We start from the raw sequence: 58,834 nt of genomic DNA, 5'->3' as shown, positions 1-58,834 counted from the left end.
TCAGTTACGTATTGTTACATATGTATATTTGTAATAGTTAGTCAATAATCAGAAATTGTGTTATAATTATGCGTAAATCAAATGGCCCTTTAGATCTTTTGGTTTTTTATTAATCGATGGCTAATTTATGTTTTGGCTTTTTTTAATTATATATATACATTTTTTTTAAAAAAAATCTAATAAAATCTTATAAGAGATATTTGTTGTTTGCATTTAATATTCCTCTTGAGAAAGATATAAAAGCTGCCAACCATAATTAATCATATAATTATAAACGTCCAGTGATTATTTCTACAAAAGCTGGGCTGATCTAAAAATTTGGGAGCATGTATAAAAATCGATAATTTTCTTTATCCTTCTTTGTCCATTTTTTTTAAACATTGTTAGAGCTTTTTAAAACTTTAGACATACAATGTAAAATGGTTTTATGGGATATACAAGTAAAATATTGCTATCACATAAATATAAATATATAAATATTCTATATACGCATAATTTCGCCAAGCCAAACATTTTCTAAGAAATGTTATTTTTTTTAAATTAATATCACCTCTTATATGGATTAAATTGATATAAGGTTAAATATAAAAAAGATTAAAATAATTTTATTCTTGTATATCCCAATTACTGTCTATATATTTCTTAATGAATACATGGTGAATTTAACCATAATGTGTTTTAAGAAGATCTTAACCGTAAGAATATTTTGTATAAATATATGAAAGAATAAGGGAAATAAAAATGTGCATTAATTTTGTGAAGTTATGACTAAGAAGTTATATCATTTGTCTTATATTGTTTTGAAAGAGAATGTCCCACTACTACTTAGAAATAATATGAGACATCAACCATTCAATTTAGTTAAATCTATCATTCCCTCATTAAATGCCTCTAGATAGTGATCTTGACCTGTGATTTTTTTTTTTTCTTTCGATTTCTTTGTTATCATCCATATATGAAAAGGAAAAAAAACAATTTTCTCCACCCAAAAGAACCAAGAAATAAAAACATTGAATGAATACATTTACTCTCATTTATGTCATTAAAAGGACAAATCCTAAATGGTTTCATAATAAATCGGGAGAGATATTGAATGTGATTAAAGAACTAGTTGTTTCCTTCCGCATCAGTATGGGGAATTAATTTATTGAATCTATTTGAATTTCTGAGGTAGAGGGAGTGATTCTTTGATAATTATTGCTAAAATTTATTAGTAAAATCGCACCGTTTGCTCTGTAGTACCTAGGAATCTTGTTGGGGTTAATTTTTAACACACACAATTTGAATATATAAAAGAGTTTCTAGATGTTAGTAAGCTTGCTTCATTTGAGTATAATTGAGCATATATTTTATGACTAGTATACATAGCACATTCCGCATACCCATGTGGAATATATTTGAAATTTTGAGTACATAAGAATAATAAATGAATCATTTTATATATATCTTGTTTTCTTCCACTCGTATATTTCGGATGTAAGATTAGGAGCCGCAAACCTTTCCGTAGTAGATCTGCATCATGCGTTCATATTTCTCCATTAGGTTGTTCATTATACTTATTACATACTGCTCTGTCATGCTACTAAGTATGGACATTTAAACCATAATTAGTTGATTGAAACTCCAGTGTGTGTGCTTTTGTGTTTTACAACGCGACAAATTATTTTCACCCATACTCTATTATGTTTCAATCATCCACGTAGAGAAAGTCTGACCTCGGACTCCTCAGACAGGAGCCACGTTTCTACTAATCGCTATGTATGTACGAGGTAGTCTAATATCCTAACTCATAGGTGCCATTCAATATAATTCTGCTTAAACTTCTAATTTTTATATATTTTGAACCGAGACTTTCTTGCTACTTTTAAATCTTATTCCTCATATTCTTTACATGTTCATATTCCTTAATTACCTAGTTGGTGAGGGTCATTAATTGTTAAGTTTAATTCATTTTTATTAAATCCACTAGTTAATATTTCTCCCTTTAGTCTCTCTCACATTTCGTCACACACCTGACTCAGCTAAAACCACCAGCTACTTAATTTTGATCAATCATTATTAGACCCATTAGCTCATATTTATTATTTTGTTGTTTATATTCTTTATATTAATTGGCTGAGTTGAAAGTCACTAGCTATTCTAATTCACGCCTTTTGTTAGATGAACCGTTTTGTTAGACTTTGACACCACAATTTCTATTCCTCATCTTTTGACTGTCTGATGCTTTCACTTTAAACCTGCATATAAAAAGATGAGAAATTGTTAGTAAAGCTCTAGAATAAATACAACATAAACAAAGAAAAGGAAAAACATGAACAAGAAAGACAAAGAAAATGATTTGAAAACTGTATTGGGATAACAACATAAAGGAGAGCATGATCAAGAAGAAAAATGAGAAGAACAAGAGGAGTATTTAAAAGAAAAAGAGACGCGCGCGATTATCATAGGGTGTTTTATATTACAAAAATTAAAAAGAGATTGATTAAAATAATTTTAAATAGCAAATGTAAGAAGACCTTCGTGTCAGTTTGTAAATGTCTAAGGGCTTCTAGGTCAATTTTTTTCTAAATTTATATTAAATTTATTGTGTATATCTCTATTTTTTTTATCTTGAAACTTTCCATTGAACTTTTATTAAACTTAAAATGTCTGATCAATAAGGAAGAAAATAATAATAAGAAGAAAAATCTACTTTAAAGAGCATGATAACAACCATTATTGATTTATTAGGAATAAACTTTATTAGTTAATTAATTTCTAAGATGTATATATGATTAAATTTATAATTTAAGATTATTGTTTTGGGTTTATTCCTAATTAATCTTGATTAACTAACAAGTTTACTTTTTAATTTCATCATAAACCTTAAAGTGCATATATCATTTAATTAGAGACTCTCATGATGTTCCTACAAAAATATTTTCTCCATTTAATTTTAATTTTTATTAGAGAAAATTACTTGTAAATATGAATAATTACTAATATATCCTCATAAAAAAATTATATTTACTTCCCTGTTTACAAGAAGAAAAATAACTTTTTTTATATAATGTTTTTGTGATTATATTTGGAAAAATATTAAACCTACTAAATCCATATGGAAAGAATATCTATAAGCTCCAAGTCTAAAAAAATAAAATAAGGAAAAAGAGATGCACAAATAGTTTGAACTGAGTTTGAGATTTGAGAGAGTGAGATAATTGAAGACATACTACAAACTAAAGTGGTGACAAGGGTAGCCAAGTAGTGATCAAAGTTCCAAATGTCTTTCACATCTAATCCACATGTATCACTAATCTAACATAAGTGGGCATCTTCTCCGTCACCAATTTGTATAGTGCTTGGTGGACTCTTTCGTTGAAATCTATTCATTCATTTGCCTTTGAGATTGACATAATATCTTTCTTAAAATAAAACAACATTATTTAAAATAATAATAATAATGTACACATGCTATTAAAGTACATCTCTAACTTGCTTTCATAGTGTTTGAAAGAAGTTTTGAGGCACGGGATATTTTTTAAACAATTCCTTACACAAAGTCAACATAGATGGTAAGATAAGACCAAATTGCTGCTTATTATTTTCACTCCTTACAATTTAGATATTTTTACAATTCTATTTTTAGCATGATGATGAGAAAGGAGATAAAGAAAGCAACCATTTTTCTCAGCGTTCATATTTTTATTGGGCATGACTACCAATGCTTTGAAGCATATCACATAATTCATAAAAGGCTACCCTATTCATATATCCTAATGTTCTATATTTAAGCCAAATTCAAATCAAACACTATCTATCTAAAATTGACTTGCCTAATGAGATGTCACTCATAAATACAACTCATCTTTGTTTTTTGCTTTCTATGTTTCAACTCTAAGATATAGAACTCCAAAATTGAACTAACTATAAAAAGCAAATTGTTGAGATGTAAAGCTATGGTATAAATAACCAAGAGCATTGCATACTCTTTCTTCTAAAATCTCATCCATTTCAGTAATCATAAACAAAACATACCTATAAAAATATAATAATTAAAATCAAGGATTATGAAAAAGTTAATGAAATCAAAGCCTGTAAATAATACACAAAAATTCTGAAAGTATATAATATTATATTTATACACACAATAAAAATGCTCAAGTATTTGAGTGAGAGAAAAAAAAAGCCTTTCTCATAAACCAATCTAATGATTGTGCCCAAAACTCTAATGGGAGAACACTAAATAAAATAAACGCTAAAAGATGATAAGATTATGTTTAGGTCCATTCTAATAATGCACTATTAATACTCAATTTACATAGTAATAAAATGAATATAACATATTAAATCGACAATGTCATTATTTACATGATATGTTTTACATTTAAATTTTTGTTTATATTAAATATAACATAAATAATTGAAAATTTTTAATTGCTCTTATTTGTTTGTGTAATAAATATCAATAAAACCTTTCCAAATCAAGGTATAACGAATGTTTCTATTGTAAGGAATTATTTAATTATAGGGTTAGAGTTTCTATTGTATGTCTATATAAGGAGTTATTTAATCATAGAATTAGAATCTCTATTATATGTCTAAATACAATATGGCCTTAAAACCTACAAAATTATATAAACCATGATGCGGAATAAGGGGATTTACCTAGTAATAATAATGTTCAAGTTCAACAAACCATGAAAATTTATATATACTCACAAAGTTTTGAGGTTTTTATGAAGTGTGCTTAAAAGAGTTATGATTTACATGATAGTTAATCTAGTTATTATCGAGAAATGGAAGTAACAAACAATTATCATTCTAAACATAATTTATTGTGCAAAACTTCTTAGTTAACATTCTGTCTTTTCCTATGTAATTTCCGACTTAGATTCCAATTGGATTTAGGATCGTATATAAAAGGGTGAGTTAAATTATCCCCATGTATATATATCAAATAGAGAAGAGAGAAAAAACTGTGTTTATATTTATTACTCGGACATAAACATGTCAAATATTTTTATAAGGTAAAAATGGCAAACTTGGTACAAACAATTTCTCATGTCCGTTTATGTTATAATCTTTTTATATATAATTTACCACAATAATTTTTTTTTAACAAAATATCTAATAAATAAAATAAAATTTAATATATTAATTATTATAAAAATTAGTTATAACTCAAAACATTTAACTTTTATTTGTGTGTCAATCACCTTCGGATGAATGAATATAACATTTGTTCTACAAACGCTTGCAAATAATAAATTATGATATTATATATATATATATAATGGTTTTTGTCCAAATATCCTCCGAAAAGACCTTATTCATGAGTTCACTTACTTTATGATCATTTTCATGAGAAGCCAAATCAAGAATTGTAACATCCTATCTTTGTGATCATTTTCATGAAATTAATAAATTTGATTATTAAGAAAAATAAAAATATGTTTGCTTGCAAAAACTCTGGAAGAACACTAGTTTAAGATTGAAAACGAATTCTAGTGCTAATGGTAATGTTTAAGATTTTGTTTGTCTTTATTTTTAAAGTACAAAAATAATTATAATATTTGGAGATAAAATAGATAATTAATTAGAGTAATTTTAAAGGAAGTTTAAAGATCTATTGGTTTAAGAAAGGGACAAATAAAAAATCAAGCGGCAATGGAAAGTGTGGCAAAGTCCCTCATTCAAGGAGGTTCAAAGTTATAGAATATATTTATAAAGTCTAGGATGAGCTAGGGGCTTTTTCAAAATAGGGATAATGATTTCATGATTCTAGTGCTCTTCTCTTATTCTTTTTCATTTACTGTTGATTTTTTTTTTTACATTTAATTTTTTTTTATTTAAGTACTTGTCCATTGAATACATATATCATTGACTTGGGATAAATGATTTTTTTTTTTGACAAGGACAAATGATATTTTTCTAACCATTTAAAAATATATGTTATATATATATATATATGTGTGTGTGTGTGATTTTAGTCTTTTATTTTCATAAAATATCTCTTTGCTAAATTATTTGGAAAATTTATTTTTTAGGTTATTTATTTATTGGCACTAGGTGATAAACACCTTTATTTAAAATTTATAGTCAGAGACATCCAGTGATATGGAGATGCGCAGCTGTAATAACACTGTCACGCGCTCGCCTGCATGGGTTTTTAATCACGGATCTCTACGAAATAAGAACTTTCGTAAAGATCGATCTGCATAGACAAGAGGTCGTTGGCCTTAAGACTATTTATTAGATGTATAAATATAATAATTATATAAAAATATATTTAAATTTAAATTTATTATACACATAGTTGTAATAACTCAAAATATAAAAAAAAATATATTATGAAAGAGAAGATATATAACTGAGTAGTTAATAATTAAATACATAAAAATTGTCCCAATATAGCATATTAAAAATATTTCGCTTATTTTTAAATTATAGTATATGTATATACAATTGATTATTTAGAATTGTTTTAAAATTTTCGCTATAATTGTTATATGTTTTACTTCTTATAACTTGAAACAAAGTAGTTTAGCACAAGCAAACTCTATAATAAGGCAAATAAAAGGCCTACAAAGATCAAGGAGCACATTATTTTATTTATTCTATTTTAATTAAAAAAAAAATACAACATTGTGAGTACTTGAGAATCTTTTTAAGTGTCACATTGATGTACATGCATATCATTCATTGGTCTTCTTTCTTTCTTTCTTCTTCACTCTCATCATAATCCTTATCATTCTTTTTTTTCTCTTCTTATGCTTGTCATTAAATGGATGTCTTTGTTTCATTGAAGTGACTCTTCACTCTCATCATTTTCCTATTTTCTTTTAATAAACAAAAGTGTCCTTAAATTTCATAGACAACTCTCATTCATGATTCCAAAGTCCACTAGATAGTTAGGTTTCCAATTTTTTTTTATTTAATTACTTATATAAAAAACAAAGTGTTATTTTATCCCAATATAGTTATAGCTAACGGTGTCTTAATCTATTGAATTGAATTCTTTACCTAAAATGTTCATTTTGGAAAAACACCTGAGATCAAATCTTAAAATTCATGTAAAATAAGGATATAAATGTGTTGAGGTATCAACTTCACATTTGTGTTTGTTTTTAATTTTTTTAAAATACAGAGCACTTGTTTTTATTTATCAGAAAAATAAATTATATAAAATAATAATTTAATACATGTACTATAAACTCTAGTGTTTTTTAGTTATTAAAATAATTGGATACATAAATATTCCTTAAAAAACAAGTTATGGGACAAACAAATATGTCCTAAATCAGTACTTTAAGGAAGGTGTCAATCTATATATTATGTGTGCTTCTCTTTTGCATTACAAACTTGGATCTCTCACGCTGGCCATCTTGCATGCCTTTTTTTCCCCTTAACTCTTTAATAGGTTCCTTGAACCTCATGCAATATAAATTATATATATATATATATATATATATATATATATATATATTGAGGGTGTTTCAGATTTATACTCAAAAGTGTTTTTGATAAAGTTTTTTCCGCTAGTTAACAATTAGGTGTTGAGCAATGCTATTCATCAGAGAATAATTTATACAAAAAATCACACGAATTCTAATCTCAAAACTGGGGTTATTAACTTTAGAGTTAAGAATGTTAACCCCCACTCTGGGGTTAGTATTTGTATTGGATTTTATGAAAGTTATTCGTGATAAATAGCATTTATTTTAGTTCTTTAATCTAATGACTTTTTTTTCTTAATTAGAGTTAAAGATCCTAAAGTTTAATAAAAAATAATTAAAAAATAGTATATATAAAAATAAGTAAAAGAACCCAAGTATGGATTGGAACAATTTAATTCAATAATATTTTGACGTTCATTTGGATTTGATTATGAGTTGAGTGGAAGGAAATGATTTATGTAGCTTATATCAAATTGTTGGGCTACTGTGCCTTATTGCTAGTGGTGTATAATTAAGTGATTTTTTTTTTAAAATTTATTATTGAGCCAAATAATTTTTAAAATAACATGAATAATGCATTATGTTGCTTCATTTTATTTTATTTTTTTCATTATTTTGGTTAATGTTTATTTTATTTTGTTTTATTTTTTTGGTTTTAAGATTTAAAAGAATCAGAGAAACAGTTTGATTGAGACATGAGATTGATATTTGAGGGAGAGTACTAGGTATACTGTTTAACACAAACTAATAGCTTTACACCATTGTCATTTAGTTATAGACAAAAGAATCACAGCACCAAACAAAGCAACTTTGTTATTTAGTTATATGGACATTTATTTAAAAAGAAAAGAATAATTATTATTTTAAACTTCATAAGAGAATAAAAAGAGTTCTAAAAAATAATTAAAAGTTCAAGATGTAGGCATTATATAATTTTATTTAATCTCTCAAGCTCTTGTTGAGTTCAACTCATGATATGTTGAGTTCAACCTTGTGATATGTATTATGATTTAAACTCAAACAAGCAATAATTATAAAGAACTCGATTTCTTATGAATATATATTTTGAGCTATGTATGTTTGGTGTGAAAATATATTTAATATTGGATAAACTGAAAAACATATTTGATATTTTTAGTGTATTAAATAATTTATTTAAAAAATATTGTTAATTGATAATAATCTATTAACAATTTAAGTTTAAAATTAATTACTCTGTGAAAATAAAGATGACTCTCATTTTTAATAATTAACTTTTAACTTTTTTTTTGTTTGTTTTAACACTTTCACTGTCTTGGTAAAGGTTTAAATGAAGCTTAAGTCAAACTCAATTGTCTCCAGTTTAACATGCATGCCTTCTTTGTAATATATATATATATATATATATATATAAGTATGTATGAAGCAGTTAAATAATATACATACATTCAATGCATGCATGCATGCAATCAAGCTTCAAGAAAAAATAATATGCATAAATACACACACAATTACTATTTTTTGTGTTTTTGGAGATTATATTATATATTGTGATCATATAAGTATGTATGCATGTATTTATGTATGTATGTATGTATGCATCAAGCTTGCTTGCATACATGCAAGAATTGCATTCTATGTATGTTATTTAACTGTTTTACCTTTTTCTTATTCATCCATCGACCTCAATATATAAAAGCTCCATGAGCAATCAAAAACCTCATCCTTTTCCTTTTCTTTTCCCTTTTTTAACATATATATATATAATGCTATATGTAATCAATTAATGTTTGAAGAAGCAAAAGACATGAGCTCATGGGGGATGATTAAATGAAAACATTCTTTCAAGGACCACTCGTTCTATATATTAAAAAAAATTTGAAATTTTAATATTGGTTTTTAAAATAAGTATTTTTTTTTAATCAAATAGCATGGATATGCGACAGATTTTAATCATCGACTTTTGACTTGAGAGAAAATACTGAAATACCAATTCTTCGGTAAAAGTGATATTTTAATAAATTATTATATATTAAAAAAAATCAAAAGGCATCTTGATTTCAAAATTAGACCATATGTTTTTTTACTCTTATAAATATTATTTTACCACAAATATTAATATTTTTATTTTGACTGTGTCAACATTTTTTGACTAACATAAATTTTTTTTAAGCATTTCTTTTGCCACAAATATTAAATTTTTTTATTATATATATATATATATATATATATAATATCATTGAACATCATTTACAAATCACAACTTCTTAAAATAATTTTGAGGTAAAAACATGAACTAAAAGAAGATAAAATGTAGTTATCAATATGAGGTGTTATTCTATAACTAAATCTCATAATTTTATCGTTCCTTATAAATATTTATGTCAAGTAAACATCATTAGTCATGGTCGATAATTTGTCGTATTCACAAAAGCCAAAAAAAATATATAAAATGAATATTATTATATGCAAAATAGAATCACAAGTTAGTTTTACATAAATTTAAACAGTCTGTAGTAAAGGTGCTAATATTTACTATGTTTGCATATATTTTACTATTTTTATTATTATTAGAAAACTAAATTATATATAATATGAGTCATTTATGTAATACTCTGAGATGAGGAGATAACAAGTATTTACGTAATTGAGATGTATTTACTCATGAGATTGTAATTTTTCCTCCTAACATTTTAGAATTAATAATTTTATGGGAGATAATAGTGTGCTTTGGTTCTTAATGGGCTTTTTATTTTGCCTGGAGTAATGGATTCTAATTGTGAGTTTATTTCAGCGGCTATGGATTCTAAAACTTGCAACACATATAAACTAGATGATTATTAGTTTTGCCCTCAATCATATTTATTTACCTAATTTACCCCTTGAATGTTGTGTGGATACAGCTTATTATTAAATGCATGTATTTTTAAAGTTCAGTTGTTGCATTTAAACCTCTACACACTTCCCCATTAAATATATTATAAATTATATAAATATTAACAATTTTTATTAATAATAATAAAATATAATTTATTTAAATTCTAAGCTATTACTATGTTTTTAGATATAACGGTAAAATTAGTTTAATTTTTGGTATATATTAACTTAAAAAGTAGCAATTTTTAGCAGTTTGTAATGAATAGTGGTTCTTGCCGTAAAATATACTAAATTAATTGATTTAATGACTATATCAATTTACCGATTATATACATAACTTTAGTCATTTAATACATATATTATATTTTAATAAGTGCATACAAAGATGGGCATATATGCATGCAAACAATTGAATTTTAAGGGATCTAAATGATATTTGATTTTAATAAAGGATGTACAATTAATTTGGTGAAAATTTAGGGTATATACAAAAAGTTTTTTTGTTATATTTATATCTCCTAGTTAAAATTCAACTATAAATTTTTTATAAAAAACATAAGATATTTTTTTTTCAAGATAGATAAAAATAAAGTTTTATAACAAAACTTTCATTTATTTTTCACTTAAAAAGGTGATAAACAGCAGTAATTTATAGCATCATATAAATAAATCTAATTTTACAGGGGTAAATTAGCAAAATTCCATTTTAACAGAGAAAAACTACTATTTTAGAAAATAATAAAGTGAATTAGAATAGTGGATTGGTTTGTCATTTTGAAATGTCTCAAAAATTAATTATATATATATATATATTTTAAAATTCAATTTCTTTCTTATCATTATCGGGTTGATATTAACGACCCGTTAGTGGTCAAATTCGGATCCTATGGCTGAATATAAACGAAGAACTCTTATTAGATTTAACAAGCGGGACCTCTCTTCCTTCAATGGCGCACCCTTCTTCGCAGGGAGAAATCACCCTCTCATTCCTGTGGTTTCCAATAGCCATCTTGATGATTAATAGCTTGCTGTTCTTCTTTTTCTCTTCTGGTTTTATTAGTATTTTATTGATTTATGATGCTGCTGTTGTTGTTGATGATGATGCAGTGTTTCCATCAAAGCTTGCATTTTTTATGGTCTGTGATTCTATTTTTTTTTTTTTTTTTTTTTTTTTGAGTTGAAATTTGTCTGTGTTTTTAATTTTGTAGTAGTAGTAGTAGTTGTTGTGAAAGATCCTTTTTTTTTTAATGTTAATTTTAGTGGAAATGTGGAATTTTACGATTCCCAATTCAGTGGATGGTTAATGTTGGTTTTTTCTCATAGAATTATCATTCCCGGATTTTGTGTTAGTTACTGATTTACTTACTTTTTGTTTATTTTTATACCGAGGATAGGAAAGTTTGCTTATTTTGTTCTTTCAATTGGAAACTGTTGTGCTATCTGTGAACTTTAAGGTCTTAGCCATGGATGTTCACTGTACATATCAACCATTTAGGTTTTTTTTTTTAAAATAATGAAGAGCCCCTCCCTACTAAATAATAATATTAATTTTAAATTGATCCAAATTTGTCATATTGATTTTGTGATCAGAGAGAAATGCTTCTCTATCGTATGCAAATCATTCAATATTCTTGTTGCAGATACCATACTTCTCCCAGTTCTCTCAAAACTGAAAATTTCTCCTCCATACCTCTGGCATAATTCAAGATGTTTGGGCAATGTCAGCAGCTCAACAGATTTCGATTTGACTGACTTAGTAGAACTCCCTGGTCGTCCTGTTTACTTTTAATATATATATATATATATATATGTATATATATGTATGTATGCGTGTGTGTATATATATAATGCATTTGTCTGGTTTAGTTTGTTCGTAAATGAATTTCATGTTGTTTGTCTTCTTAGTTTGTTGCCTTTGAACGCCGTCATTGACATGGGAATCGCGGTCTGGGTCTTCATCTAAAATATTTCTGATTTGGATCTGGATTTTAGATGCTTCTAATATTATTTTCAAGTGTTGAACAATTCTGGGTTGATGTTTCCTTTCAGTCTCATTTCTTTTCAATTCCCTAGTCATCTGTTTCCAGAGCTTTTGTTCCTCATCATCATTTTCTTCGTAGCAGGACAGTATTGTAGTGGTGGGAATTCCAGGTACAAAACAGTACAAGGGTTGCCTCATCCTCAATGCAAGTTGAAATTCTAATATCTATTTGCTTGTCATAAAAATTACTAGTTATAGCTTGACCAATATATCTTCAGCTTTTTTTTTTTTTTTTTTTTTTAGTTTGTTTGTTTAAATAGCAAACAGTTATGGTTATCTCTTCATAATTTCTGGTTAATGTTACAATTTTCCTAATATAAGGGAATAGCTGAACTCAAATTATATAAATTTTAAACTTTAATTGATACACGATGAGTTCTGCATAAACTAGTCATATTTAGAAACTTTAGCGTCTTAGTTATTTGCTGGATATTTGGGTTTTTGTTGGGTATTTGGTGATCTTTGCTAGAGTTGATTATATTTATATATTTTGTTTGGAACTTTGGAGCGTAATCTGCATGGTCCTAGAACCTAGATGTCAAAATTTTTATTGGATTTGGTTATGATGCATGACAGTGATACATGTTCGGTTACAACTATTCTCGACAGTCCCAAATAGCACATATATGGCGACCAATATCCATTGATACTAGAAGAAATCTTTTTAAGATTTGAAAAGACCTCCGAACATCAAGTGGATATGGAATTTCATTGCTTTTCCACAAACTTCCATGATTTGTTCAGATATTTTGATAAATTTTTAAATATCTAATATACTTGGCAAATTTGTACCATTAGGTCTTCTTTGCAGTAGGTTTTCGTGAGGAGGCCAACTATTCCAGATTATTTTTATTTACAAACAGCTGCCAGCGTCCAATTCATTTTAATTTTCTCACTGTACTTATTCACGAGTAGCTACAACCTCCAATTAGCAAAAAGTTAATTCTCTATATGTCCGGATTCAATGGGAATATGAATGATTTATGGAATATATATGACATCTGAACCATTAGGCTCTGGTCTCATGAACATGGTCGAATACTTGTTTCCTGGATTATTCTGCTGACTACATTCATTTTATTTCTAACAGAGTCAGTAGCAGTAGCTGGGATAAATTGCCTCCTCACTTGTAATGATAAATATCTTTCTTGTATGAGGTGATTACTTTTTTAAAATTTACATGAAATAGTTTTCATCGCATTAACAACACATTTGCTGGCTTTACAGTCCTGTGGACATGAACGATGAGCATTTGGGCCCAGGATTAATCTAAGTGAGATCCAATTCCTTTACATTAGCTTTGATATGTTGTTAAAGTTTAATAGAGAACAAAACTCGATGCATGATCTATTGTTGGGAAACAGTTTGCTGAAAATTATGCAAAAGTATGCCTGGTTCGGATTTCGAGAAATATTTACCCTGATCACTTGCTGTGCCAAAACACATAATGAGCTTAGGGAACTTGAACTGTTCAAGGAGGCAAAAATAGTTTTTCATCCCTCTTGACACAAACTCTGTAACTTCCAAATTTTTATTATCTGAATGTTATTAAAGCTTGAATCAGATCAACTCAATTTATCGATTATGCACCACAGCATGTCAGACGATTTAAAGATTTTAGCTTCAAAATCACCTAAATTTCATGTATTAACTTCTAGGATTGATTTGATGTGGATATTAACCAAGGTTTAATCGAATTTTAATGATTCTTCTTTAATGTTTGAAATAAGGTTTTGATCTCTATGTTTGGTTGTTGATTGGAAGAGATTTTCCTGACTGAGAACTAGCTTCTTTATCCTAGAAAGAGATTTGCAGCGGTAAGTATACGAGAACTCCTTGCCGGAATTATTACTCATTTGGTTAGACTTTACAGAATTAGTTTTATCTCTATTTGTTTAGATTGATTGAAGTAGTCTTTTGGGAGGTTTAGTGGCAAAGCTGGGCTAAAATAAGCTCCAAGCTTAGCTTCCTAAAACGCCGGGTTAGCTTCCTCGTGAGTCATTTGATGCCCATTTATAAAATTGATCGATCGCGAGCGATTCTGTTCCAATGGATCGATAGCTATTGATCGAGAAGGTTTGAGGTTCACAACTTATTATGCAAGCAAATCAATCAATCAAGCTAGAACCCGAACGTAATGATAGAGACGACGAGTTCAGTACTCTTGCTCTACGTGCAATAATGAAGGTTCTCATAACTAGAATTATATAGTAAACCCTAATTTCCCCGCATGCTCAACTTCTGGTTTTTTTCTGGCACTTTTGTGATAAACAATATCATGGTAACATCTATGAACAGTTAGATCAAAACATTGATTTATTTATTTATTTATTTTTCACATCGACATTACCTTTGAAACCCGAAGGCATGATTGAAGGTCATTTTTGATTGAGGTTGTGAATATGTTTTGTTTCGAAAATATGTAATTGCATCTCTACCATTAGAAAATATAAAATTGTATAGTATCAAATTTACAGGTTTTTTTTTTTTATTTTATTTTTTGGTAGAATTCAAAGTAATTGTTTTTTTTTTGGTAAATACAAACAAAGTTGAATTTTTACGAGATAATCCAACTGAGGATAGTAATTATTTTCTTTTTTTAAATTTTTTTTTATAATCTCTAAGATATTTTGAACAATTAAACCATTATTTAAAACAAGAAAATATGAAAAGTGGAAAATAAACTTTGAAAAACTTTCAAATATTTCTAGAGCTACATTTATATTATATATAAATTTATTTAAAATTTTAGAATTTTGTTATACACTCATCAAACAGTTTTAATGAACATGGGAAGCGCCTTTTGAACAAAAGAACCAGCCTGATATGCCTTAAGATGCGTGCTTTACCTTGGCTCCTCGAGATATGTGAAACCTTGTGTTAAAGCAACGGCTTTATAGGATGCCTTCTATACGCCTGAGATCAGCAAATAAATCCCCAAATTCATACTTCTCCAATTGCTCAAGAAACCCCTCGCTTCTTTCTCGCACCATCGCAGTCTTGTGCACAGAGAAAGATTGAGGAAATCGCTAATTTCATGTGTGGATCTAAGGAGTGCATAAATTTTCTTTTACTCTTTTCTTTTCTCACGGGTTTCATCTTTTATCTTGGTGTTCTTGATGTTTTTGTGAAATGTTTAGCGTTCTCTCAAATCCATCTGCTAATTTCAGAGGTTGCGATTTGATTCAAGTTAGTGATGTGTCTTGAATTTAGGGTTTAATTCCTGTTTTAGGACCAACAAAATTCCCTGGTTTCTTTCTGTTGTTTCTTTTTGTGTGTGTTTGGTTGCAACATTAGACTTCAATATTTTCATGTGTGTTTATATTTGCTAGAATGTTGGTGTTTACTATTCATGGTGCTTGCTTTATGTATGCAGTAGAGTACGCATGATTGATCCAAGCAATGTTAGTCTCTTTATAGTAGTATCAGTACTTTTGTCCGATCAAGAAAGCTCCTCTTGCTTTTGCTGACAAGATTAGGTATGATGTGTGTGTGTTCATGCTGTTGTGGAATACGTTTTGCTGGGTATTGTTTTATTGATCTGAGTCATGGTGTTGATTCTCCTTTATAGTAGTAGCGTAAGTGTTTTCCCGGACAACCGCTTTCTTGCTACCAAATGTTAAATGGTCTCTGATATTTGCTGATTTTAGAGACCATTATTTGATTTTTAAGTTCAGTTTGGTTTGTTTTCCCTTAGAATTTAGTTCTAATTTCTGTTGTAGATCAACAGAAGCCCATTGTTTGAGTCATGTATATTAGCGATTTGACCAGAAATAGGATACTTTTATTGATCAAAGTATGCTGTTTGATTTTATTTCTTTATGGTGGTGTATGAAAGTATTTTTGGATGCCACTTGCAAACTCGAATTGAAGATTTTGCATAGCAGGTTGAATTATATTAACATCTAAGGATATCACGATGAAGAGACCGCCCCGTGGGAGCTGTCGCTGGCTATATCTTCTGATGACTCTTCAGGCTCTGATTCTGAAGATAGCAAAGATGCCAACACACCTCAGAAGGGTAGCATTGCTTTTTGACCACTTTTTGCCGCCGTCAACTCTGTGATACGCCTTTATATATCGCGAAGTGTTACCTGTCAAATGCGACGTAGGCCCAGTGGTGTGTTGAATGTGATAGTAACTGAGTCTAGTTTGTTTGTTACGCTCAACAGTTGATCTTGTACAGACAGCAAACTGAATAAACTGGGATTAGGGATAAAACCAAAAGGCCTGATTACGGATGGTTTCATTAGACCATATAACTGTTAAATCAGCGCCCTCTTTTATTGGAATGGGAAAAATGATCATAAAAATAGCTGTAATTTATGGCGCTGAGTACTACCCTGTTTAGTATTTAAATCACTGGAATATGCTAGATGGTCAAAATTGCCCATTTCGCCATCCCACGCCTCCATTTCTTTTTAATATCCAGAAAAGTAGTAGATAGGATTGGGCATTGCTATACGAGTATTAAAAGACCCTTGCCAATTTCAGCATAAAGAATTAAGTTTGAAACAGAAAAGAGTAAAAGGTTTTACACATTCCAGGATTTTATGAATACACTTAGTTCCTACATTATTGTACCCACAACCAAAGCATGCTCTAAATGCACAACCATTTTAAGCCTCTAAGGTTGCCTCTAAGATTTGTGGGCACTGTCTGCTGGAATATTCCATTGCCGAGTTATTAACACAGATTATGTATATTTGACGGCGGAAGTGAATTTAAAGCAAGTTCATTTCAAAAATTGTGTATAGCCTTAATTTAATAATTATTGGCTTCCACGTTATCGCGAATACCTAGATTTTGACATAAGCTATAAAGAATCTGAACTACCAAAATGCTTTTCTTGTCACATTGACTTTATTATTTGGATAGAAGCAGCTGAGATGAAGTTTTAGGTGGTAGGCTTTAATTTTAGTTTTACGTCATGTATAGCGCTGCTGTTTGCCCATGTGTGTCTCTAAATTCTTTACAGTGATGAATGAATCAACAGAAGGATGACACTCTCATGATGCCACTGGACTTGATGTTTTCATGGAACACCTTAAACTTGATTAAAAGGAGATCTAAATCAGATTTGGTTGTTGATGCACTGACATTTTCATGCTAACATTGATAGCCTGTATGTTTTCATGATGCATTCTTTGCAAATAATTTCTTGTGAATGCTATATTTGCTTCTTTTCTTGTACTGATTGGTTTATGATCAAGTGAGAACGAATTGGATGGCCATTTTCATTTTTTTGGCTTTTGGAAATGTATAATCCTGTTTTTCATGATTTGTGTCACATATATGGGCACTGCTCTGGCATGTGTCTTTTTCCGCTTGAGATGATAAGGTCATGATTCTAAACACGTTAGCATCTAGAACTTTTCCCTTTTTGGCCAAACTTAGATCACTTGTTTTAACTCTTAAGTTTGCTTATCCTGTGTGCGAGTTAGGGGGGGTTTATTTCGGGGAAAGTGGAGGGAAGTGGGAAGTTGGGGAAAGTGCACCTCCCTAAAGTGGTGGAAAAATATCATTTTAGTACTTTTTAGTGTTCATTTGTCATAAAGTGAGACTAGAACTAAAGAGTATGGGCATTGGGTGGATTTTTATGAGTTTAAAAAGGATACTGAAAGTGTAGAGAAATTGGTTTTTATAGAATGGCTCACTCCCTCCCTCCCCACTTGCAGATTATTGGAGTGAGTTTTTGAACAAAAATCCACTTCGGGATAAAAGAACACTAGTAGTGGGGAAGTCGGACCAGTTTCCTCCACTTCCCTTTACTTCCTCCGAAAGTGAAAGCCCCTTAGTTGAAGCAAGATGGATTTGGTGTCTTGCTGAATGTTGGAAGCAAGTTGGGCCTAGTTAATGCTTACTCTTACCACAGCTGAAGTCATAGCTGTGTTCACTGCCTGCTGATTTTGACTGGCGATTGAGAGTGCCTGCTTTCAGAGCTGCTTGATTTTTGTTAGATTTGAACCTAAGTTTGGCCTAATTGTTTTTATAAATGAACTGAGCTGGACCCTGAATTTCATAGCTTAAAATTAGTATGGAGCTTAGCTCCTCTGTTTGGGACAACTTGGTTTGCTATGCATTGCAAGATTGAAATATGTTATATGTAATTAGTGTTGCCTTCTTTTGCAAATCAAAAGTTATTATGTTGAGGTGTTAGTACTCCTCGGACACTACACGGCTTCAACTGCTGGCCCACTGAAAAAGTGAATACCTCTTTGCTGTCTCAGTCTCTCAGTGGTTCTTTGCTCAGCTTGTGCTTCGGGGCCTGAATGAGCTGGAGCCTCAAGCCTGACAGCTTAGGTTCAACTCAAGCCAAATTTATTTGAGGCTTGGCTTGTTTACAGCCCTATCGGTGCTATTGTGGAAATTAGCTTATCTAAAATTAGATGATATAAGATGCTACTGGGTTCATGTAGCATGTCAGTCTGTCAGTATAATATTGTATGTAAGATTTTTAAATATTATGGTCTGCTGCAGGTGCACTAATAAGAAAGGCGGGAGATGTATCAGGACTTTATGAAGAGCATCCCGATTCCTACTTGCCGGCGTTCTGTCATTCCATTTACATCATGGCAGGGTTTAGGTGGATCGGTGAAGGCATTATATGGGCAGCCATTGCACTATCTCACTAATAAGCTCCTTATAGAATGGGACCATTCAAGGGTTGGGAGCAATGATATGTGTCAGCCATTGGATACCATCATCCATCCGCTGAAGGCTGAGGCCCTCATTTGGGTCACTGAAGAAGTCCACAGGCTGACAACCTCCCCCCAATATTTAGCTAGTCTCTGGACCTCCAATCTCATGTACCATGCCCACATCGACCCAATTTTCCCATGAAGCAAAACACCTGACCTTTTTCTGTTTTCTGTTAAAAGCTTTTTGGTTTCTTTGGCTCTGGATTCCTCTCTTTGTATTTTTGTATTGATAACTTAAGAATGTAAAGAATTTGGAAATTGAAGAGCATGCTTCTCGCAGTCTACGCTAATCTGGTTTTGAGTCTTTTGACTGAATTTAGCTTTATGAACAGCTGCTAGTGCAAGGAAGAAGAGGCAAGGTGTAATTGATTTTGAAGCTTTAAGCAAGCATGGTTACAAAGGAGGGCCTTCGATTTTAAAGGTTCCAGACAGAAAGGCGGATGACAAGGAGCAAGACTGGTCCTGGTCGACTGGCAGGAAGAACAATGAAGACAATAAAACCTCAGAGGAGTCCTTTGAAGAGCGGGAGCGGACTCGAGCTGCTGCAAATCAGCAGGAGAACCTTCAAATTGTCACAGCCAATTTGCAGGCGAAGCAGATTGAGAGGGAGAAGAAGAGCCAGTCTTACTCGCAGAAGGAGAAGAGGAAGAGGGATCTTGGTCAGGCAAGCAGAGGAAAGAACTATGTTGAGGAAGAGAAGAGGGTACTCAGGGAAAGTGGTATATACTCAGGTTTCGACGCATGATTTAATGCAGTTACTTGATCTTGTTGGTGGTTCCCTCGTTAAAATACGATGCATGCATGATTATAGTAACATGTTTTGATAGGATCAATGTAAATGAATGTGGCATGCTTGGTTGTGTATATGTGGATGTTCTTGGTAATTACTGAACTCGCTTGTCAGTTGTTGGTTAGAATACAAAACAAGGTTTTCTTAACAAAGCTTGATCATTGATATACAGTGTTGATGCTGATGCTTTATGAAAGAGATTTTGTGTATTTGTTGCGGCAGCTTCGAAGATCTAAGTTTTCGTATTCTGGATGAAATACTTCAATATTCGAAGATGTTTTTATGTTTGATATGTATTGTGATGAGGGCTTTTAATTGAGCAAACAATGCACCTGCAGTTTGAGTTTAGCTTGATAAAGCTCGGGTTTAGCAGGAAATTTCGAGCTTTGGAACTGAGCTTGAGCTTGATTTTCGCTTTCGAGCTGAGTCGATCTCAAGTATATAAATATGTTATAATTTTTATATAGTTACAATATATAAATTTATTATTATATTAAAAGTATTATATAATTTGTATTGTTTTTTTTTAAATTAGTTATAAGTAAAGGTCTAGTTTCAAATTAAATAGTCATATTCGATTTTAATTTTTGGAGCAAACGAGTCCAATTCAAGTTTTCTGAAATTAAATTTAAGTTGAGTTTAGACAAAAAAATATATTGAGTTATTTTTAAGCTATTGCTAATTTTTGAGCTAAAGCCCTGATTGTGATGTAGTCATTGGTCTTTCAGAAAAATTATTCTTCACTAATTCTTCTAAATTCTTAATTCAGCAGCAAGTAAACTATAATTAATTAAATTGCTTTTAGTTGGAGTGATTAGTAAAACCAAAAAGAAATTTTGCTATACTGCAAGATTATCAACATGTGTGTGTGTATATATATATAACGGCCCATATTTTAGCTATGTTTGTAGATAATTTATTTACAAACGTCTTCTTTCAACCATTGGATTTGAATTTAATGGTTGACATCATTCATTTTTGTAAACAGTATTTTTTTTAAAGAGTACTATAAACAATGTTAAATGGACAATGCTCTTATAAACAGTAGCACAATCAAAAGTTGAGATGAATTTGCTTATATGACCCTATAAAATAACTGATTGTGGTGTTAAAATTGATTTTGTAATATATATATATATACAAGAGAAGCTCACCTTGACTAATAAAAATTGATTTGTTTTTATTTGTCTATGACTTGGGATATTATTGTTGATTTTGGCGAAGTAGCTAAGAACTTTAAATAATAATGGAATTATCCTGCTGGTTGGGAAGGTAAGGTTTTTATATAAAGCTCTAATTATAGAAAAGCATGTGATGCCTTTTATTGTGCATTTGTTATATAAATATATATGTACTAGATTAAAGACCCTCGTTAACGCTGCGGGTTGAATATATCAAAAACAAAATATTGCTAAGTATAAATTATGCAAAAAAAAAAAAAGACATTGTTCATGTCATTTTTTAAAATTATTTTCAGTATGGGAAATATATTTGTCAAATGCAAAGGATTGTGAAATATATTACTGGAAATTTTGAAGTATTATGCATTAACACTTCATTATTTAAGAGAATCTGTCACAACTCATTCTCATACATAAATATTGATTTAAGAGCAATGTTGTTATTGAGATTGTATTATGCAAGGTTCTCATGCTAGTAATTTAGTTTTGTTGCAACTTGTTTATGATATAAGAAATATTCCTCTAATCATAATTTACAATAATCAATCATAATCATTGATATGGAGCATTTAGTAGGTCTTGGTCGATGAAAGAAAGCAAAGTTCTATTTCATACTGCACAAAAAAATTATAGACAAAAAAATTATAGAAGTTCTATTAATATATATATATATATATCTAAATATATTAATCGGTTATATTATATTATATTATCTATGAAAGAGATATGGAAAGTTTTATTAAAAAAATCCATAATTGGAATTTGTAAACAAACTAAAATTTTCTCACTTAAGCATTGAAAGAACATATATATTGATTAAATTCTTATAATTTAGGCTCAATGTAGAGAGTGTTAATTAGAGAATTATGTATGAAGTTTTCACAACTAAGATAACTTTGTGCAAAGTGCTAGTGAAAGTTAATTTCAAGAAATCATTGTCATTGGAAGATTGCCAACATGTTCTTGCAGTTCAAGCATTAATATTATTGATTGAATAGATATCACACTCATCATGAGAAACATGAGTATCATTTATATAAAACTTTAGTTAAACAATAATTAGACCTAGTAGACATAACTACAGATAGCAAGGAGATTTTCTTATGTTATTTTTATATATAGTATTTTCTAAGTATTTTATTATCCAAAATTTCATCATTTGACACATTATCCTAAGTTCTATAAAAATCTCTATGACCATTATATTATATATTACATTATATTCACGTCAATATATATATATATATATATATCCTATTCAATATCATATACATTTTTTGAAAAAAAAAAAATTATATTATATTATATTATATAATAATAATAATAATAATAATAATAATAATAATAATAATAATAATAATAATAATAAACCACCGGGGTTTACATGCACTAATGCTCTCCTATGAATTGCTTCAATAAACAATTTTTTTTTGGTTAAAATGTGACCAAAACTTTCTAAAAAAAAAAATTCGAATTTTGGTAGAATTAAACATTGTTGGATATTAATTTGATCCTGATTAGTCAACTGTTTTTTGAAAAAAAATAATGACATGAATATCAAGAATGTTATTTATCAATTATCCAATAAAAAACGATAATAACTATACAATTTACTTTGTTTTGGATAACCTCAATCTGTACTTAAGCAATCTTAATTTTGGGTGTGAATTATGTATGGATCAAACACAAAGGTTCACTTTGCTAACATACTTGCAGTAACATACTTTTATAAGCAATGAATGATATTTTTATTTATTTTATTTCCTGTATATGTACATAAAAAATAAAAAATTTACATTGAATGTCAAAAGTGTCAGAAGTTTACAGGATCACATTTGCAACAAATTATATATCTACACCATATCAACAATTGTGGTCATTCAGCATATTCAACAATTGAGGCTCATGTTTATCCAAAAGTGGGGTCTGTCAAATGGATTCACATAGGAAATTAAATTAGAATCAGTTTGATAAATCAAGGACTTGATTTTCAAAGTTATCTAATGGTAAGTTAAAAATCAATAAAAAAGGATTGAGTTTTCAAAGATGGCTGACTGATTTCATATAAAAAGAGTACTACTCTACTAATTGGTTGATTCTATCCTATTATTAAGCTTCATGGTGCTTTAAAAAGAGAAATAATTAATAAAAAAACAAAACCAATGAATGAGTTTGGACGTGTACCTGTCATTTATCTTGCTTCTTCGCCGCTGCTCTGTGGCAGAATGCTTGGAACGTGTTGTGTTTGGATTAGTGCTCCTCCGATCCATCTTCCCAGTCAAACCCAATGTATAAACATCACCCAGTAGATAATTTCAACCATTAATCAAGAAAAATAAATAAGAAAAAGAACAGAAGAGCACAACACAGGTGAATCATGAACTATTCATCTTAATTCCATTTCATAATCATGAAATTTCTCAAAAACAGAATCAACTCGACAGCATAACATCACCCAGGGAAAAAAACATCAACCTTAATTCAAGAAAAAGGAAAAAAACGAATAGGAAGAACACAATAGTGATAAATCATGAATTGTTCATCTTAATTCCACTTCACAACATGAAATTATCTCAAGAACAAAGCCAAAAAAGGAAATAATAGAAAAGGAGAGACCTTTATGGGAGGCACCGCCATCCTTCTTGCTAAACTCATCGTCGTCATCGCTGGACCTCGAAATGTAAAACCAAACTCTTAGACCTCCTTGAATAAGTTTGTTGATTACTGTCAACATTGAGGGTGGTGAATCATTCCAATCTTCAATTGCATTACTGTTGGGAAAATAATTATTAGTAAATCACATTCCAATTAAACCCTCAAACAAAGAAGAATTAAAATCACAGTAAAAGCAACAAAAAATCAAAGATAATTCATCCAAATCAATACCATCATAAACACAGGCTTTAGGTACATCCCATTCCTGCACTTAAACATATACATGACAGACAAACAAACAAGCAAACATGAAGATCAGAGTTCGCCATTAGTGGAAAACAAAGGAGTAGAGAATTCGAGCAAAAGAAAAAGCTAGGGTTTCAAGCGCTCTCACCATCGCCGGCAAGTGAGGAACTCTGATCTCTTAGGAGAGAAAACTAGTAGACTGTGCAAGGAGATTGGGGAGCCGCCAGGGAAACCGCGTAGAAAATCAAGGAGACGGTGGTGGGGAAGGCGGAGGAGAAGGTTGATGACGATGCCTTCGATGATGGAGCCATGGAGGCGGAGAAGGAGAGACGAAGTCAATAGGATTTTTGGAGATTTAGGGTTAGAAGAGCAACCATCAATCAATTAAAAAAATATTTTTTATTTACCAATAACAACATGTCAAATGTCCACTCAAGAAAAAAATTAAATGAATAGTGAATTTTGGGGATAGGATTAAGATGAAGTATATATGTAGCATTTGATTTATCACATGACATGAGGTGCTGTTTCTATTCTTTCATGTATGAACTATTGAAACTTTTATTGATGGCTCTTAAAATTGCTCTATTTATGTAAATCTTTTTTCCCCAATACCTCCATTTAAAAAAAATCATTTTTATCTTTTAATATGATAATTTGTTCATTTTATTATTTTATTTAAATATGATCACTAAAAAAAGCATTTATAATAATTAATGTATTTTTTGTAATGCATATTGAATTATTTTGTGATCTAACCTAATTAGCAATTTCTTTGGAACTCAATAGAATGAAATTTTTATGAGGTCTTTAATGGAAGTGGAATCCCCTTTTCACAATGAGAAATGCTAAACAGGCCAATTTGCTTGGCCGTTGCCTACGTGGCAACCACATCATCAATTTTCTCTCTCTATACTAATTAAAACAAAAAAAAAATACCAAACCTCTCTCCTAACGCCTTCTTCTTCTTTTCTTCTTCGAAGCCTCTCATTTCTTCTCTAAAGCCTCCCATCTCCTCTCCAAAGCCACAGCTCCTCATCTTCTCTCTACCGAAGTTGCTGCTCCTTATCTCCTCTCCGAAGCTGCCGTGAAGCCGCCGTGCCTCATCTCCTCATCTCCTCTCTACCAGAGCCATCGCTCCTCATCTCCTCTCTAAAGCCGCCGCGACTCATCTCCTCATTTCCCTCTCTACCGGAGCCGCCTTTCCTTCATCTCCTATCTGAAGCTATTGCTTCTCATCTCCTCTCTGAAGTAGCCGCTCCTCATCTCCCTCTCTGAAGCCATCGCTCCTCATCTCCTCTCCAAATCCTTCCATCTCCATACAGAAGCCTCTTATATCCTTTTTGAAGCCTCTCCTCTGCGAAGCATCTCCGAAGCCGCTCGTCATCTCTCCCCTCATCTGAGAAAAGCTCACTTCTCAAATGCTTTCATCTTCGAAGTGTCTCCTCTACAAAACATCCTAGCAGCAGTTACTATGAATCAAGATTATTCAATTGGTGAATGAATATAATTTTTAGTATTGTAGTGGTTACAAGGAGGGTTGTTACAAGGGTCTGGGCATCCTAGCATAGAAGGTGCTCGAGAGAATGCGAGAGTGGCAGGGTTGTTACAAATTGTAATGAATTCTGGAGATTCACTATATAACTGAATGGGTAATGAGGAGAATGACATCTTTTGGCCATAATTTCCCTCAATTCTCTTATTCTTTCGCCTTCTCAGCTCCTCCCTTTCCTCCCTGTTCCTCTATTCTCTTCTAATTCCTCAGCATTCTATAACCAGATCTTTGAAGACGGTGAAAGCTTGGTATGTTATTCTTCAGGTCCATTATAGGGAAGATGAGCCATAGTTTGTTATTTTGATGATTTCTCATTTTGAGGAGCAAAAGAGTATGTCTTTGCAATTATGAATTACAAAAAAAAAGGAGAGATTGTTTAGATATCTTCATAGCAAGATTTATTTTTCACCAAGGGTAAGAACAAAACACAAATGTTGATAAACATTTTCTTCCAAAAAGGATTTAACTTGAATTCATGGTGACTAAACAACAATCATTAATTCATTTTGTTCATTATGAAACTGAAAAACTGAAGACAACTCTAAGGAAAACAGAACATGCTGCTTGAAGGACCATTCTCTGTTCATGCTGCCTCTGTTTTCATTTCTCATTATTACATCAAACAAACGCATCCTGCTTCAACATCCAAAGCTGAAAAGTATCTCTTCTTACCCTAAAACATCTTCAAATCTAAACAACAAAAGTTAGACAGTTATTAAATTTTATCCATTCATACTAATCATCCCATGGTTTGTTATTGCTTTAAAAAGAAGAATCTTCATAAGGAGGTTGTAACACAAAGCACCATTACATTACTAGTAGAAACATTAACTGATTCTAGATAAATGGATGGTTAAACACAACAATACTAAAGTTGCAGAGGATGATCACTCAAGAGAGATCAAAGCAGCGGCTTGGGAGAGGAGATGAGGAGTGGCGGCTCCGGTAGAGAGGAGATGAGGAGATGAGGCGTAACAGCTTCGGAGAGGAGATGAGGAGCAGCGGCTTCGGTAGAGAGGAGATGAGGAGCTGCGGCTTTGGAGAGGAAATGGGAGGCTTTAGAGAAGAGATGAGAGGCTTCGAAGAAGAAAAGAAGAAGAAGGCGTTCTGTCCGAAGGTGAGGGGTTTGGTATTTTTTTTAATCAGTATAGGGAGAGAAAACTGATGACGTGGTTGCCACGTAGGCAACCACGTCATTCGGCCTCTGATTTCGCCAAGCAAATCAGCCTGTTTAGCATTTCTCTTTCACAATATAATTCAAATAGAACGTGCTTGGTTTTAGGAAATAAAAAAATTATATATCATTGCAGTTTAAAGATTATATGATTTTTTTGGGTAAATTTTTTGATTAGGCACCAAACTATGACCGTTTTTTATTTTGGGGTTCAAACTTCAATTTGGATGGAAATAATTATCCTACTTTAATTTTATTTCACTTGGTGGTCACCAGAGAATTTCTGATCTATTATTGATAATCTAATATTAGAAATTCTCTGTCAGCAAATAAGATGGGATTACCGGTTGGGAGAACATTGTGTCTTGTATGTTATAGTAGAGAATTTGCGGCACCTACATCATAAAATAAAATTAGAATCTCTTGGATAACCATCCGGTAAAATAAAATTGATGTTGGTGACCATTTTGATTCAAATATAAGTTTGAAAACCAAAATGAAAAAAAAAATCATAATTTGGTATCCTTCCAAAAAAAAATTACCCTCAATTTTCTTATATCATTTTTTAACATTAGTTTTTGGGTTGACCCGTGAACTAGCAAGTTGAACTGGTTAGCTTGAATTGGGCATGGATTAGGTCAATTATGGTTCAACTTTTGGGTGAACAGAGGCCCAACGGGTCAAGTTGACGAGCTTATGCCTACGTTTGTGTGTAGGTATAAAACTTTTTTAGATATCACATGAAACACCCTTTTAATAGATACCATACACTCAACATGAAACACCCTCTAATAAATACTAAATAAAACTACTATTGTCAACAAAGTATTACATTAAGATCAATGTCAAAGTAATTAAATGACATTGTAATAGGACAAGATTTGTAAATGCTGTCAAACTTCCACATGGAGAATGCAAATGCCAACGTAAGGTCCATGCATCACGTTTTCTTTTTATTTTAATTTATTTATTGTTGTGAGCTAGCAAAGAAAACATCACCTCAGGTTCGTAGCAAGTGTCATGTGTATTGTTGGCCAACAAATAGCAAGTGATTCTTCTTTTCCCATTATAACAAGTACTGATACATGTGATTTGTGACTGTTTGGCAAGCCGGCCACCCTATTTATGACTTGCTATTGGGGGTGCACATGGGGGTCACCTGTGTGGAGACACACAGCCATATGCTAGGCTGTGTGGAGCCATACAGCCTAAAACATGGCTGTATAGTGGCGTATATTATGCTATGTCTTGCTAAAATCTTGGACTTCTCATCTGAAAAATGTACACAGGATGATACATGGCCGTGTGATTGCTCCTGTGTCCTTCTATAGACTGAAAATTGCTTTGAAACTCCCAGAAGTTGACACACACGCCTATGTGTATCTCCTAAACCCATGTGAATGACCTTGTGGCTTGTAGAAAACCTCCAAAAGGGCTCAACACTGCCATATTTGTTTTCTTTCTTCTAAAATGACCTTCACACACCCTAGTTGCATAAAAAAATAAAATACACATAATATGTGGCAAATATTTGATAAAAAAATCATGCTCAATCTATACAAAACACCATAATAAAATATGTGTAAACAAGCACTTATCAAATCCTCCCATACTTGAGCATTTGCATGTCCTCAAGCAAAGTAGTCATTACACACAAGGAATAATATGAGAAGTACTTGGCCTTTGATTCACAAGAGAGTATAAAAAGTAAAAATTCTAAAATTATGGAGGGATCTATTTACCACTGAGCAACAAAAACCATTACTCTAGAAAATAATCATTTAAAAAGTTAAATCCGAATGCATGTGTGTGTGAGAACTCTACCCATGCCATGCCCTTGTCCACTACTATAGTTTTTATTACAAGAGACTTATTTCCTACTCAAACCAAAGAATTTTGATTCTCCAATGGGTAGTAGCTACACACATCCTCTAAGTGGCCTCCCAAAGGGGTTTTCATTCATCAGAGGTGGTAGATCTTTCTATCATCTTTTTTAAGATAGTTGCTTTCAAACATCCCATGAGATGGCTCTTTCTCTCATTAGGGCATACATAGTATCGGACCTAATGAAAGTAGCTGCATACTAGACAGGTGGTAGCCCCTTTCACCATCCTATGTACATTTTTTTTAAACTCAACCTAAACTAGGTTTTTTTTTTCAACTAGGGATTAAGTGTATAAATTTGTAATGGGTGAGTGAAATGTATCATGAAGAAATTGGACAAAATTTTTTGAAAAATCGATAAAAACTAGAGCTAGGATGGCACCTAATGTTCAAAGTCCTCCTAAGACAAAAAATTTCAACTTTAACCCCAGAGTGAACCATCATAGGCTAGATTAAGCATGTATCTTAAAGCATAAGTAAGCAATGTGTGTAAGTGAACTCGTGAAATTTGCCCCCACACTTGAGTTGTACATTATCACGAATGTACTCATGTAAGCACAATAAAGATGAAGATAGTGAGGGTATACAACTAAAACAAAACTTCTCTGAATGTCACATTAGAGCACTTGATGCAGTCCACCACATGGGTGTGAGTGACTCCTTTGGGTGGGTGAAGGTGACATGGCCATGTGAACATCTCACATGGTAGTGTGTATTGCTTTCTCAACAATATGTAAGGATTTGAGGGGGTTTAGTGTGGCTTGATAAGTGCTTGTTTATACACATTTTATCACATCATTTTATGTATATTGAGCATGATATTTATCAGGTATTTTTACTCATATCATGTATTTTGTGTTTTTTTATACAATCAGGGTGTGTGAATGTGGTTTGAGAAGAAACTAGCAAAGGTAGGGTTGTGGAACACTTTTGAAATGGCCGTGTGCCAGACCATGTGGCCTTATAGAGTTACTGTAGTAACACCAGAATAGTACATGGGCATTTCACACTACTGTGTGAGAGGCCATGTCTACCCTCGACTTTTACTTTTAAACAACCACTCGTGCAAGTTTTAGGTATCATTTCGGCAAGTTTAAGAGGAGAAAACACCTAGGGTTTGGAGAGGAGGTCTTTGCATTGAAGGGGGCATTCTATCACTAACTTTTATTGATTCCACTATCATTATAGCTATCAAGGGAGTTGCCGAAGGTGACATACCTAGCTTCATTGGAGTGATTTTTGAAGGTGTTGGAGCTGCTCATCAAGGCTATCATCACGGTCTCAAAGGGAGTTTTCTTTATAGATTTTACTTGTTATTCATTCATTGATTAGATTTTGTATTGCTCCATGGAGAGCTATACCGCTATAGGATACTTGGCCATGTGAACCCTAGAATCTAATCATGTATTGACTATTATTTTGCTTTCTTTAATTAAGTTTTATATTGAGTTTAAATCTGATGTTCTCATTTCCATACAATCCATATTAGCTATTTTTAGATTGATTGTATGTTCTAATCACTCTAGTGATGAGAGAGATCACCTCTAGAGTTAGATTTACCAAGATTCAAGAGGGTTAAGATAGTGAGCCATGAGGTAGCGGAGAGTCCCCTTTCCCATCCGATTTGATTTTCTCTACCTTTATATTCCATGAGCTCTTTTCAATCATATGTGATGTGAGGTGTTGAGAGAACTCTCTATTGGGACCTCGTATGAGATTAAGGATATTTCATCTAGAGATAGGGTTTGATCTATAGTTAGGAATTGGGTTAATCATTTGGGATCTCTAGAACTCCAAGCAATCATATGTGGTGTGAGGCATCAAGAGAACTCTCCACTAGGACCTTGTAGAGGACTAGTCCTCCGTTGCCTAGAGATAAGGACCAGTGTGTCTTTGGATTTTATACGACTTAACTACACTTAGTAGGAAGCATTATATTAATCCAGTTCTTATCACAAGATTTTAGGGGAGCATTATCCGGATACCCATTCATATTAATTGACTTTCCTCTTATTTCTCTTATTGTTTGCTTGCTCTTCTCATTTACTTACTTTCGTGATTGATCATCTCACTTTTTTCTCTAGGCTAGATAACAAGGTTCTTAGTTACTACTAGTACTTCTATATCCTATGGATTTGACTATCTGATCCTCCATATCACTTGATTATGAGATAACCCATGCACTTGTGGACACGCAAGGGGTGTGTCAGGGCTAAAAATAATCCAAACAAAAACATATACCATAGTTCATATATGATAAAGCAATAAAGCATAGACTCAATAAGACAAGAAACATAAGATAGACCTGGAAGGCTTAGCCTTGTTGAGGTAATAAGTCACAACAAAAAACATAGAATACAATGAACAAAAGGAGAATATAAAGCATGCAAAGAATGTGTCAGTCAATGGGATCCTGATCTACTGGTGGTACTGGTGCTGATGATGATGGTGTTGCTGTAGGGGAGAAGGTCGGTGTGGTGTCACTCTCAAAGTGATGTCAAATAATGAATGCTCTGCCATGATAGTGGTCTGTCCTGCCAGGATGGTGTGCATATCTCCCTAAATAATGGTTAAAGAACCTCAAGCCTCGCCAGACGGTCACAGGCTGAGATAGATGGCTACCTAGGCTCTTGTAGCAACTCCTACTCCACATGTGGTCCCTCTGTCTCTATAGGTATGACGGATGGTGGTGGTGACTTGGTAGGGGCAGTTGGAGTCTCGGACATATCATCCTTATTCTCCTCTGACTCATCCTCCAAGTCCTCAGTTAAAATGTTTCCTTCAGAAATATGCCTATGGATTATACCCATTACCTGAAGGGTAACCAATCCTAATGGTGTCAGGGTGCTCATTCTCTCCATGCCGTGAATTGTCTTTATCAAACCCATCTTGAGAATGAGACAGGTGATGAATGGTCTAGTAAATAGTACCCCCACATAATGATATTGGCTCTAGTGGCACATGTAGTCGGCTATAACATACTTGAGATGGATGGGCTCGCTTTGCATCATACTATGCAAGTAGAGGAGATCGAGGCGACTGAGCACTCTAATGTTGTCACCATGATCTATGATAATCCTACTGAGAAGGGCATGAATGTACCTATAGGCAGGGTGAGATAACTTAGTGGCCTTGGAAATAGCCATATTGTACTACAAACCTCGGTATAGGGAATGATAGATGTGACTAGGGGTGAGGCCGACCAGATAATCAATAAGGAGCTGCTCATATTCCCTAGTATGGATAAAGTGCTTGTCATAGAGCTCCATAACTATCGAGAGCTAGGAAAGACTCATGTCATGGTACTGGTCAAAGACTTAAAATTAAATAAGATCTTTCTTGGCAAAATTGGAGGTCAACTGATTGAAGTCGAAAGATGTGAGAACCTCTAATTTGAGATCACAGTAAGCTAGCTCACGAATGATGATGAAGGGATTCCATATTCCAATGATGAGCACATGGACTTTGATATTTAAACCAACCTCCTCTAGAGGTTCTAGTCTATCACTCTGTTTTGCTCGAATTTAAGGTGCCAAAGTCATTCATAACTTTGTTGGTGCTTGATAAGTGCTAAATAGTTAATATTTTCATATTATTTATACTTCATTCAGCTTGGATTTTGACATGTTTAGCACCTAATTAATATGAAATTTCATTCTTTTTTTCACCATGGCCTTTGTTTCTATTTTAGGGGAATAGAAGTGAATTCAGGGGTGTTTTGAAGCAAAATGGGCCAAGTTGCTGAATCAAAGCTTCACCATGGCTCACAACGGGCATGGTAACAAGTTACCTAATAAACGCCTAAATGTATGTATTTTATATATATTTGTACGCATGATTTGTATACTTTCTTGATGAATCAATGCCCTTTTATGGTCTAAATTTGTTTCTTTTGTGTTACAGGCATAAAAGAAGCCTAGGTGAGCTTGATAACATGATTCAAGAAGAAATCAACTGAAAAACACCATTTTAGAGCCTCGAGCATCGTAGAGCATTAATTTAGTAGCCTGTAGCACGAAGACTTGAAGAAAATGCAAAGTCTACAGTTTCATACGGTAGCCATACGGCCGTGAAGACGAGCGCATGCGTAATCAGAGAAATTTCATGCAGAGACTACACGACTGCGCAATTGATTGGAAACTTCAAGGCTCGAGACATCGACCGCTTGCCAGGCTGCATACCATCCCGGGAGGGGGTATTAAGAGGATTCTAGGGCATCTTTTTAGAGGAGAAGAGTCTTGTTCTTAGATCTCACCACCGCCATTCTAGATCCTAGTTAGAAGAAGGCTTTAGAGGTCATTTCCAAGGTGGGAGTTGACGAGGAGAACATGATTTGGCGAGATCTACTCCTAGGGCACACTTGTAGGAGGTCGACAATGACAAAGGAGCTTCTCTACGGGGTTTCTCAAGCGTCATTCAGCTTCTCATTCTTGAGGGAGTTGATGTTATTTTCTTTAGTTGTTTACATGGGCTCTATTGTGTATGTTATTATCATGAACCACTAAATCCCAAGGTCACCAAATGTAGGTGAACCTTGGGGGTGAATTTGTGTAGTTTGGGTGCTTTGATTTATCTATTGCAATTAGTGTGTTTTTGATCCATGTTGGGTGCATTTCATGATATTGATATGCATGAGAACTCTGTGTATCAATTTTTAGCTTATATTAGGTTGTGTGACCATCGCCCTAGTATTAGACACATCTAGCTTGGATGGTAAGCATGTATGAATACACCGTGACCATCGGGTATTTTGTACCCTGCCAATAGTAGGGTTGAACCTAGTGTGTGTTTCAACCCTAGCTTGGGATTTCCTTGCCTGTAATGTAATCATAGGAGGATTTTGTCGAAAGAAATTTTGTATCAATACTTGTACCGGATTAGGGGTCCACTTCCGTGATCATCGGGTTGGCCTATCTTAGAAATCCCTTGGTCTATACCACCACTTGCATGATGATCTTAGCATCCTTCTCACTTTAGTAGCCCCAAGGGGATTCACATCCGTGACCATTCTCACATCTTGATCCTCACCCGTGTTTTGCCTTCACTGTAGACACTTTAGTCAAGTTTTCTTATTTCTTTATAGTTTTAGCACAACACTTAAATTGGTAGGTCAAACAACACGCAAAGAGGAAGTAAGGGTAGCTTCTCAGGCCTTGGGAATTCGACCCCCTCGTGCTTGTGTGAGGGATATTACTTGATGACCCATGCACTTGTGGGATCATGACCATTATCACACCTGTTATCTACACTTACCACTACCGTTATTAAGCCGTGGTAGCATGGAACCACTGGAACCAACATAAAAGCCCCAACGGCCTCACAATGGCCTTACAACAGCTGTTGTAAAAACCATCATGACCATGATCTATCTACACAACACCTAAAGAGCCGTGCTAGAACACGACTTGGAGCCCAAGTAATAACTTACTCACCAAGGGCATCACAATGCTCGTGGCAAGGCCATGACAGACTCAATCCTATAAATACTCTAGTTTTCTCTAAATGGGGAGAGATTTTTTTACCGAATAAGGTAGGGCAGTCGGAGTTCTGGAGATCTAAGCAGCTGGAGATGACTTTTAAGTATATTTCAGTAGATTCTAGCTGGAGATCTGAGTGGCTGGAGATCTTTGCTGAATAAGTTAGCACACATCTCCATGTATATGAGCACTGCTTGTGCCTTGATCCTGGTGTTGCAGAAAAGTCTCACAAATTGTGCTTTCATGACCTATCTTTACTTCTTTTTCTCTCTAAATGCCTTCACAACCCTATTTGTACAAAGAAACACCAAATATAATTTATGAGACATAAAACATGATCAAAATGATGCTCAATGCAAGTAAAACATATAAATAAATATGTTTACTCAAGCACTTATCATCAAGTAATACCTCATGGATGAGCACGAGGGTTATATTTCCCCAGGAATGATGAGAAGCTACTATTATTTCCTTTTCACCTAATCAATAGCCTAAACATTTATGTTCTTTCTTTAATCTACTTCTACAATATATTACACAATACAATTAGAGAATTGTTAAGCACAATTGGAAGGAGTTTAGAGGTTGTATGATAGTTATCTTGAGTATTACTTATGGTAGGTATTTAGTGTGATAATAGTGTTCTAGAATTTGATAGGGGCAATTCAAAGGCAAACTAGTCCCAATCTCTTGGCAACTAGGTCTAAATAACTTGGAACTTAAGATGGAATCTCTTTTATCCCAGCCTCTTATATTTGCCTTAAGTATGGGAATTTCACAAGAAGGGGCAGATAAAACCCTAAGCCTAAGGGACAATTAATCCCTAATCTAGAGATCTAGCAATATCTAACTTCTTAGAGCATGTATAGATCTCAACATAGCATGGGTATCCTAATGTGGGGGAATATATTCCTCATCCACATTAACATGAATATCATTCAAGCGAACATGCAATGATTCACTAAATCTAGGAAGATTTATTGGATTAAATAATCAAGATTTATAAATAATAATTGAGGTACCTAGATATACAATTCCCCTCGAATTAGGTTCCTATGGATCATAAAATAAACAATTAAAAGCAAGAGAAACCATAAGACCAAAGAAAGAATAGATATGTGTTCAAAGTATTCCTAAACTGACTCTCTCCAATAGGTCTCCAAAGGTTGAGAATGAGAGGATGCCAAGCTTGACTAGATGATACATGTCACTCGGACCTTCTTCTCGAGGATGATCGTTGATTTCCTCTTGAGAAACCTCGAGTGGAACCCTGATGGAATATGGGAGAAAAACTCATTTCTAGCTCTCAAATCTCGAACTCTGATCACCCTACCTCATTCGGCAAAAGAATCTCCATCGATTCGCAGAGAAACCTAGGGTTTTTATAGTGTTTGAGTCTGCCACAGCCTCACCAATTGCATTGTGATCCCCATGGTGAGTAAGTTATTACTTGGGCTCAAAGTCATGTAATCGGGCAAGGCTCTTTGGGTGTTGTCCGTCGATCATGGTCGTGATGGTTACCACAATGGCCATTGTGAGGCCGCCTGGACTCGCTTTTGCTTTTAGTGATTTCATGCTGTGACGGCTTGATAACGGTAGTAGTGAGTGTAGAAAATGGGCGTGGTGACTTGCCATCACGCCCATTGATAAGAGCCCTAAATGTATGCATGTATATGTTTGGATGCTATTTCGGATGAATCGGTCGCTTTGTTTCCTAAATTGGTTATATTCTTTGTTACAGTGCCTTGAAGAAGCTAAAATGAGCTCGAGAACGCAATTGGAATGAAATCAGCACCGTAAAATCGCAATTTTGAAGTAATAACACTGCTTGCGGCATCAGACAAGGAAACCGGGTCCTACATGAATCAGGCTGTGAACCTTATGGGCATTGCGTGCCCATGCACAGCCCGTGAGACCCGGTGGAGAATCTGGAGCAAGCACTGTAGATAAATCACTGTAGTAAAAGTATTGTAGTTGGTTATTGTAGCGAGCACCCGTAGCACCGAATCCCGGGTTTTGTGAGCCGGAAAGACAGATGAGCCATGCGCACGAGTGTGGCTCACGCATTGCCTGCGCGCCTTGGGGTAGATGGCTTTTAAGTAAACTAGGGCTTGTTTTTGACAATTGGCTTTTTCCCATCTATCATCATCTCTTTCCCATCTTGGAGGCTCTCGGAGGGGGCAACTTCATAGGAGCTAATTGAGGCCGAATTTGATGATCTAAAGAGGAAAAATTAAGGGGAGAAGCGTCAATGGGCAAGATCTTCATCGATTCCACCCTTGAGATGCTTGGAGACGACGAGGGAAGCCGCCCCCCCATTGCAGCGTTCGTGGAAGACATTCATGCCATTCCTCTTCCTCTTCTTGTTCTCATTGCTTGAGGGAGTTTTTATATGCATTTATTAGTTCTTTTCATGAACCTATCTTGTTTAGTTTCTTATATGAACGGCTAAACCCCAAGGTCACAGAATGTCGGTGAACTTTGGGGTGAACTTGTGTTGTTGAATGCTTTGATTTGCTTAATGTATGTGGTTTGTTCATGGTTTAAGCTTGGTGCACTTCTATGTGTTGATCTTGCATGAGAACTCTGTAATTGAACTTCTAGGTTGTACTCAGCACGTGACCACTTCTTGTTTTCTTGACGTGTAGGATGCCGAACAAGCAAGTTGCTTCTAAGAGTCCTAGGAATGAAGATGTACCTACCGGCGACCTTCATTTCATGCAACCCTAACATCGGGCTCGGTATATGACTTTGAAGACTAAACCATTCGGCATTACTCGAACCTTTGATTGGGACGTCCCTAAAAATTTAGGTTTCATCGACAAGGTGTTGAGTTTGATCTCCCACATTGGGTGGGACAAAGTGTTTGCAATTAAAGAAGTGGCCTACCGCGAGATTACATTGGAAGTGCTGAGCACTATTGAGGTTGTCCGATCGCATGTGGTCACTTTTTCATGCACTTTCGTGTAACGCCAGCACTATGAGCGATCTACAATTTGGAATTTACCTGGTATGATAAAGAGTTCATCAATCTACCTTCTTCCCGTGAGCTCCCCTATAGGGCTTTTTCAGCCTGGATGACTCACACCCGATTCTAGAACATGATCTCGGGATTTAGATCTAATGAGTCAAAGAAGATGCCCCGCCTACTTAAACCTGAGCACCGCTACATACAAGGGCTATTTAGTCGAGGCATTGTGGGTCATAGTGAAAGTACCGGGGAAATCACGCGTGCTAACCTATTTATGCTTTGATAGTATGATCGAAACGGTACCCGATCAACCTCGGGACATCTTTTCAGCTGACCCACTTGTTCACGCTGGGACTTATACACGCCTTTGGGGCTATCTTTTCTAGATCTATATATTACATGCCCTAATGCGAGGTAAGGGCTTGATCGCACCCACCATAGGCATGCAGTGGGTATTGGTGGCACTACCCTTCTTGGGATGGCCACATTATATGCCATGGGACTAGTAGAACAATGTGGGGGCGGATATGCTCTCATTCATCATTCATTCACTGCAGTAGCGATCGCTGATCCCCCATCACAGTCTGAGTCTGAGCTTGAGGAAGGGGCACCAGTTGAGCTTCGTCTATAAGAAATTTAGAGCGAGATTCAGTCCCTTTGACACGGACATCAGGAGGCCATGATCTTACTTGGTCAGCTGACAAGGGATATGAGCGAGGTTCTCTCATTCATTCGCCGATCTTCATCTTCTACCCAGATCTCTTCTAGAACCACTCACTTCCACTCTGACCTGAAGCACCCTGCAAAACCCGTCCCAAAGATTGAGAGAGCAGGACTGTTATCTTTTACTCGTTTCATGTGTTTCCATTTGGTCATGTTTTTGCACTTTTCACTAGCAAGGGTTCTTAACCCCTGCTAAACTTGTATTTTCTTTTATGGTCTATTGTTTTCTTTTATCCCTATTTTTGTTATTGGAATCGTTATGGTCTATCTGTGTAGGAATGCCGAGATGTGGGTTCCACCCCCTCTTTCCTCTACAGTTTTGACATCTCTATGTTCGTGCGTGCTCCATACATTCTTCTACATCGAAATGGGGTAGTCTCTTTTTACCCTTGCATTTTATTTTTATATCTTTTTGTTCCCCACTATATAGTGTTGATTATTGTACATTGAGGACAATGTATGTCTCTAGGTGTGGGGATGGGTCATTTCATACCTTTGCATGTTTGTTGACCAATGATAGCTATGATCTATTGTTAAGGACTTCCTAGCTGAAAGAAGGATAGATATGAGTTGCTATTTTTTTATGATGTGTGAAATGAAGTTCTATTCCTACTTTAGTGCTTTCTATAAAATTGTCTAGCACATGCTTCAACCTTGTTCATTCTAACTAGCCCATTGCTATGACTTAAGTTGTTAGGTTGTTAAACTCTACATTCAATGATCACTTAAGAGCTCCTAGCACTCATGTATTTTTTCTTTTAGTCCTAAGTGAAGTTTTGGCATGAAAAGGTCAGGGAGACATGAACTAAGGCTTGTATATATTTGTTTTGAAAAGAAAAAAAGGAGTCTATGTCAAGATTTCTCCGCGGTAGCATGAATGCGTCTATATAGGCTTGCAATTGAGTAAGTTGGGTGGATCTTGTGCCTAATCAGCATGTGCATTCATAGGAAAGATTTTGTGCAAGTCTATGTTAGGCGGACTCATAGAAAAACAATTAGTGATTGATCTCCTGAACCCTTTCATGCATTCGTTTAGAACCTAGAGTTTCTACTGAGGACCGAAAGACACTTGGTTGATCATTGAGGGCGATTTTAGCAGCCCTAACACCTATGGCCATGACACGTGGAGTGATTAGGAAGAGCGAGGGATGAAAGTACGCACACACTCACGTGGGAGCACTTTAGTTCGGATGGAACTATCTCCGATGTGTTGATCTGCTTTGCAACTCATTATCTTGATTTTCACTTTCATTCATGCTTATGGAGTCCACTCACTCTTGAGCTTTGAAGTCATACATTTAGCCTCTTATCGTTATCCCTCATGTTTTTCATGTTTTGTTTGCTTGAGGGTAAGCAAAAACTCGAGTGTGGGGATGTTTGATAAGAGCCTAAATGTATGTATGTATATGTTTGCATGCTATTTTTGGATGAATCGATGCCGCTTTGTCACCCTAAATTGGTTATATTCTTGTTGTAGGGCTTGAAGAAGCTAAAATGAGCTTGAGAACGCAATTAGAGTGAAATCAGCACCAAAAATCACGTTTTTGAAGTAATAACACTGTTACGGCACTGTAGCAAGGAAACCGAGTCCTACTTGAATCGGGTGTAGAACCTCACGGCAAGCGCTGCGCTCGCATGCGCCTGCCCGTGAGACCCGTTGGAGAATCTGGAGCCACGATCAGAGAAATCATTGTAGCAAAAAGTATTGTAGATGGTCACCGTAAAGCGTAGCAATCGTAGCACCTACCCGGGTTTTTGCGAGCGGAAAGATAGTGAGCCATGAGGGTACGGTGCGGCTCATGCACGGCTCGCGCTGCTCGGGGTAGATGGCTTTTAAGTAATGCTAGGGCTTGTTTTTGACAATCGGGCTTTTTCCCCATCTATCATCATCTCTTTCCCATCTTGGAGGCTCTTGGCGGGGGCAACTTCACCGGAGCTAATTGATGCCAAATTTGATGATCTAGAGAGGAAAAATTAAGGGAAGAAGTGTCATTGGGCAAGATCTTCATCGATTCCACCCTTGAGAAGCTTGGAGACGACGAGGGAAGCCGTCCCCATTGCCGCGTTCATGGAAGACATCCGCACCATTCCTCTTCCTCTTCTTGTTCTCATTGCTTGAGGGAGTTTTTTTATATGCATTTATTAGTTCTTTTTCATGAACCTATCTTGTTTAGTTTTCTTATATGAACGACTAAACCCCCAAGGTCACGAGGATGTCGGTGAACTTTGGGGTGAACTTGTGTTATTGAATGCTTTGATTTGCTTAATGCATATGGTTTGTTCATGGTTTAAGCTTGGTGCACTTTTATGTGGTTATCTTATATGAGAACTTTGTATTTCAACTTCTAGGTTGTACTCGGTGTGTGACCATCACCCTTGTACTAGACATACCTTGTTTAATGGGGATTTATGTATGAACACGCCGTGACCATCGAATGTGTCATACCCCTCCAACCATTAGGGCATGACCTAGGTTGAGTATCGACCCTAATTAGAAATTTCCCTGTGCATATTGCAATCATAGGAGGATTTGGCCGAAAGAGATTCTGAGACAATACTCATATGGGATTAGGGATCATCGCCGTGACCATCGGGATGATTTATCTCTAGATCTCTCCTGGCCTGAACCACTATTTGCTTAGCATTTCTAGCATTCTTCTAACCCTTAGTAACCCCAGGGGGATCCACATCCGTGACCTTCCTCATTTCTTGATTTTCATCTTCTCAGTCGGTTTATTCATAATTACTCGTTTAGTTTTACTTTTGTTCATAGTTTAAATCTCAAGTGAATGGTAGGTTAGACAATGAGTGGAAATGAATTAAGGGTAGCTTCTTGGGCTCAGGGAATATGACCCTCTCATACGCACATGAGAGGTATTACATGACGACCTCGTGCACTTGCGTGACACTCATCACCCGTTGTGAGTCATGGTGAAGTCTTGATTCGGCAACTTAGTTTATTTTACTTCAAAACCCCCTTGAATTCGTTTCATTTTTCTTAAAACAAAAGTAAAGACCATGGTGAACAAAATAATGAAATTTCATCCTAATGCGGTGCTAAACATGTCAATTTCCATGCTAAATGCAGTGTAAATAATATAGAAAATATGATCTTTCTCGCACTTATCAGCAACACAAGTTGTTTTTATGCATTATTTCATTTATTTTTAGTTTTAGTTTTAACCATCTAGTGATTTAATAAAGAGTGGTACTTAATTTAATGGTGTGAAGGTGACTCATCTCTATTGAATTTTATGAGCAAAATTTGTTGAGGAGTTTAGTATTATTACTAGGTATTTTTTCCATGCCGTTTTACAAAGGGATAGACCTTAGTATTTCACTGCTTATAGCACAACGGGCATGGTACAACTGTTATACACCCGTTATGATGCACGAGTAGAGTGATGAGTTTTCTAGAAAATTTGGGTGAGTTTGTCATGGGCTCACAATGCTCGTGATTACGACCGTGGTGATTAGTCACGTCCATTCCACAGAGCGTGCTATATCTCTAAATTTTCTAGAGAAATGGCATTGTCTTACCGTACTCGTGGTGCGGCCGTGGTAAGCATAATGAGGCTTTGAACGACTATTACCAACACTTAGAAACTTTTTAAGCCCTAGCTAAGTTGACAATGGCCCCATAACAGGTCCGTATCTGCTGTGGTGCCTCAGGGAACTGAATTGATGAATAACAACTATTATATGGTTGTTGTGAAGACCCTTACAAGGTGATATAGGGTCACCAATGGCTGACCCTTGACTTTTCTCACTCGAAAGTTAGCTTCCTCTTTTCCACTTCATTGGGGAACCCTCCTCAATGATCGTTTAGTGACTTTGAGAGGTTTTGGAACTATTTCTGCACGATTTAGCACCAGATCTCATTGATTTTCACTGTGAAACAATCTTCTATTCCTGGCAGATTTTGTAAGAAATTTCTAAAACCTTTTAAATCATGATTTTATGATGTATAAATGGCATGAAATAGTTTAAGGTTGCTTAGTGAATGTTTATACATGAATTTCAATCAAACCGAACCAATGTATGAAAATTTTTCACCATTGTCATGCTTCACAATGGTCGTTCCATGATGAACACGGGTCGTTGTGATGACCTTTGTGTTCAAATTTTGAATCAAGCATAGATGAGTCACAACGGGCTTTGTGCTCCCATTGTAAGGCTATTAATAATTTTTTCCCGCTTATCTTGCCCTAGCAACACCTAGCGATGGGGTCTACTCGTTATCACGAGCCGTTGCCCCATTTTAATAGACAATGGATGTACCATGGATGTTGTGTACCTATGGTGGCCCTAGAACAGTGCACAACAGAGCTACTAAATTACACAATAGGCCTTTGTGTGCCCATCGTACTCATCCTGAGGGTCATCATGGCCTTGGTCATAAGTGTGTTGAGAGTAATATGGTTATATAACGGCTGTTGTGTACTTGTTGTGCACTAGTTGTCCATTCCTACATTGCATTTTCCATATATTATTGATTAATTTTCAGTATTCTTTATGAATTATAGGTTATGGGTTAGAAGGGAATTACCAGTGGTGCACACGTAGAGGCCGAGAAGAAGAAGAAGAGCAGAGAGTCTTCTTGGCCAAATATTTCGTGGTTTGGTGATACTGAGCATAGGGCCTATTACAAGAGGCTTGTGGATCAGAGGTTTGTCGAGGGACATTGGATTGATTGGCCGACACTCGAGTGCATAGGTATTACCTACGAGGTATGGGACCTTATTTCTATTTAGGGCTAGGATCAATTTTTTGGCATCGGTGAGCCAACTAACTGGGAGCTCACGATGGAGGTCATGAGCTATTTCTAGCTATACCATACCATCCTCAGCCTGGGGTATCGGGAGACCATCAGCTTGCAGATATTTGGGGTGGAGTACCTGATGTCATGCACAGATTTTTCTGTGATGATGGGGCTCGTTGACGAGGAGTACACATGCACTGAGTTGTATTCCCAACTCCACGTCGACTTGCCAGTCCACCTGAGTGCTGATTAGGTCTAGACCCAGATCCTTCGAGGCCGCGAGACTTACATTTATGGACCTCAAAGGCATATGTCATTGTCTGTGCATCATTTAGGTATCTCTACGCCATCTTATCTAGGACACTGACTGGATGAGGTGATAGCACAGGGGTCATGAACCTCCGAGATCTTTATTTTTATAGAGCATGGTAGCTAGGGAGCCGATTCACATTAGTCACATGCTAGGGCGGCAATTAAGACATCCTGTCTCAGGGACCCTCACATGGCGACCATATTTCTTGGTCCTTACATCACCCGAGGGCTTGCATGGGGCTTGGGTTAATCAAACACAATGCCAGCATGCATCATATAGGGGCCATGCAACTGCTCGAGGTCACCACATTCCGGGGTGATGTGCATGATTGAGAGGCGAGACACATCCCACGGGTGTAGTTATGGGTGGTCCATAAGTTTGACTCGAGTCTTGAACCATGAGGAGTCACTCTCAGAGACCACTACCACCGCAGTTCTTTCAATCTCGGCTATAGTTCTTGTTATTTTTCTTCTGCTTTGCTCCTTTTTCCCCTACTATGACACCGACTCCATGAGCTCTTGAGGGAGCACTTGGCTCGCCTAAATGAGGGATCACGTGAGAATTGAGGGTCTACTTCAATAGATCCTAGTGTATTTGCAACTCTAGGACTCCTCATCCACTATAGCGCCTACTTCATAGATAGAATCAGCTCCGATGGCGCAGAGTCTCCTCTAGCTTTTATCGACACCACCCATCCTCCACCGATCCTATACAAAGCCGGACTTTCCACGTTGACTTCCACCATTTTGATTTTTCTTCACCATTTTTGTATATGCATTTTCGATCGTATATTGTACATTTCATTTCAGCAAGGGATATTTATCCAAATTGCTACGTACTTATTTTGATCATAGTGGATTTTTATTTTATAGTATTTTTACTTTATTCTAGCATCTAATTACTTCATTTATGTCTCCATCGGGGTTTGAGGTGATTGGGTGCTATATTGGCCCTCTAATTCGAGCCCAGGCAAGGGTAACTTCACTCTTTTATTTTCTTTATTATTATATGTGACTACACTTGTGTATGCATGCATATATTTTGGATAATGTACATCTTTAAGTGTGGGGAGGGAGTGTATAATTGCTTTGCTTTATGCGATATTGTGCAAATTTTTAATGTGAAAGTTTTTTAGAAAATGGTGCTCGTACTTTATATACATGCTAATGATGACCTATGAAGGCATTGCACTTACTTGTTGGAGTTTTCTTCGATGCTGAGGGACATGATATATTACAATAACATTTTTTTTTCTTTGCCTCTTAAGAGTTTGACTGCTCTGTGAGTTTTTGCTCTATCTTGTGTCCCTCTTGAGTCCACCATGCACCTTATGTCTGCCTAGAAAGTGATGTTTTATAGTAGGGGTATTGTTAGTGTTTGTCATTTTCTTGTTTTAGTTTAAATGTGTTGATAGCAGAAATAACTATCTTTTTTATAGTGCATAGTCACTCCTAACAAGTCGGATACAAAAAGTATACCCTAGTGGGAGAGAGGGTTGCCTCCTGGGAAGTGTGAAGGCTATTGCTTGTGAAAAAAAGAATGTCTTTATGAATGAGAAACATTGAAAAGTTAGGCCAAATAAAACCTTGAACAATTTTTGCAATACGATGTAGACTATGAGATAATGGACCAGGAGGCCGACACCTGGGAAAGTATTTTTTGCCATAGAGTAGACTACTCGTTGTAGAGGCATGCTTATGCTACCTGGCATTTAATTGCTCCCTTGTACTACTGAAACTCCATATTTAGTTGCCTAAGTTTAAGCACTTATTATGTTCTTTAGTTTTATCTTTTCTATTTGCTTTAGCATAAGGAAACACTTAAGTGTGTGGATATTTGATAAATGCTAGAAAGTTATATTTTATACATCATTTACATTGCAATTAGCATGGAATTTGACATGTTTAGCACCTAATTAGTTTTAAATTTCATTCTTTTGTTCATCACGGTCTTTATTTCTATTTTAGGAAAAAAGAAGAGGGTAATTTTTAGCAAAATTTACTAAGCTGCTGAATTAGAGCTTCACCACAGCTCACAGTGCCCGTGGTGGCACCTCACCACGGTCGTTATCCATGCTCAACACTACCGTTATCAAGCCGTAGCATCATGCCCAAGTAATAACTTACTCACCACAGGCATCACAATGCTCATGGTGAGCCCGTGGTGGACTCGATCCTATAAATACATTAGGTTTCTCTATTTTTAGACGGATTCTTTTGTCGAATAAGGTAGGGCGCCTGGAGTTTTAGAGATCTGAGTGGCTGGAGATGACTTTCAAGCATTTTTTAGTAGATTCCGGTGAGTTTTGTCAAGGATAATCCACCGATCATCATTAGAGGAGGGGGCACAAAGGCGTTCGATGTCATCTTGTCAAATATGGGATCCTCTCACCCTCAATCTTGGCAGACCTATTTGAGAGAGTTAGTTTAGGAATTTTTTAAAAGCTTATCTATTCTTTGGTCTTATGGCTCTCTCTTACTTTAATGATTTATTTTATGATCTATAAGAACCCAATTCAAGGGGAATTGTATATCTAGGTCCCTCGATTATTGTTTATGAATCTTGATTGATAATTCAATAAATATTTCTAGTCTTTTGTGAATCATTGCATGTTTTTTTGATTGATATTCTTGTTAATGTGGATGAGGAAGATATGCCCCACATTAGGAGACCCATGCTTTATTAGATCTAGGCATGCTATAAGAGACTAGGTGACACACCAATTTGTGTGCGTGTACCGCAAATGCACGGGTGTCAAAGTAATAAAATACCCAGTTAGTCGGGTAGTGATAAATGCTTGAGTAGACATATTTCTCGATATGTTTTACATGCTTTGAGCATCATTTTTACCATGGTTTATGTCTCATATAGTGTATTTGGTGTTCTTTTGTGTAATTAGGTTGTGAATGCCTTGAAGGAAGAAAAAGAAGCAAAGATAGGTTATAAAGACACATTTTGGGAGATTTTGTGCAACTTAAATATTAAGACACAAGAGGAGTTCATGTACATGGAGGTGTGGGCCAACTTCCAAGAGAATTCAAGCCAATTTGTGGGTTGGAAGAGCACAAAGGCGGTCACACAACAATGTCCCTACTTGTGTGACATGGTTATGTTTGCCCTAACATATAAGAGTCACCGAGATGGAGCAGTGCCCCGGACTACTCCACTTGATGGACTTGTATATTGATTCCTACACTGGCTATTGGTACATTTTCTTGGATCAAGGAGATAACCCTAATTCAAAAAGCTCAACACCATACGCCTTGTCTTTAGGCACACACTGGAACAAAATTCTCTTTGTCTGCCCTAACAAGATATATTTCTCAATCATCATCAAGATAAGCAAAGATGCAACTATGGAAATCATGTATAATGGAATTGCAATCCAAGATAAAACATAGAAGGAACTCAAGAAAACTCCATAGCCAATGTAATTAAACAAATCAAACATAAAACATCTCAAGATTCATAATCTAGGGCACCAAAGAATGGTTTAGCCCTTCATGGTTTTACACAATATTGAATCGATAAGGAAAAAAAATAAGAAAGAATCCATAAAGACTCCATTTTTTTACTTCCCAAATCTCACCAATGGCACTTGATGAGTGCATTTTATGTAGACATTTTATGTACCCTATTTCATGAATTGCTTGTCTTTTTGTATTCATTTTATGGAGATGAATTTTAGCGTGAAACAGAGTTGGAATGCACTTTTAAGGGCAAACATGGTTGGAAAGCATGGCCACGCTTTCAACCATGCAGTCCCAGGACTTAGAGAATTTCAGCCAACTAAGGAAGCACCCCTATGCTTGGAAGCATGGGCGCGTTTATACCCGTGCCCTTTACTGGAATTTGCACAAATTGAAGAGCACAGTTTCACTGCCCCTAGCCCCTTGGCTTGATCTTGTTGTGCTCCCCTTTGCTCTTGTTGTGCTTTCTTTAACCTATGGAACAAAGTGAACAAAGCCGTGTACTGGCCCATGTACACCTCGGCAGAAGTAGCCGATCGAGCACTATGGGGATCAACCGCAAGACTCTTGGTGACATCTTACTAAGGACAACATGCACATGTAAACCAAGTACACGGATGTGTACATTTGAATGAGAATATAGCTCATCCCTTGCGTGTGTCCGCAAGTGCATATAACTGATGAGCTGAAGAAGAAGAATTTCTGGGAGATACACAGCAAGAGTTAGAAGAACACGGCTGACACACCCCTTGCGTGTGTCCGCAAGTGCACAGGTCGTTCAAGTAATAAAGTGTACCCAACGGGTCAGGTAGCCGAATCCACAGGGAACAAGGTTACTGATACTAACTGCTTCTCTTCTATCTAGCCTAATGATCAATTGCATGATGTGATGATCTAATGTGCAAAAAAATGAATACCGAAGATGAATATGCAAGGGTAAAATAGAAGGAGATCTCAATTAGTAAAAATGGGGTATTCGGGTAATGGTCCCCGAGGATTTAGGTATTAGTTACCAAGTGTGCAAAGTGTTTCTAGAATGAGTAGGTTAAGTCGTGGAAATCAAAAGGTAATCGGATCCTACTTCTAGATCACTGATACTAGTCCTCTACGAGGTCCCAGTGGAGAAATCTCTCAATCTCAACTCATCACACCACATATGACCGCATAGCACTTTAGGGATTCCAAAGGGTGTATCTGATTCCTAAGAATAGACCTAACTCTACCTCTAGTTGAAAGGTCCCAAACCCTCTATGGGGTCCTAGTGGAAAACTTTCTCAATCTCAACACCTCACACCACATATGGTTGCTTAGAGAGCTTAGGGAATACGGAGATAAAATACACCAATCGGAGGGAAAAAGGGGGCACTCCACTATCTCATGACTCACCCTCTCAACCCTCTTCAATCTTGAGGTTCTAACCCTAATGGAGACCTCTCTCTCACCAAGGTAAACAAATCATGCAAACCAAACAACCATAAGATCAATAAGGCAAGCAAGCATTAGGCAAACAAGCTTGAAACTCAACCAAACTCGGATTAAATAGAAACATAAAGCAAATCCACACAAGATTAGAATCCTAGGGTTCACAAGCCCAAATACCCTCTACGGGTGACACACCCCTTGTGTGTGTGTACCGCAAATGCAATCGAGTTGTCGAAGTAATAAAAGTACCCGGTGAGTGGGTAGTCATATCCACGGGGAATAGTTGTTAGGAAGCAAGTAGTGATGCTATTTAGTTATCGAGTGAGCCAATTTGTGATTTGAGTGAACAATATCAATGCAAATAAAATAAAAAAAGAGATAGGAAATGCAATAAGGATAAGGAAAGGTAATTGATTGAAATGTGGGGTACCGGACATTGCTCACCCTAGGATTATTGTTTCAAGTGCAAGACTGATTACTATACCTCCTAAATGATGTTTAACAAGTCATGGAAATCCAAAGGCACACGGTCCTAAACCTAAGGTCAACCGTGACTAACCCTATACTATGCCCCAGCGGAAAGGGATATTCTTGACGCATCACACTGTGTAAGGTTGCTTAAAGCTCTAGGGAATCCAAGTGATAAACACTATTCTCTAATATAGATCTAACCCTTTAGTTCAGGCGAAAGACTACTAGTCACAATTAAGCCCCACACTAAGGATTACTTCAATACTTCACTCTGTTGCTTAGGCAACTAAGCCCCAGTAGATTTTATCTCTTAGCACTTCACTCTATCATGACCACAAAGAACTCTTGGAACGTGGAGGTAGGATAAACCACATCAAAAGGGAAAGGGGGCGTTCCGCTACCTCTCGACTTACTCTCTTGCCCTTCTCCAACCTTGCTTTGTCGAACCCCAATGAAGTGTCACTCATTCACAAGGATTACCAAGATAGATTCTCAACCCTAGTGTCACTCTAAGGGAAAATCAATTCAACAAGCATTCAAGATTGAAACTCAATTAGAACATCAATTAAAGAAACATAATAAGAGTCAATGAAACAACATCATCCTAGGGTTTACAAGTCCAAGCACCCACTAGGGGTTTAGCTCTCCATGGAGTAATACACAAGAAAAATATGAAATTAAGAGTAAATGTATGCAATCCATAGATAAAATCCCCTTGTAGTCTATATCGATGGTCTTGTGGAGCTGCCTCGTCTTCTCCAAACGTTTCCTTATCAAGCCTAGGGCACACCTCTCGAATCGGCCGGCATGTAAAAGCTCCCCTTAATAGATCTCTTCCAAAGGAACTTGATTTCCAAGGCCATAGGACCACTCTAAAAAACCCTAGCAAAAGCCTCTCCAAACACTAGATACGAGCACCTCTATAGATGGGCAAAAAGATGGGAAAAATATTTCCAAAAGAATCCTCAAAATGCTGGTATTTATAGGGTCTAGAATCGGGCATCTACATGGGTGTGGAATTTCCACATGGGTCAGTGTGGATTTCGGGATCTTCATTTCCTACACTTTGTGAAGAGTAATCGCTACAATGATTTTTTGCTATAATATTTTTGCCACAAGAACTCGCTACTGATGCTTCGCCAAAATACTCCCAAAGCCACTCTTTTCATCGAGGCCACATGAATGGGCACACATCCATGCTATAGATCGTGCCACGTCTTCAATTAAACCACATTAACGAAGCTCTTGCTAATGTTGCACAAGTCAGAATATATGAGTGTGACTGCCTTTGTGCCCCTCCACTTTACGTATTCACTTGAGCACAATGGAAGTTAGCACACACCCACATGTCTTTGAGCATAACTTGCATCTTCACGTTTGTTCAATCCAAGAAACTTCATCAAGAATCGGCGTCCGCGATCTACTTTTTTCTTCCTTTTCTTCCAAAAATAGTCTCCACAACCCTAAATGCACAAAAGAACACAAATACACATGAATAAGCGATAAAATCTAATAAAAGTAATACTCAATGTAAGAAAAGAATACTTCGTATTACTTATACACAAGCACTTATCAAGGAGTTTAGCTCTCCATGAAGTAATATACAAAACAAACCATCAATGAATGAAAATATATATAAAAGCCATAGAAATAAATGCCCCCCTATATCTGAACTGATGGCCTTGATGGAAAGCTTCGACATCTTGATGGAATCCACTCTGAAGCTAGGGTCACCGGTGGCTTCCTTGATGCTATGAAGGAGAAGGAATCGATTAAAGTTGATGAAGAAACACCTCCTAAGCCGGAAAGACCTCCTCTCCAAACACTAGCCACCTCACATATCAAGAGCCGCACAAAAGATATAAAAGAATATCGCAAAATGACTATTTATAATTAGAAATCGGAGCTATCACATGCCTTGACCCGTTCGGGTTAGAATTCGACCTGCCCGGGTGGAATTCTGACCCGGTCACATGAACAGTGTTTTGTTACAATACTTCTACAGTAATTTGCTATGGTACTTTGCATGGACAAGGTTCCAAAACTCTTCTCTTGAGGCCACATGGATGGGTACAATTCCGAGTTGTAGGTTGTGAGGCTTCTTGTCGTCTAACCATTATTAGGAATGCTCTTGAAGTCTTCACACAAGTTGGGACATGGGGATGTGGCTACCTTTGTGCCCTTCCAACTCAAAATCTTACTTGAATTCACTTGGACGTTGGCACACACCCTCATGTGTATGAGCTCCACTTGTGTCTTGATCCTTATATTGCACAAAAGACTCCCAAAAATATGCCTCATGACCTATCTTTGGTTTCTTTTCTTCTCTAAAGGCCTTCACACCCTATTTGCACAAAGGAACACTAAATATAATTTATGAGACATAAAACATGATAAAAATGATGCTCAATGCATGTAAAACAAATAAGGAAATATGTTCACTCAAGCACTTATCAATGGCCATGTACAGTAACGCATGTAGATCAAGTTTCAAGGTTTTCAAGATTTCTCACAGGGAGTTACACGGGTAAAGGTACACACCGATGTATTTTTCCCATGTAATAATCAGACCTAGCCGAGATAAATAGAAATTCTAAAGGGTTTTAGGACATCCAATTTTTGGCCGATTTTTAAGTCTTCTTTACCCCGGATTTGGAAGATGGAGAAGGATAGTGGAAGGTAGGAGAAGAGAGTGTAGAAGATGATGCCCAAAAAGCCATAAAAGCCTATTTAAAGACCTTCTCAGGTTGGCTTCACGACCTCGTTCATTAGTGTGAAGGAGCTCATAAGAGTCTTGGGATTTTGCCAAACAATTTGTGAAGTCCTACAACAAAATGCTACTATAAACTACGCATTCTTCAGCCGGTTTACAACCTTCAGCAAACTAGTCAATGAAACCTGAGGCTTTGTCACTTCCTAACTTCCTCGTGCTATAGTAGCTACTGTAGAACCAGGGCTCTAAAATGCCATTTTCCGGTGTCGTTTCCTTCTTTTTTGTGTTGTCGAGCACACCAGGGCATCCTCAAGGCCTATAATACGAAGAAGACCTATTAAACCACAAAATAACAATAATTCATCGATTCATACATATATAATACAACAAAAAAATGCGTATGGAATACACTTTGATTTAGGCTTTTATCGACTACAATGTTCCTTACGGGTTACGCCATAAGTCTATGAGAGAAGACCTTGCGGGCATGCTTATACCTTTAAGGGAGTAAAAGCTAAGTTAGAGGACCTTATGGGCAGGGCTTACGCCCGTAAGGATGCCTGTAAAGACCATCATGAGGAGCTTACAACCACAACATATGCCCATAAGGACAGTCTTGAGAAGCAGAACAGTGAGGCTTACGGTCCATCATTGACAGCCATAAGCAGGACCGTAATGAAATTAGAAGACCTTACGGATGGGCTTACGACTGTAAGTCATCCTGTAAGGCTCACGACAATCTTCCCTATCTCCCTTACGGCCTAGCCCTTACACCCGTAAGCAGTCTGTGAGTAGTCGGGTATAAATAGCATTTAAGAGAATTTCTAGGGCATCATCTATTGTATCTCTCTATTCTTTGGGGCTAGATTGAGGAAGAAAAAGGGCTGAATCTCCAGGACCTTAGGCAAGATTTAGAGAGGCATTTCACCCAGCATTCAAGAGGATTGGAGATTGTAGCCGTCAAGCTCATCTTGGCAGTACGCGTGGAGTCTACCTCAGTAACTCTCCATCCTAAGGACTGACAAGGAGGTTTTCATGGATCCTATGTTTACCTTTATTCTTTGTATCTTGAATGCTTGACCTCTATTAATGGAGGGCTAATTTGTAGGTGTTTGGGTCATATTTTTGTTGAATCTCTTATGCTTTTAATTTATTTCTCCTTTGCAATCATATCTATTTGAGTCTAATTGTGTGATTGGATGCTTGATGGCTAACGAGGCTAAAAGCCCTAGCTCTCATATCTTGTATTGCTATGTGAAAAGAAGAAATTCCCACCCTAGCATAGACTTACCACAATTCTCTCACAATCCTTCTAAGTGGGTTGATGATAATCTCCATTCTCTTTGCAATTATGTGGAGTAGATTTTAGGAGAAATCATATTTCTACTCTATATTCAGATTAGGGAACAATCTTTCTTTAGCCACAATATGGTTTCATAGGGTGTTAATGCGATTATGTAGATGTTTGTATCAGTTCTGCACTGATTCAATTACATTTCGTCTCAAAAATCAGGGTTTTATATGCTTATGAAAACCTTTCAGTTCAAATAGGATTGTATGCTTAGACAACCATTGTCTTATACTTTATAACCCTAGAGGAATGCTATGGCTGGACATCTTTGTCTTTCTTGAATTCTCTCCTGTGATTTTCTCTTATTTCCTAGCTTTCTTTTGGTTTTGTTTTCACACACTTCATGTACTTTATTAGGCTAAGTTTTTAGATTTAGAGTTATTACTTGTATTCACCTCCTTCCCTAGGGACCAACACTCTGCACTTCAAGCATACTTTATTATGTGATCATCACGTACACTTGCGTGCGCTCCTATCAAATACCCAAAGGATCACTAGTCGAATCCACAGAGAATAAACTCTAGAAACAATTAATATTGCTAAATAGCCAATTAAAAATCAATTGGTGAATATGTTCAAATTGTTATCAAAATATAAAAATAAGGAAATAAGAAAAGGGCAAGAAGAGTAGACAATCAATGAGAAAGTGGGGTACCAGAATAATGCTCCCCTAGGTTTCTTGTTTCAAGTGCAAGATTAATACTACGCTTTCATAATTTAGATTTAACGAGACATGGAAATCTAAAAAAACATAAAGTCTCAAATCTAAGGTCAACTATAACTAGTCCCACTATGAGATCATCGGGCGGAGAGAAGACTGCTGATGCCTCACACCACGTATGATTGTTTTTAAGCTCTAAGGGAATCCAAGTGATAAATCCTATTCCCAAATCTAGATCAAACCCTTTTTATCCAGGGTGAAAGGATCCCTAATCACAACTAAGCCTTAGCGGAGATGGAACTCTCGATGCTTCACTCACTGTGATTGCAAAGAACTCTTGAAATGTGGATATAGGATAAATCACATCGAAGGGGAAAAGGGATGTTCCGCTACCTCTCGACTCACCTTCTCAACCTTCTTCAACCTTGGTTAATCTAATCCTAATGGTGATGGTTACTCATTAAAAGGATGATTAGAATAGATTCTTAACCCTAGTGTCACTCTAGGGGAAATCCAAGCATCAAACACACAAGATTGAAACTCAAATAAAAACTCAATTAAAAGAAATGCAATAAAAGTAAAAGAAATAAGTATAACCTAGGGTTTACATGTCCAAGTACCTACTAGGAGTTTAGCTCTCTATAGAGTAATACAAACTCAAAGATGAAAACAAATAAGAGTGCAAACAATCCATAAAATAACCCTCTTTTATCACGTGATGATGGTCTCCAAGATAGGCTCCTCCTTCTCCAAGGGCTCCTCTGTCGAGCCTAGGGCACACCTCGGTGAATCAAAGTTATCGGTGGCTCACCTAACAACTCTCCTTTAAAGAAAATCAATGTTGGATGGCCTAGAAATGCTCCAGAACTTTGCAAAAATCTCTTCCAAACCCTAGCGAGTGCTCCTTCTCCAAGATAGGTAAAAAGCGATCCACAATAACTCTTCACGCTGGTCTTTTATACTTGTAAATCGGGGCTTCACATGGCCGTGTGGATTCTCCATTTCAAAGACCATGAAGAGTAGCCTACTATAATATTCCTGTAAATAGTACTACTTGATTTCTTTTTCTTCCTTTGATACCACACGGTAGGGTGCACACCCATATAGTAGGTCATGTCGTTTCTTATATTTCAAACGTATTGAGAAAGCTTTTGAAATCTCTACACAAGCTGGAACATAAGTGTGTGATTGTCTTTGTCCCCTTCCAATTCATGAATGGACTTGAACACTCTTCGAAGTTGGCACACACCCTTATGCATATGATCATGGCTTATGTCTTGATTGTAGTTCCATGCAAGAAAATTCCTAAAGTCTGGGTTCATGACCTATTTTTGCATTCTTTCTCCTCAACATGCCGCCACAACCCAAAATGCACAAAAGAACACAAAAACACAAGAATAAGGTGATGCACCCTCCGCAAGTGTACAGATCATAACAAGTAATAAAGTGGCACCCCACGAGAGGTAGGGTTGTTGAACCACAGGGACTGGACTCCTAGAACTAGTTGATCTTCTAATCTCTAGTCGATCAAAGGAAGGTTAGATCAAAGACTAACTAAACAAATAAAGAGAGAGAGTAATGAAGAAAATAGGTAGACTGGGGTTGAGTTTTTAGCAACAAGGAGAGCAATGCCCTAGGACAATCCCATGTGTTTTAGTGTACTGAATTGCTTCTAATATCTATCAGGTACATTTTAAGGTTCTTGTGGGTGCTCAACAGCAATATCACATCTACGGCTCTCAAATACGTCAAGTTTTGCAAATATAACTACGGGTCTCATACACGTCAAGTTTTCCAACTACACTAGGCAATCCCAACAATGGTAATTAACACACATCAAGTTTTACAGATACAACTATGGTAATCAAGCACGCCAAGTTAGACGATACATGAATTAACATAAGAACACAATTATACTCTATAGATATTAAAGGTAAGTAAACCAATGTACAGTACGCAACATGGTTCAACATCCTGGGGCACTGAGGAATGGTTAACCCCTCATGAATTCATATAATTGAGAGAAAGTAATTAGTACAATAAAGAGAGAAATCATGACTCCCCCTTTTTACAAGATCTTCTCAATTGTATCTTCGAAGCTTCATAAATGAGAAAACTCTACTTCTTAAGTGTATCCAACTCAACCTTGATCTCCCTAGAAGGTGTGGTGAAGACTGCTCATGAAGTCCATCAATCACCAAAAAATGCAGATGAAAACCCTGGCCCAGCTCTCTCTTCTCAAAACTAGATTTGGGAGATAAAAAGAAGTTTTTGGGCTTAACACAGCCTAAGCACGAGGTGTGCTTAAGCCATGCTTTTTCTTCGTGACTTTGAGGAGAATCGGCTAAGTGTCACCTAGTGAAGTTCACCGTGAGAGTATGGTAATGCTTTTGCCCGAGCTCCGCTAAAAGCATGCTTATGAAAAGAGCCCATGATGAAGTACTTCCATGAAAGAGATAAAGGCTTCAATCTAGAGATAATCATAGGGAGAAAAACGCCTCATGCTTTACCCATGTTCTCCTTGGAGCACACCCATGCTTGCCCTTGCCACCACTGTGCTTCTTGAAGACATCATGATTGTATACTTTTTATAACCTTTGTCATGAACTTAACAAATCCTAGACGAGATACTATGCCTAGGCATCCTTTCTCCCCTTAATTTCTTGACTTCTTTTATTCCCTCTTTACTTGTTTTCTTTGCTCTTGCTTTTAAGTTTGTTCACAAACTTCACTATTTTTCTTTTTGGCTAACTTTTAGGATATAAATTAGTATTGGTTTTCTCTATCTTCCCTATGGATCGATAATTTGCTTTTAAGCACTTTATTACATGATTGGCACATACACTTGTGTCCCTATCACTAAGATCCTAAGATAGATAATTGAAGAGAATCCCTTGAGAAAAGCAGTATGCATCATCGCCATGAGGATTGGGTTGATCATCTAGATGATGCACTTTTGGGCATATCGGATAGCATACAAAACACCCATAGGAAAGTAGTCCCTACCACCTTATGTATGGAAAGGCATGTCACCTCAGCTGGAGTTAAAGCACAAGGTGTATTGGGCTACCAAATTCCTCAACTTTGATTTTAATTTGGTCAGAAAAAGAGAAAGTTACAGCTGAATGAGCTTGATAAATGGAGAACACTTGGATATGAGAACTCAAGGTTGTATAAGGACAAGGTAAAAGTGTATAATGACCAAAAGAGTGAGGCAAGATAAGAAATTTGAGGAGGGAGACCAATTGTTGCCTTACAATGCATGACTTTGGCTATTTCCAAGTAAACTCAAATCCGATGGTCTAGGGTCATGTCACAATTACTAGCATCACAAGGAGCAATCAAAATTCATCATCTAGAGAAAGAGGGCAATTCAAGGTCAATAGACATTGACTCAAGCCCATACATCAGCGAGACATCAAAGTTTCAAATTTCTACGAGTTGTAAGAATTTTTGTTTTTAGCTACCATGAGGTGAGATCACAAAAGTCAAGCTCGTGACATTAAACAAGAGCTTTTTAGGAGGCAACCCAAGTCTTGAAGTTTTTGTATTTTTCAATCTTTGATTTGGTTTAGTTTACTTAGTTTGTTTCTAGTTAGTTTATGTGTTTTTATTATTGTTGTGAGCATGTGGATTGACAAAGCGCTCTAAATGTGAGTATTTTATCCGTATTTATGTTTTACTATTTATGTATAAAACTCATGATTTGATGTCATTTTGTGGTTTAATTTGGTCTTATTTGTGTTATAGGTCTCAAGGATGCTGTGTCGAGATGAGAAAGCAACACCAAAAATGATATTTTAGAGCTAACGTTTATGTAACAACAATGTAGCAATTACTATAGCATGAAGGAGTTAGAAATCACAAAAGTCTCCGGGTTTTGTTGATGAGTTTCTTGAGCGGCCGTGAGAGTGTGTCAGCTAAACGCGGCTAAGAGCGTATAGTTCTTGTATGCGATCTCGCTTGACATTTACTATAGCACTTTTGGTCTGAAATTTTTGAAAATCCCGAGGGCTCTTATGCATTCACACACACGTGGCATCCAGCGTACGTGAAGCTAACCCGAGAAGGTCCTTTAAAGGGGTTTAGTGCTCAGAGTGGTATCTTTTCTTGGGCCATTTTGGGCCGTCGCTGCGGTGATTTTCAACGATCCACTACGCAAAAATTCACCAAGAAAGAGGCAAACATCGGAGGAAAAGATTGGTGGAAGATCCAAGGTATCAAACCATCGTTTGAGGAAAGATCTTGGCGAACCTTCAAGATCTTCACCATCTGAGGGACTAAAGATAAAGGGAGTAGTTCTTGTTTTTTTCTTGTTTATTAGTTCCTTAGAATTGTATGAGTGTCCTCTTCATGAGGAACAAATTATTTATGGTTTGGACATGATGAACTCTAGGGTTGCTTGTTTGTATTTTGGATGATCATTTTTGTTGATGTATTGTTGGATGTATTGTTGATGTTGTATTTCTTTTATGGAATCTTATAGTTTGTGATTCAAGCTTTGTGTTCATTGATATGTTGGATTGCATGAGAACTCTGTGGTTAAACTTCTAGGTTGTACTTGGTTGCTTGACCATCTTCCTTGTACTAGACACTGATAAGTGCTTGTATACTAAGAATAAGAAGTATTCTTTTCTTACGATGAGCATTACTTTTATCAGGTTTTATCGCTAATACGTGTGTTTTTGTGTTCTTTTGTGCATATAGGGTTGTGGAACCAAATGTAGAGGAAGGAAGCCAAAGTAGATTACAATTGCACTTTGATGATGGAACTTGAGTGAACAAATGTGAAGACACAAGTGGTGCTCAAGATACATGAATGTGTGCAACCTCCATGCGCGCCAGCAATTATATGGTTCGAGGGCAAAGGTAGTCACATTTGCGTATTCTGACTTTGCAAGGTTAGCAACATATTCATCAATGTTATCCCCTTATTGAAGAAGCGGCGCGATCTGAGAGGGTATATATAGTAGTGCTCGATTATAAAAGCCGGTATGGATTCTCGATTCGACCCTATATAAAGCACGCTCATTACTCGATTACAGAATCCGCTTTTCCATCTTTCTCTATCTTTTGAGAGGAGGCTTTGCGACTAGGGTTTAAGCGGCTTTGCCAAGGAAGCTTTTAGGCGGTCCTACGGCACTTTGACCTGCTTGCGTTTCTCTTGGAAGATAGTTATTGGGAGCTTTGGCACCGATCCAGGTAGGTGTGCCCTAGGCTTGACAAGAGGACCTTGAGAGGACGGACTACCCACAAGACCATCCACATGAATACCGAGGGGTTTTTCTTATGGATTACATGTTTTTAATTTTGATTTCATTATTGATTGTATCTTGCTCCATGGAGAGCTAAACCCCATAGTGGGTACTTGGACTTGTAAACCCTAGGATACTATTGTTTCATTGACTTTTATTATGTTTTCCTTAATTGATGTCTTTAATTGAGTTCCAATCTTGAATGCTTGTTGAATGATTTCTCCCTAGAGTGACAATAGGGGTTGAGAGTCTACATTGGTAATCTTTGTGAGTGAGTGATACACCATGAGAGTTAGACAAAGCAAGATTGAGAGGGCCGAGAGGGTGAGTCGAGAGTAGCAGAGTCCCCTCTCCTCTCGTGTGATTTATCCTACCTCATTTTCTAGAGTTCTTTGCGGTCACAATAGAGTGAAGTGCAAGAGAGGAACCTTGTCGGCTTAGTTGCGCTGAGCAATGAGTGAAACGTTGAAGTAATCCTAGTATCTTGGGCTTAATTGCTAACTGTGGCTCTTTCACATGGACCAAAGGTTTAGATCTATATATAGGAATAGGGTTTATCATTTGGAATCCCTAGAACTTCCGTAACTTTGCATAGTATGAGGTGTTGAGACCGGATTTCTCCACCGAACATAGTGTAGATAGTCACGTTGACCCTAGGTTTGAAACCGTATTTTTAGGATTTCCATGACTTATTAAACATCGCAGGGACATATAATATGGTCA

The 58,834-nt window shown here is 35.7% G+C and overlaps 2 protein-coding genes across 2 annotated transcripts; both read left to right on the top strand.

Annotated features, from left to right (window-relative positions):
- Positions 1-18,608: 18,608 nt before the first annotated feature.
- Positions 18,609-19,321, top strand: LOC120252591 (protein RDM1-like). Its single transcript, XM_039260775.1, has 2 exons — positions 18,609-18,639; positions 18,830-19,321. The coding sequence occupies exons 1-2, from the start codon at positions 18,609-18,611 to the stop codon at positions 19,177-19,179; spliced, it is 381 nt and encodes a 126-aa protein (XP_039116709.1). The 3' UTR covers positions 19,180-19,321.
- A 44-nt stretch (positions 19,322-19,365) lies between these two features.
- On the top strand, positions 19,366-19,991 carry LOC120252590 (the record flags this gene model as incomplete). The annotated part of the gene is made up of 1 exon (XM_039260774.1): positions 19,366-19,991. A coding segment is annotated over one exon (417 nt), but the record flags the coding sequence as incomplete, so codon positions are not given.
- Positions 19,992-58,834: the final 38,843 nt, after the last annotated feature.

Source organism: Dioscorea cayenensis, chromosome 21 (assembly GCF_009730915.1).
Source record: "Dioscorea cayenensis subsp. rotundata cultivar TDr96_F1 chromosome 21, TDr96_F1_v2_PseudoChromosome.rev07_lg8_w22 25.fasta, whole genome shotgun sequence".
Taxonomy (NCBI): domain Eukaryota; kingdom Viridiplantae; phylum Streptophyta; class Magnoliopsida; order Dioscoreales; family Dioscoreaceae; genus Dioscorea; species Dioscorea cayenensis.
Note: the sequence above shows the minus strand (reverse complement) of the source record. Positions and strands in the feature narration are given on the sequence as shown.

Bases quoted from the DNA above. Each gene is read 5' to 3' on its own strand.
- LOC120252591 (XM_039260775.1), top strand. From the start codon at position 18,609: ATGAGCTGGAGCCTCAAGCCTGACAGCTTAG. The intron at 18,640-18,829 runs GTTCAACTCAAG...TGCACTAATAAG, and splicing joins CCTCAAGCCTGACAGCTTAG to AAAGGCGGGAGATGTATCAG.